General features: G+C 38.2%; 2 protein-coding genes across 2 annotated transcripts; both read right to left on the bottom strand.

Annotated features, from left to right (window-relative positions):
• Nucleotides 1-10,848: 10,848 nt before the first annotated feature.
• Nucleotides 10,849-18,086, bottom strand: LOC104594066 (lysine-specific demethylase JMJ29-like). Its single transcript, XM_088902387.1, has 13 exons — nucleotides 17,904-18,086; nucleotides 16,222-16,721; nucleotides 15,980-16,116; nucleotides 15,753-15,852; nucleotides 15,523-15,655; nucleotides 15,382-15,445; nucleotides 14,591-15,290; nucleotides 14,136-14,465; nucleotides 13,239-13,664; nucleotides 13,080-13,152; nucleotides 12,894-12,979; nucleotides 12,667-12,786; nucleotides 10,849-11,214 (listed from the first exon to the last, which is right to left on the bottom strand). Exons 2-13 carry the CDS (start codon nucleotides 16,714-16,716, stop codon nucleotides 11,140-11,142), a joined length of 2,739 nt encoding a protein of 912 aa, XP_088758513.1. The 5' UTR covers nucleotides 16,717-16,721; nucleotides 17,904-18,086; the 3' UTR covers nucleotides 10,849-11,139.
• A 4,659-nt stretch (nucleotides 18,087-22,745) lies between these two features.
• LOC104594067 (ERD (early-responsive to dehydration stress) family protein) lies at nucleotides 22,746-68,365 on the bottom strand. Its single transcript, XM_010254190.3, has 12 exons — nucleotides 67,598-68,365; nucleotides 63,751-64,098; nucleotides 55,252-55,410; nucleotides 52,306-52,441; nucleotides 45,620-45,721; nucleotides 29,795-29,914; nucleotides 29,610-29,690; nucleotides 28,144-28,484; nucleotides 27,588-27,833; nucleotides 26,785-27,109; nucleotides 25,797-26,030; nucleotides 22,746-23,325 (listed from the first exon to the last, which is right to left on the bottom strand). Exons 2-12 carry the CDS (start codon nucleotides 64,062-64,064, stop codon nucleotides 23,071-23,073), a joined length of 2,313 nt encoding a protein of 770 aa, XP_010252492.1. The 5' UTR covers nucleotides 64,065-64,098; nucleotides 67,598-68,365; the 3' UTR covers nucleotides 22,746-23,070.
• Between the last annotated feature and the right edge of the window lie 3,724 nt (nucleotides 68,366-72,089).

Raw genomic sequence — 72,089 nt, 5'->3', positions numbered from 1 at the left:
CTATCCATGGTTAGGAAATAGTATGCCTCTACCTAGGTGTCCCTTCAGATAGGCAAGTATTCTATCAATAGCCTCTCAATGTTGAACTTGTGGGGCATGCATGTATTGACTCACTACACTCACTACATAAGAGATGTCTAGCCTTGCCATACATAAGTATAGCAACCGCCCCACTATTCTCTAATATCTCCCAACATCTTTTACCAGTTCACCTTCTAAAGCATTTATCCTGTGATTCTGATCAATAGGTGTACTAGCTGCCTTTGTCCCAAGTATTTCTGTCTTTTGTAGAAGATCTAGAACATACTTCCTTTGTGAGATGAAGATTCCATAGTTTGATCTTGCCACTTTAATGCCTAAGAAATACCTCAACTCCCCAAGATCCTTAATTTCAAACTCTCTATGCAGATTCTTCTTCAAGCTATCAATCCACTCAGATCATTTCTTGTAACTACAATATCATCCACATATACTATCAGAACTGACACCGGGGACTCCCTCCGCTTCACAAACAGAGTATGATCTGATTGAGTCTGAGTATAGCCAAATACGACCAAGGCTTTTCTAAACCTGTCAAACCATGCTTTGGGTGATTGTTTCAAACCATATAAAGACTTCTTCAATCTGCATACCTTTTCCTTTTCTGCATCACTGTAGAAACCAACAAAAAGATCCATATACACATCTTGCAAATCACCATTGAGAAAAGCATTTTTCACATCAAGTTGGAAAAGGGGCCAAGAGTATGTAGCAACAAGAGAGAGAAGGATCTGGACTGAGTTCATCTTTGCAACTGGTGCAAAAGGTCTGTAAGTAATCTATGACATAAGTTTGAGTGTACCCTTTTGCAATCAGTCTTGCCTTATACATTTCTATACTTCCATCCGCCTTGTATTTCACTGTATAAACCCATCTACATCCAACAATCTCCTTGCCCTCTGGTAGGTCTGCAATCTTCCATGTCTAATTCTTAATCAAAGCTTCCATTTCTTCCCACATAGCTGTCTTCCACTCTGGTTTGGAGAGAGTCTCACTGATACCCTTGGGTATAGACATGGAGTCGAGGGAAGAAAGGAAGGCCAGGTAAGAAGGAAAAAGTCCATTGTAGAAGAAATAGTGTGAGATACAATGGGCAGTACACTTTCTCTTCCCTTTTTCTAAGTGCAATAGGAAGGTTAAGGTCATCTGCAATGGGGTTAGTGGAATCAATAGGCACTAAAACATCAGAGGAAGCGACAAGAAGTGATTTGGGTTCTTATGCTGTGGAATCAACCTCCCTATGAAGTCATAGGTGCTGTCATGTAAAGCACTAAGAACTAGGACACAAGGGAGGTGGTAAAGTAGGTGACATAGGAGGGTTGAACATTGGAGTGGACAGGGGGACTAGAATTGAAAGTGGTATAGATTGTTCACTTCCTTCCTCAAAACACTCCCCCTGAGAAGAACCCCCGGGAAGAAAGGTGTGGACTCAAAAAAGGTGACATCCATAGTAATATACTAACTCCCAAATGCTGGGTCATAGCAACAATACCCCTTTTGATTTTCTATACACCCAAGAAATACACACTTTTTTGCCTTCGGGTTAAGGTTTGAGCGGTGAGGACCAAGAACATGGACAAAGCAAATACAACAAAATACCTTGAGAGGAATGTGGAATACCTCCCACTCAGGAAAAAGAAGGATGAACGGGGTGCTATATCCAAGAATACGAGAAGGCACCCGATTAATCAGGAAAACTACTATAGGAACTGCATCACCCCAAAACCGAACAGGGACAGTAAATGTTATCATCATGTTTCTTACAATTTCTACAATGTATCTGTTCTTTCTTTTTGCTATACCATTCTGTTGTGGAATGTAAAAACAACTACTTTGATGGATTACTCCATGCTCTAATAGATATGATGTTAAGTTCTTTTCAAAATATTCCTTGGCATTGTCCGACCTAAACACTTTCACTCGTACCCCAAACTACATTAGCACTATTTGATGTAACTACCAAGCTAAGGATGGCACCTCTTCATGGGATCTCATCAAGTATATCCAAGAGTACCAAGAAAAATCATCCACAAATAAAAGAAAGTACCGATTGCCACCCATAGAAGAAACATGGTATGATCCCCACACATCAGTATGAATAACACCAAAAGCAAAAGAACATCTTTTATTACTAGTTTTAAAGGAATGTCTACAATGTTTTCCAATTTGACAACCTTCACACTATAGACTAGACAAATTAACAGACTCAAATAGTTTTGGAATAAGAAACGCAAAGAAAGACAAATGCCCCAACTGATTATGCTAAAGCATAATCTGACTCATAGACTTTCAATCAAAATCCCTGCTGACATGATGACTCTAATGACTAGGAAGTGCATCCATAAGGTGTATTCCATTCACCTCACGACCACTCATAATCGCCCTCTTTGAATCTAGACCTTGCAAAGCATAATGACCAGGAGAGAAAGTCAACTGAGCAATTTGAATTCTTTGTTAAACTACTAACAGATAAAAGGTTAGTACTAAGTCTAAGAACATAGAGGACAGAGGGTAGGGAAATGGTATCGGTTATCTTGACAGACCCCTTCCCAGCAATGGGAACATGAGATCCATCAGTTGTGGAAACTTTATCTCTGCTAAAGCAGAGGTGGTAAGAGGAGAAAATGGTGGAAATGTTGGCCATATGCTCTGAGGCTCTAGAATCTATAATCTAGGGAGGTTCCTCCTTACCTATAGTAGAAACATAGTTTACAGTGGCATGTGAACCACTTGTATGTGCAAAAGAAGTAGAATGTCCACATCCTTATCCACCTGTACCTAGTTGTCCACCCAACAATGGGTTAGGGCTGATTGTATCTTGTTGATTAAGTAACTACCCATACCTCTCCAGTACGGCCCTCACTGCAGCTGCTATAACAGACTCCAAGAAAACTATAGTAGGAGGTCTAGACAAGTCACCAGTTACTACCATGTTCACATCTCCCTTCTTGTTTCTAAGTCTATTTGGCACAAGGGGAGGGTGAAGCTTCCAACCGGTATCTCAGGTATGCTTAGGCTTCTTACAATAGTCACAGGTTAGATCCTTCTTATCTTCCTTCCTGAGTTCATTTCCACCCCTGTCCCCGCTCAGCTTAGGTTTCACTATGCTAACCATAGCAGATTACTCAAGACCTAGATTCCTCATCATCACATTCCTCCTACTCTCATTTCCTAGTACAAAGGCATATGCCTGAGAGAGAGTAACACTATCTCTGAAAAGAATATGCTGCTGTACCATGTCATACTTAGGGTTAAGTCCAACAAGAAACTCAAAAACCTTGTTCTTTTCTAAAAGTTTCTAGTAGGTTGTTGCATCCTTGATACTTTTCCAAATTATAGTCTCCAAATGGTCTATCTCCTACCATAAGGTTTTAAGGGACAAAAAATAAATAGCAATAGATTTATCTCCCTATCTGGAAGCAATTATCTGGTTTCTCAACTAGTAGGCTCTTGCAACATTCTCACTCTATGAATAGGTTTTTGCAACCCCATCCCAAATCTCTTTACCTGTGTTAGACCATAAAAATATTTTACTTATATGGTGCACAACCAAGTCATTACCATATAATTCTCATGTACCCCACAAGAGTAGTTAGTCTCGAGTTTCACTTCCTCACCGGTGACATACCCCAACTTCCCATGAGAACCAATGGCCATCTTTGCAGATTGTGACCATTCTAAATAGTTTGTACCATCTAACTTATCCCGACCCCGAAAAGGTCTCTAGCACCTCATTCTCCTTGTCTTATCACACTCTCTAGTTTGTTTTCAACTCTGTGGCCCTCCATTATTCCTAAAAAAGGGTTAGAAAATTACTTTGAGATGCAAAAACATGTAATTATCTCCTTCAGGCACCACAGACACCCTTCTGGTACCCTAGAAGCTCCTTCCTCCAAAGATTCATTTTTCATGGAAACAGGAGAAGAGAAAGAAGAAGCAGTTGCTCCTTCCAGAGGCCTCCATAAAAGGTGGGACTTGAACCACCCCTTTTAAAAAACTTCAAGGAACCCTAAAAAACTAGGGTGCCACTTCCTAGGTAAAAAATGAAGAGTCCTACTAAAACATGACTCTCTCCCTTTCTCTTGTTCTTCCTGATTTTAGTAAAAAACCCTAGACCAGCTACAAGGAATTGTAGATCCACAAAAAAATCCAAAAGTTAAGCTTACTTGAGGGCTTTGATTAGCCTCTCACCTCACTATGCAGTCGACTGATCTAGGGTTGGATGATGGAGCCGCTCAAGTAGTCTTTGGTTTGCTCTGATACCAAGTAGAAAAGATGATAGTTGTTTTATTGATATAAACTTTGTGCGGAAAACAAGAAAGAGCTTAAAGGTTTCAGCTAGAATGGAAAAGAAGAAGAAGTAGAAGAGAATGAGAGGAAGCCAAAAAGAATTAGTTTTGGCCACCCCTTCCTTTGATTTATATATTTCATAAAAAAGAATGTACAAATACAAGAATACCCTTAGTAGGTCAGCTACTTGTAAGTTGCTAAAAAGACACAATTTAATATAAACTAATGTGTCTAAGGCCCAAAACTTTCTAACTGAATAAAGTAAATAAAAATAAAACAAAGCTAGGCCTAATAACTCAACAATGAAGAACCCAATTCTATAGAGATCTCCAAGTGGAAATTGTTGAAAACATGCATATTACCATAGGAGAATGCATTGGTGGCCTGGTGGGGAGCAAGACAATTTCAGCTAGTTAAACTCTTCTATAAAAAGTACATCCGTTAGCATACCAACAGCATGATTATTATTCATTTTTTTTTAATTTCTTGTTTTCTTTTTAATCTTCCCATCCAAAGATGAAATGGTTTTATAGAACTTCCATAGATTATTTTACTTGTTTCTTTTTTAGTGGTCAATTGGTTTCTTGACAAATCTCTTTGATTTCTTTCTTTTTTTTTTATATTTTTGTGTTTCGTGCATCATTAAGTGGGTCCCTTTCTGAAGTTTCAAAAGTCTTCATCCCTGCCATCCTAATTATCCCCTTTCAAAGTTTTGGTTATCAGTTATTGCATGGGTCATTTAGTTGCACATTTTAGGTTTGCCTTTTTCACTAACGTGGTCAGATTTCATCCATGTGAGGTGCATTTAATAGATGTATGTCATTAAAACTCCAGCACCCTAAGTAGTATAGTTCGATGGGTGTAGGCCCCAATAACTGGTCTAGCATTTTCCTAGAACACCTAAGTCATTTTCACAGCAATAAAATTTGTGTATTTCCAACTTCATTGGTTTCACCCATGTTTTGCATAATCAAGTCGAAGAAGTTTCTCCCTTTATGTCAATGACAAGTGTCAATTAGCTTTTAAAAAATATAAAATAAAAAGTCTTTTTTTATAGTTTTTTTTTTGAATTCTAAGACTCTCATTTACATAGTTAAAAATCTACGATTCTTCGATTCCTATTTTCATGTCTAGGCGTAACTCATTTAATTCGTTAGAAATCCATGCTTCGTTTAATTTTATTAATCTCTTTATTTAGTGCTGACTTTTCCTTGTGTAGTTAATACTCTCTTGTTTTGTTGCTGAATTAAATAGTTTGAATTTTAGCATTCGATTATTCTTTTGTTAATTTAATGAATGTGTGTTAATTTCGTTAAAATAATTCAAAAAAAATTGGTAAATTTTCTTTAAAACATTGGTGAAGTAGAAGCTAGTTTTAATTAGGTATGTTTGGGGTGCTTAACACCTTTTTCACATTGTACCTTGGTCCCTGGACCCTAAGAATCTCATCTTTTTTGGGCAACGAATCATCAAGAAAAAATGTTTTTCTTACAAAATCTCAAATTTTTCTAAATTTCCATTTCCGAAAAATTTAAGTGGCAACTCTAGTCCATATTCCGTCCCCCTCCGAGATGGATAGCCACCAGCAACATTGATAAGAGTTATTTGAAATAAAAACTTATTTCATATACAAATTTATGTTCATTGTCTTGGGACCAATAAGACCACTTCTTCCCCTAGGGGTGATACCTGGCACATAAATTTGTAGATTTGAGCTTCACTTCATCCCCTACAATGAAGTACACAGTGAAAATTCTCTGGTATAGATCATGGCATTCTTCAATAGTGACTTCCTAGGGATTACATAAGCCATATAGTCTGTGTTTCGTGGGTGAAATTTGAATTTTGGTACCTCTCAACTACAGTTCATGTTTGCTTTTTCATTCTCAGCCAAGCTCAACTTGGAAAGGAAATGACTCCTTTGCTGCTATACAAGCAGCTAAGATAGTGGTAGCTTCAGTGGTGACGTCATTTCCAGCCATCTACAGTACGTCAAGCAAGGGAGCCAATTCCCTTGATATAGGTAGATGCTTCATTTTGTCTTTACAACCTTTCGTCAGTGGTGGCAATTGGACGGGTTGGGTTGGGTTTGGTTTGGATTGAGTTTCAACTCAACCCATTTAATCCGCCAACCGATTAATTATCCAGTTATAAAAATTAAATGGATTAGGTTCAACCCAAACCCACTTTAACCTAATTCAATCCACCTAAACCCATTAATCTTATATTTATGGACTTAAAAAAAAAAACTAACTCTCTCTTGACAAATAAATTGGTCATAGCTTGGTGGTAATTGTAATTACTATTTATACAAGTGGTGAAGGTTCAAGTCGCATTACATGCATGTTATTTTTACACAAGTAATGAAGCCATTTGACTATGTTTGGATTTCGGGTTTGATCGAAACACTTAGGTTCAAGTCGGTCATACCAACTTGAACTATCTAATTGGATTATCTTCAAGCTAATCACATAAAGGGTGGTTGAACAGTTTAGATCTGGATCAGTCCGGTTGGACTGGACCAGACTGGTTCAATAAATGGTGGATTGACTTGGACCGGACCATATCAGGTTTGTGCACGGATTCGGGACTGAACTGACTGACCCGAAGTGGGTCAACGTAAGTAAATCGGGCCAATTCGGATTCGGGTCGAGTTGTATGGATATTGGTCGGCTAGACAGTCCAAACCGAGCAAAGCACGCTGACACCAAACCATCCCGCTTGAAACCGTTTGGGATTCGGGTTGACCCGGATCGAATTGTATCGGACCGGGTTGGGCATTGCGAATACTGGTTGGATCGAACAAATCAAGCCGGGCAGAGCAAGCAGTACCAAACCATCCCGCCCATGGTGGATTCAGGTCAACCTTGATCGGTATATGCTAGATCGGGTCAAACCACGTTGAATTGGTCCGAACTCGGGCCAAATTGATTTGGATTTATGTTGGGTGAAGTGTGTTGATTCAAGACCAAACTAAATTTAGTCAATAATTAATAGAAAATGAATGCATTAATTATAAATTATTTAATTTAAATGAAGAAAATAAAAAAAAAGTTAAGGAATTAATACTTATGTTTGTAATGATTAACCCAATGGTTATCTACAACCCAACCCAACCCAAACCATTTAAATGGGCGGGTTGGGTGATGGGTTGATCACACAACCTACCAAGTAAATGGGCGGGTTGGGTGGGTTCAACGGGTTGGGTGAAAAATTGCCACTCCTACCTACGGTCCATGACCATATATTGAGGTAACTAGTAGAAAGATATCTGTTCACCAAGCTATTTGAGGCCTTGGTAGAACCCAACATTATCTGTAGGAGGGGCCAAGCAACTAAAAGTGTTGGTATAACTGCAACACTTGGAAGTGATAGCTTCTGATGGGTGGCTAGCAACAAAATAGCATATATGAGCGTCTGTTTGGCATCGATGCCGTTGGTCCAGAAAACGGTGCTGATGCCCACGTAAAAAAAAATGATGTTCCAAGAAATGCTTGTTTGTTTGGAACCGTTTTTCCATAAAAAATGATGTTCCAAGATGGTTTGGAGCAACGCCAAATTTGACATTTCCTTGAGCTGCAGCTCATTGCTATCAACAAAAACATGAGGTGGCAATGACGTGGCACTGAATAATGGGTACCAGTACTGAAAACATTTCCTAGAAGCATTGATCTTACCTGACAGCAAAATTTTCAAACAAAAAAAAGACAACATTTTTTCGGTGCTTCCACCCACACATCAATGCTGTATCTGCAGCATCTTGGAATGTGCCTAATGAGACTATTGGGGTAACATATGTCACTTACCAATACTTTCTTTCCAAATGTGAACTCACGTGAACCTTTTTTTTCGTGGGCTTTGGTATCCCAATTTCTTATTTTGAATATAATATTTGAGGGTTGGACTACTAAACCCTGCCTTGTCATGAGAAGCATCTTCCATTAGGACTTCTTCAACCTTCTCTAGCAGTCTGTCAACATTATACCCATCCCTCTTGTATTTCTAAGAGTTCTTAGAAATCAAAGCAAGTCATAGCCGTGTTGGATCCTTGTCAAAGATACCAAAATAGGACTATAGGGTTGGAATGTTGGTAGATCTCGGCCGGGGGTATGATGTTATTTGCACTACCCTTCTGAACATCACCTGACATCGTTGAACTCAGTGCTAGGATCAAGGTCTTTCATTTCTTTTCATGAACTCCATGTTCTCCATGCCACAGCTACCTTCCTAGTGCTTTCAATCTACTTCAAACCTCCATCATCTCTCTTGAATGAGTATCAATGGATGAAGTCTGACAACCATGTTCTCTTGGAGATATGAACAACAACAACATGTAGTCAAGCTTTCTATAATTTGTTGGTCAGTTTGGTCAGAATCCTTTTTTGGATCCTCTGGTTTTGCTCGAGATCATAGTTTTTAAAACTGACCCAGTGACTGAACTGGTCAGGGGTCTGGTTATTGGGTCGAACGGTCTGACTGTTCAAACTGAATGCTTGGCCCATTCTGACAAAAAAAAAAAGATTAAAACCATTCAAACGATTAACCACCCAATTCAGTAATTTGCTGATCAAAATCAACGGTTTTAAAGAAAAATCCGTTTTTAGGGAAAATAGAATCGGTTCCCGGTTTTTCAGTCCAATTGTCCAGTCAGGTCCGGTTTTGAAAACCATGCTAGCGATTCAAGACCAGCTATTCTTACGTTATGATCAATTAGCTCTAATACCATTTTGTTACTTTTCTCTTTTGGTGGCAGAGGAGAGAGGAGAGGAAATAAATTCCCTGGAGCTATAATGCAGAGTATTGCTCATAAAGGTCTGAAACCTATTCATGGAAGGCTTCAGATGAGGAAGAAAAATGTAATTCTTTCTAAGAAATGTATTTCATAGATATAAGGTCATTCTTGGCTATTGTAATTGTCAAAAGCTAAACAACAGAATGGTTGGCAATGATTGCCACGTCATTCAAAAAGTAAGGCTATGTTTGAGTTGAGGGAAAAAGTAGGAAAAGGTAGGGAAATTTATACAAGTTTTATAAAGGTTTTCTCCTATTTTTCCTTTGTTTTTTCTCTACTTTTTACCTTCAAACCAAACACAGCTTAAGGGAAGGATGTACGTGACGGAAAAATAGGGCTTCCTAACAAAAAACAACTAAAGCCCACTCAAAAAATAGCAAACTTATTTGCACTATACATAAAATTCCTTCACCCCAATCTCCACTGCTATAACCGGTGAAAGCTTTATTTTCAAAAGGTCTGTTACTCTTGTCCTCCCAAATGCACCACATAGTAGTATGAATTGCAACCTTCTAGAAAATCCTACCCCTTTCACCCAGATTCCTACATTTCCATTGCAAGATAAACTCACCAAGGAGAGACACAAGAGAAGCTGCATTCATAAATCTTAAATCTAAAAGAAATTGTTGTACACTACAAGTCACCATGCAATTGATCAAGAGGTGTCCAATAGATTCCCCATTTTCAAAGCACACAATGCAAACATGAAGATAGATGCACTACTTCCCTACCCTTTTCTTTTGTAAGATATGACAAGTATATTAATCATGGCAAAGCTGCTTCGCACAAGGAAAAGGATATTTTCAAAGGGTCTGAAGAAAACCAAATCCTACTTGACGGGTAAGGGGAAGGAAGGGACCTTGAGACTAAACTAAGGAAGAAAGATTTGGTGGAGGAGCCATGCATTAGGGGTGCTAGACCAAATTAACTTATCATAGGACGAAGGGGAGAGATACGCATTAGACAACAACAAAAGATGGACAGAGAGGCGGTTGTGGTTTGGAAAAGACTCAAGTTACGACAGTGAAAGAAGGAGAGAGAGAGAGAAAGAGAGAAGGCCGTGAGGGTGTTTGGTCATCGCAATGGAGGTATCTCCTAAAAAATGAACAAAACATGAGAGTGGAGGCCTTGTTTAAGAGGACAATTTGTATACTTGAATTGGCTCAAATGTTAACACATGTATTGACATATGCCAATTAATTATTATTTTTTTATATGTTAAAATTTAAAATTTTTATGTCTTATATAAAATAATAAATTAGTATAAAATAAAAGATACTTTTATATATATATATATATATGTGTGTGTGTGTGTGTGTATGCACGCCAAGCCCGGCTTAAAATTTTTCAGGCTTGATGTGAGCCTGAACTGGGCCGGACTTTGAACATAAAAACCTGGGCTTAGGCCAAGAAATTTGATTAGCCTCTTGGAAATCATGATTCACGACTGAAAGATAGTTGCATAGCTGCATTTTATGAATTTGTTTGTAACTATGGATGCCTCTACCTCATATAAAATTTGTACTTATTTGCAATGCAAATTTAGCATCCCGAACAATCAATGCAAAATTTGTGTGCCACCTTCCTTGTATATTCGTTCATCTCTATACATTTGCACCAATGGATTCAACATTTTACCCCATTAATGTGCTTAGCATCAAAATGTTTTTTGTTTTGGGTTTGGTGTGAAAAGAGAAAGAAAATCGAATAAAGTAAATACATTGGCTTTATTATGTCTGATTGGATATTGATATAAGGTTTGTTGCTAATTACAAGAATGTCAAAAATGCCTTGGGCTCATATACAATTACAGTGCTTCCCCAGGATTAGAACTCTCAACAACCAACATTCGCAAATATAGGTAAATTAATTACTCTGAAACAAGGAAAACTGAAGATGATACATGAATCGAACTGGCAAACAAGATGTTTACGTAGGTCCTACTGCCATAGCAGTAGATATTTGGATTTTCACCTTACTCTGAGAGAACTTAGCATTTCTCATTGCTAGCTGGAGACTCACTTTTGGATGGGCATAAGGTTTTGGAAGTCTTTCACAGCTTGGTAGACAGCATGAAGAGTCATCTTCTTTATCTGTCAGAATGAGAAACAAAATAAGGATCAACAAAGTAGTCTATGCTCAAGGTGATCCTTGAGTATGAAGGTGCTACTGTGCTAGCAAACTCGCTGGTAGTAGTGGTGGCAATTGGGCGGGTTGGGTTGGGTTGGGTTTGGTTTCCCATTTAACCCGCCAACCCGTTAATGACCCAGTTATATAAAATTAAATTAAATAGGTTGGGTTAAACTTTAACCCGCTTTAACCCAATCCAACCCGCCCAAACCCATTAATCTTATATTTATGTACTTAAAAAAAAAAAAAACTAACTCGTTTTTAACAAATAAGTTAGTCATTGCTTAGTGGCAATAGTAGTTGCTATTTACACAAGTGGTGAAGGTTCAAATCACATTATACGCATGTTATTTTTATACAAGCAGCAAAGCCATTTAATTATGTTCGGGCTTCGAATTTGATGAACCACATATGATCAAACCGGTCAGACCAACTTGAACTATCTAATTGGATTGTCTCGAGGTAATCACATCAAGTTCAAGAGTGGTTGAACCGTTTAGATCCAACCGGACTGGTTCAATTCGATCGGGCTAGAACCGCCCGGGTCGGTTCAATCCAGTCAGACCGGACCGGACTGGTTCAACCAAATAGTGGATTGACTTGGGTTGGCTCATATCAGGTTTGTGCACGGGTTTGGGGCCGAACTGATTGGCCCAAAGCGGATCAAAAGGAGTAAGTCGGACCGGCCCGGATTTGGGTCGGGTTGTACAGATATGAACCAAACTAGACTATCCAAACCAGGAAACTGGGCAAAGCAAGCGGTACCGAGCCATCCCGTCCGAGGTCTATTTCGGATTTGGGTCAACTCGGATCAGTATATGTTGGATTAGGTTAGACCGGGTTGAACTGGTTTGGATTTGGGTCAAATTGATTTGGATTTATGTTGGGTGAAGTGTATTGATTTAAGACAACTAAATTTAGTTAATAATTAATAGAAAATTAATGCATTAATTATAAATTATTTAATTTAAATGAAGAAAATAAAAAAAAGGCTAAGGAATTAAAATACTAATGTCTGTAATGGTTAATGCAATGGTTATCCATAACCCAACCCATTTAAATGGGCGGGTTGGGTGACGGGTTTATCACACAACCCTCCAAGTAAATGAGAGGGTTGGGCGGGTTAGATACTGGGTGAGTTGGGTGGGTTCAGCGGTTTGGGTGAAAAATTGCCACCCCTAGCTGGTAATCCGTTGCTGATTGTAGTGGAGACCTGGGATTGAATCCCACCTTCATTAGGTTTAGGAGGGTTTTGAGGTTTGGCATAGGGATACCACCTTTGTTGTGTACCCCATTTGCGGTTTGCCTAGCAAGAAAAGGTGATCCTTATCTTGAAAATCAACATGCTTGATATGATGATATATGTAGAAGTGGCCATTTTTTATTAATAAAGGCTGTTATAGTAGGAATATTACCTCTAGCTTGTCTTCTCTGGCCCTGTGATTTTTGGGAAGTTGTCGGAACTCATTTGTCAACTGAAAACATTGGTGGACATTTTCAGGTGAGACAAAGTCAAGAGCAACCTTGGTGCACGACTGTTTCAGGGTGAGAAACAAAAAGAATCAAAAGATGGCCCAATAAGCAGGGAAATAGGGTATGTCAAAATCCACATGGTTGAATATGAAAGTACTTCACTTAGTACCTTGAGATTTCTGACTTGATGTGGACATCCAGCAGGAATAAATACAGCCTCTCCAACTCTTTGCTCAAACGTCCATGGTTCAACCCCTACAAAATTTCAGGGTCCCTATAAATTGGTTAGTTCTCAAAAGGCATTATTATTAAAAATTAAAATTAACCAAACAGAAACGCAACATCACATACTAACCAAACTCTTCCTTCAACTTTTTTTTGTGCTCAAATGTCAAATAGAAAGCTTGGTCATGAATAGGATGAATGACCTGATAATCACAAATAAACATCAATTTCAAAATTGCACTCCTTTTGCATAGATAACCTTCAATATTACAAACAATCTCAATAATACCTGTTCAATTGGAGAACAATAAGTATGCCTAAATTCCTTGTAATGCTTTCTGAGATAAGCCTGTAGTTTCCCAACATCTTCTCTCCGGAAGATGTCCCACAAAGCACCACCTGCTGCCTCACTCTGTCCTTCTGTGGGAAAGCCAGGAAAATTAGACTCTTCCTCATGATCTTCCTTTGAAACCTCGGTTGTTTCATTAGTTTCAACTGTGATACCACTGACATTTTCAGTTGTGGAAGCAGGATGAGCAGTTTTTCTGTGAGTTTGTACTCCAAATTCGTAAGACTCATCGTTAACATGATCTAGTTGAATTGTATCCAGACATTCCCTTTCATCTTGAGCTCTATGTTTCTTTTTCAACTTCTTTATAGAGGTGTGCTGTTCATCAGTCAGCACTATTTCTGTTGTGTGTGTTAAAATATTCACCTGCAGTGATTAAAGAAGTTTGTTAAAATGGAAACTATAGTATTTTTTTATGACTATCACCCAAGATTGTTGAGATATTACGTCACTAATTTTGGATCATCAGCCACAAGCCCTCAACTGACCAATTAAATAGCACCTTCAAGCTATTTTGCTATATAAATGGCAGAATCCAGTTATTTATATATCTCTGAATAAGGAAACCAGTCTTGTGAAATTTTAATTAGATAAATTGGAAGACATTATAGTTGGGATAAGGCTTGGATAATGACGATGAAATTGGAAGACATTCCTAAGAAGATAATGGCTTGATGTTTAGTTTCCAACCAAGTCTAATAGATTAATAGCTTGAAGGTGCTATTTTTTTTTTCATAATGAAGTTATTTTCATATGACAATTGAAAAAGAAGAAAAACAGGAAATTTTTGGTTAAACATATCAGATAGCAATGGCATATGAAATCGTACAAGCATACCGCATCTGACAAGTCACAATGAAGCTTAGTAACAGAATCTCCTCTTCCAAGCTCTTCAGCAATCCCATAAGCAATATATGTCTTTGGTCCCAAGTCTGGCTTTAGGGTATCCTGTGGCAGTTTTGCAGCAAGGTTAAGTAATCCGGACTTTGGATCTGTGTATTCCTGAAGGGGCAATGCACTGATGAATTCATCAAAATGGCGTGGCAAGAGATCCTCAAATTTATCAGATGGAGGATAGTCCTTCAGCTTAAGCATCTCAGGCCAAAGATCGTCATATGTTCTGCCCTCTGTATACCCTCTGAAAAACTTACAAGTGTTAATCTCAACCTGCAAAACAAAATTAAATTTAGTGTACAGCGTGATGATTTACATGATTCATACAATCCCTATAAGATTTGCACCATGTCCATCTAGACATTATTATTGGCAGAATTTGGAGAGAGAAAACAAACCTCACAACTAGCAAGACAATCGATGGCTCTCACTTGAGACTGTTTAGATCCATTCTTTGTATCCACATTTCCACATAATGCACGCCACATAACCATTGGCTCCCAACTCAAACCAGACGTCTGTTCAAGCACATTGCGAACAATAACAGGCTCACCATTGACCCAATGCCTCTGGAAGTTTACTAGTTCTTCATCCTGGAGAATGTCTTTTGCAGCTGGACAGTACAAGCAATTATCCTTTGAGCCTTTTCTTGAAGCCGCTTTCCTTGACATCTCAGTGCCCTTGCAACAGTTTTGCTTGGAGGGGTTTTGTTCAATTGCATATCCCCTTACTATTTCTTTTGCAGCCACTACTAAATCTGAAACCCAGTGTTTTGGAAATATTTGCTTAAGCTCCAATCTGCCACGACCACAGCCACCCAATTCCTCTGGAGGACATGGAATGCTTCCATCATTGTTGGCTTTCCATTCAGTCAACAAATCAGGATGATCTGTAGATCTATTCGCAAGAGTAGAAACTGGAAGAGGATCTCCACCTTGCATATAATCATATCCTCTGTTAGGATAAAGGATAGCAACTTCCTTGGGACCTCCTAAAAGGTTTCCCTCACGAAGCTCCCAACAACAACTGAGACAAAGCTCATAACAACAATTTGGGCAACTTCTGTGAAGATCAGCAATTGAAGTGGCACAATTGTCACTGCTCCACCATCAAGAATGAATCAGTAAACACGACAACACAATAACTTAAATAAAATAAAATAAAATACACCAAGAAAAGAAGAGGCTACCAGTAGACACGCTCATCATTGTGACAATTTGCTAGTGGCAGTTCAATTTCAGATGAGGTTGACCCTGTTTAGCAAATGAAACATTAACAATTAACGAATTCTATAAGACAGAAATGAAATTCAAAGTCACAGAATTAGTACCTTTAAGTCTAGCCTCAATTTCAACCTCTTCAGATTGTTCTTCATGTATTTTTTCCAGAAAGGGAAGGAGACAGTGGATCAAATACTGAGCATATCGGGCCTTTTCTTGTTTTGTAACCTCCCGCTGAAAGGTCTACAAATTAAAAAATGAAAATTAATGGTATCAGAATACTGCTCAGAAATGTAGAAAGTTGAAGTTTTGGTTTTTGGTAGAATACAATAAAACAGACCTTGAGACTTCTACTGGTATGCAAGCATGCGTTACAGTTGCAATTCCTGCAGCAGAAAGGGCAATTTTCTGCAATTTTTTCAAGTGAAATCTGAGGATACCTGTTAAAAGGAAAATCTGAGCCATACAATTCGAAATTGCGGATGGTTTAATATATATATAGTGAAAACAATTTGACAGATTCTTATGTGGGGGTGGGGAAGAAAACATATGGTTACAGAAGATCACCATTTTTTTATGCACTGAACACAATACATTTTCTCTTTACACTTGAAGCATGGAATGAACATTCGCCTATCTTTCCTTTTACACTGATGGCAGCACTTTGCACTCTTCTCTTTCTTTTCCTGCTTATGGAAAGAATCCTAAAGCCAGAGAGAAAAGAATATCCTTCAGTAGAAAAGAATAAAAGTGCAAGCAAGCAACTAGGAAACAAAAGAATAGTAAAAGGTTTGAGAATGCTTGTTTACCTTAGCATGGCTAGTTGTGTATCTCTGGGCATTACTCCCATCACCATTGAAAACTGTATTTGAGGAAGGAGAGGAGGATTGAGATGATAGTGAAACATGTGCATAAGAAGAGAAAATCCTGCGATCATAATCTCTCTCTTTTTCCCTTGAATTCTTGATCTTCCTCACAACATTGCAGTCTCTAGAGCCCCTACATGCTCTCTTCTTCATCAAAGTCAAATTTTCTTCATCTTCATCATAAATATCTTTTTTCCTTTTAATGACCCTCTTCCTTCTACATGCATTTTGCAAAATTTCTTCAATGTCTGAAAGCCCAATTCCTTGGGTTCTTGTCTTTCCCTTAAGTGAAGTTTTTGCCCCTGTTGGTGGCAATCTTGTATCTTCTTTTGGTTGTTGTCTTGGTGATTTAACATTCGATGCTTCTTGGATTTTCTTCATTTGACTATTTATACTGTTTTGGTCCAAACATGCTTCCTTTACAGTTAAATCCACCATTGTAACTGGAAGAAACAAAACAGATCCTTGTAAAAAAAAAACAACAGCATTGGAGTAAAGGACATAGTAGATTCTTTAGACTTTGTATCCACCTAACTAATTTTACAACCAATTTAGAATTGTGTCTTTGTTAATGAACCCTGATCAAGCATTAATAGAAAACCATTACATTGTCAACTAATAAGAGTTATGGATTATGCATCACAATTGGCAACTGAAATAAAAAAAAAAAAATTAAAGACAAGAGAAGGGAGAAAATTAAAAACCTGACAGGTGGGGAGGTCAACTTTAATATAATCTGTCTAATATAACAGATATCCCACTCCTACCTCATTTAGGATTTGACTTTGGATGATAAACTAACTCTAATGAAACATATTCAGTTGAAAGTTGAAACAAGTTATATTTCAACTCGGATAAGTAAAACAAATGTGTCAAATACTACATAGTAAAAGTTGACTTGATGTCTCGATTAAAAATATTCGTGTATCCATGGATATTATCTGTACTGCATTCTCAAATTCAAAGTTGGTATCCTTGTAAGACTTTTTGTTTTATTTTCTTTTTGTTGTTTCCTTCTGGGGTTGGACTTAGACCATGTAGCTAGACAAGATGGGTACTTTATCTGGGATCATGAACTGCGATGCATATACTGGTGCAGAAACTGGTATGGAGTCCAAGATTGGTTATACATGCTAATATGGATCCAACATGAGGCGTCAAACCCAGAACAATATCACCCAACCTAAAAGCTATCAATTGCCAATATCAAATCATTGATTCACTGACTATCCCTTTTTCTCTATCAATAAGAAATACCATGCATTGAAAAAAGTAATCAGGAACACTACTGTGTATGTAGAAAACTAGCAAAGCAGAGTTGAATCAAGTTAACTCAACCTGATCAACCGCTTCTAAAGACAATCTACTGAAAATCCTAGGAATTTAGACTCAGAAACTCTCATTGATCCACTCGAACTTGGGTATCTTTAAAACGGATATTAGTTGGTTGTCGAGTTTCTAACGAGCCTCATATCCGATATCAATATTCCTCAGCCTTCTTACGTTCAAAATAGCACAAAAAAGAACAGAGGATGGAGAGAGAGAGAGAGAGCCAAAAAGAAAAGAAACCATTCATAGGATTTGGGAAGAAAGAGATGGAGATTCATGACGAGCAGCTGAATCACCTGTACTTGAGCTCGAAATCGGAATTAAGAATGTCGTTGATCTCGATTTTATTTTTCCGCCTGAAAATCAGGAATGCCGTGGACGTGGAGTAGATTTATAAGTGCAACGAAGAATAAGAACAGAAAAAAAGGGACTAGGGACATTGACGAATCCAAGTAGGACTGTTAACTGTAGCCCGTAGGAGTCGGGGAGGGAAAGGAAACCGAATTGTGGAATATGGGAAATTATTGTAAACTATACGTTATAGCTTTTAAAGGTAAGAAAAACGTCACTTTTCCGGGTAAAGTCGTGAAGCTTTGTGAGTTGTATCTGCACCTCACAGCACGTCCCAGCCGCACATCAGTAGCATCTCCCGTACTTGAATATTATTATTCATGGGAGATGCTCTCAATGCACGGTTGGATGTGCTGTGAGGTAGGCTTGAGGAGCGCATAGTGAGGAGCAAATCGCAGTTGTTTCATCCAAATATGGACTAGTGATTTGTCAATCTCGGATTCTCCTGTTTTATTTCATTAACAGACTCCGTGATATACGCGGCAATTAATTGGCAACCGGTGCCCAACCCAAATCCACATCACAAGTCTTCAAGCAGCATTCTTGATTATCAAGAAAAAAAAGTCTTCCAAGTGTTTTAGATTATTATTTAAATGAAGAATATAATAGTTTTAATTTATTTACGGTGTAATACTGTAATCTCTTTGTATTATTTGGGGAAAAAAACTCATTTGTATTAGTACAAACGCATGAAGTGCAAATGAAAGGCAATTTTCTGAGCTGCACCATTTGCTTGCTTATGCTGCGTTTGGAAATGATACAAATAAAGTCTAAATGTAAATTTGCAGAGTGCATTTAGCTCCATGCAAATATAAAGTTGGGTTAGTTTTGCATTGATAAATTTTATTACCAAACAATTTTTAATTTTAACAGATGCAAACACAAATTTCGATAGAATAATATACCTTTTTTCTAACAAAAGTCCATTTTGAATGCAAATTTACTTCTTTTTCTTAATGTAAAATTACATTTCATTTTTTATGTAAACATGCCTTGGAAATTATATTTTATATCAATGTCAATGCATAAATGCATTCTTGCCAAACACTAGCAAAACTGAACCAGAGTGCATATTTTTAGGGGTGTCCATGAAATACTGAAAAACCGAACCGCAAAATGCGGTTAACCAAACCGATCAGTTCGGTTTCAGTTCAGAATTTTTGAAAAATTGAAGGATCAGTTCGGTTTTCGATTAACCTATAAAAAAATTGGTAGTTAACCGAACCGACCAGTATATATATTTATATGTATATTTTATATATATTTTCAATATATGTCACATATTTTTTATGCATTATATATAAATATATACTTATATTATATTTACAATGATCTATTTACAAATACATTATATATTTTTAAAATATTTATAATATATTATATATCATTTATTATTTATAATATAATATTATACATATATTTATATAATATATATTATAAATATAAAAAACCGACAAAATGACAAACCAAACCGGTCAAAAACCGAAACCGGTGGACCAATTAATCGATGGTACTGGTTCGGTTTCGGTTTGGCGAAATGAAAAAATCGATACCACCGGTTCGGTTTACAAAAAAGGGCCATGGTTTGGTTAACCGAACCATGGACACCCCTAAATATTTATATTGAATTTGCATTTACACTATTTGCACCATTTCCAAATGCAGCCTTTAGGCTGTGTTTGTTTGCAATGCAATTTTATTTGCATTAGTACAAATATATAGAAGTGCAAATAAAAAAAATGCAAATTCTCATTTAATTTTGTTTTGGGTTTTACTTTATTCTGCTTCATGTCTTAATTTACTTCATTTGTATTACAATCAAACAAGATAAGCTAAAATTTGAAACAAAAATAGGTCAGAATTTACATTCAAATCATTTGCACTTATCATAATTTTACATCAGTGCAAATTTATATGCATTGCAACCAAACACAGCCTTAGGAACACAGTTGACTAAGCAATTCTTAGGTGAGACATTAAGAGGGTGTTGAACAACATGGTTACAACAACAAAATTGTATTGTTTTCTGGTGGTGTGACAGTTGTTTTGTTTTCAAAAACAAAACCAACCATGAGGGTGTTTGGTTCCATGGGCATTTATTGAAAAAACGCCACCACATCAGTGTCACATAGGCTTTGGTGTTTATTGTGCATAAAACCACTGGTTTCACCATTTATCAAATAAACACTAAAAATCATAAAATGTTTAGATTTTTGTGCACTAGGCATTTGTGGAAACATCAAATTTTTGTTTCCCCCAACACCCCAACATTTCTTGAAATGAAATGCTTATGTGACACACTATTATGAAGTTGTTAATCCGAGGTGGAAAGTAAAAAATGTTTAAAATAATGCCCAACTATGCAACAAAAATAAAAAACATTTAAAATAAAATTGTCCAAATAAACGTTTAAAGCAATAAATGACCCATTCATAAACGCCCACAAAACCAAACATATACCATGTTGTCCGACACCTCATAAACTACTATGATCGACTATGATGGTATGTAACCTCCATTTTGGATTAGTATTTTCCACCAGAAGTTTTACAAGTTATTAAGTGTCACCTTTAATAATTACATGGGTGAATTGTACATAGCTTAAGCATACTTCAACTGACATAAAGGAATTGATTTGGCAAGAGAAAACAGAAAATTTCCCAAATCACTGACCCAACAAAGACATTGCTTATTCCCAAAGCCGCGTCAACATTAATTTTCACAAACCCCACTAGAGGGCAGAAGTAACTTCCATCTAATAGCTGAATCCTAACTGCAAAATATTTTGGTGGTTCAAATATTTGGGCGGCTCACCAGAAAAACGGGGTTTCAATGGTGTGGGCTGGAATGATGAAATGTCCTTATGTGGTTAAGAAAAGGTACAAAGTGCCATTATTGGTGATGGTTGGGATGTGGACCTGGTACATGACCCAAGGTATGCAAATGGGTTGTTGCTCATTACAGGATGGCAATTTCGCGAGAATTTTTGGGTATCCGATCAGTTTCAACTCTAATAGGGTTTGAAGCGGGTTTGGGATTTTAGATTAAAACTCTATAGGGTTTGGGATGGGTTTGGGTTTTGACTTTAGGGTATCTGATACCCGATATCCGGTATGCATAAATATGAATCCATTATATTATATATCATGCACAAATTTATAAATTTTAAGTATTATGATAATTATTCTATTATTAATATTTTATTTATATAAATTTCTTGGGACTAAAATCATCATTTGATGTAAATTTTGATTTGATAGATTGTTTATTTCATTTAGTTATAAAATGCTAATTTTAAATATTATTTGTTTTAATTTGAAGTTGGAATTGTTAATCATATATATGTATTGATTGTTTTGGTGAACACAAAAGTTAATAAAAACTATTTTATTTCATTAAATAATACAAAAAATGAGATGGCTTAGTGGCTTAAAGTAATGCTAAGGGATTTGATGTATTAGTAATTGATCTAGGTTCAAGTCACGTTATAAGCATTAAGGAACTTTTTTTTAGTAGAAAACCTTTGTTCAAGGGGTTTAACGGGTTTGAAAAATTGAGAGAAAAAGTTAAGACGGGTTTGAAATTAGGGATGCATAAGCAGGTTCAGGAATGGATAGGACAATTTGCATTGCACGGGTACCCTAGCTATTCCTAATTACATTGACCATGAAAATATAAGGCCTTGTTCATTTTTCAAAAAGGCACTTATTCCGATAAATTCACTTGTCCATATTTTTTTATTCACATGTAAATAATATAATGATTTTTTTATTCATAAAAAGCTAATGTTAAAATCAACAAATTTGTCTCATAATGTTTTATAAACTTTTCCTCTAAGTGAAAAATTACTTATCCACCTGGGAGATGGGTACCCAAGGAAACTAACTTTACCATAGGCCCAGTATTTTCCAAAAAAGAACACTATATTTCCTCACTCTTATTTCCCGAAAAGGAATGGGGCCTAAATATGGTTTTGGATGTGCATACACCTGACAGGCTGATTTGGGCTTCTACGCCACATGGTAATTTCTCAACCACTTCAGCAATGAAGTGGAAACATCAACTGTCCAGCGACTGGCATGAAGTGGAAACATCTTTGGAAGTTGAGGTCATTTACTCCTTCCCTCGAGATATTCCTTTAGAGATGCATCCTTAATATACCGCCTACAAAGGAGAAATTGACAAAACATTATCTTTATATAGATGATATTTGCCCGCCCCGCTGTGTTGTGACTTGTGAGGGGATGGAAATTCTCTTTCATGTTATCTTTCTGTACTCAGGCGCACATGCTGTTTGTTTCGGTTCATTCCTAAACTACTGACCAACATAGTTGTGTGGGAGATATCATTGCTCAGTGGTGGAGCTGAAGACGAGTGCCTTCTCAGAGGAAGGGTGCCCATGCGGCAGATTTGGATGGCGAGAAACTAATTAATATTTAATGGGGTTGTCTTCAACCTGGCACATATCATCATTCTAAGGAGACATGCAAAAATTGAATTTATGCTCTCTAATCTACCTCTTCATGGAAATGGTGGCACTGAATTGCAGGATTAGAACTGAGAGAACCAAACTCCAGCTAAAAAAGAAAAATAGAAGGGATGCCATATTCCTATAATTTGTTTCTGGAAAATTTATTATCTGTAGAAAACATCCACGGATCACCGACTTAAGAGCACAGCATTGTTCTTCCAATTTATTTTGATTACCAGAATGATCTTTTCTCAAAGGTTAACAGGGCTTGAAACTTGGAGGTTGGAACCCATCGAATCTCTTGACACTTGAAACCTAACAAATATTTCAGAAGTGGTTGTCATAGTTCTTTCTTGCTCAAAAAAGTACAGTAAAAGAGATTCGTTTGTCAATGTAGACAATGTAATGCTCGGAAGGTTCCTCTAAAAACAACAAACTAGCTATTTGTACACAAAATTACACAAACACAGTTCTGTCTTTAGGCACCACCACCTCTGATTCACACACAAGTTAACATCTGCCACGGAATGTTTCTCCAGTTGGTTGGACTTTCATAATCAAAAGTTGCTTTTTCTCTATAGCACACTTTCTCACGTCATTTACAATGCTAATGTACAACTGAGTTCAAGTCCGTATAATCATTAAGGCTGCTCCTGAACAACCTCATGCAAGGAAGGTGATGATGAACCACTGTATTTGCTGGGCAATGGTGTGTTCCTTCGTGACTGGCGTTTCGTGGGGACAAGCACGCTCTCCTTTTGCAACTCTTCTGTAAATGCATCGCTATCCTCATCCTCCCCTTTGAAGACTGGGTGAACATAAGCATTTTGGAGATAACCTTTCAGATTCAGATTTGGCTCCCTTGCACGCTCCAGTGTATCTTTCATCATTGCTTCCTACACCCACAAAAAAGGAATTTTTAATGCTTGTCAAGTATGTGGTTAGTTCATTAGTCATGACTGCACCCTAGTAACTCTCAAAAGAAACAATATATGATTAGCAAACAAAGTTTTTACCATATCAGTAATGTAAGCCTTTAAATTGCAAAAGAATAGATTAAGCATCTGAGAACCCTTTTTGTCCTTTTGTGAATTTACAGACACTGGACAATAACAATGTTCTTACTTTAGAACTTCAACTGATGAATCAAGGACTTCTGAGGTAGACCTCCCATTTTTCCCTCCCATTCTCTACCAGTGGCATGGATGCAAAGTCTGGGAATGAACATTCCATTGGTCCCACACAAATGACCGCAAGAAACCTTTTCCCCTAACTTTTTTTTTTTTATTTTGAAAAAGGGAACAAGAACAGAGAAATGTAATATCTTATGCAAAAAATCCAAAACCAACATCTACTGATGTTAAGATGTTTATCTTCTTTATTTGACAGGATGTTCATTTAATTTAATCTTCCAAAATGATGCAATAAGATTGGATGATAATATCAACGAATCAGTTCAATTTTCAACCTGGAAGCTCTATAGAACACGCATTAGATTAGATTCTAGGTCTTGATCCTCAATGTGCATACCTACAGGGCCGCTTTTTTGTTTTTCTTGCTGTCCTGGTCATAAGGATCTCCTAGTTTCTGAATTACAGAGTTCTCCTGTAGAAGAATCAGAGAGCAACCCATGAACGATGCCTCTCAGCTTCAGTTCCATTACATTATGAGTCCCCAACAGTTTCAGTTTTACATCCTTCATTGTTGGATTATTTTACCATATCCAGGGTATGGAACATAATCCATGGAAATGACACACTACAGTGAGATCAAAGATTAAAATTTCGCAATCTATTGGTCCATATCGGCCAATACATATCATATTGGCAACCCTCCGACACGCTCCCCTACAGTCACTGTCTCGGGGTTTGACTTGTTTTCAGGGAATAGACAGGCCTTGTACCAATCCCTGAACAAGTTTGAGAAAAACTAAAAACAAAAAAGTAAAAACACCTATCTATACAGACCGATACGGCGGACCAATACACCCCATTGTTAAATTATGAACATATCCATTTTCCTTCAAATGACTTCATTTTTTAACACTATCTTTCCTAGTTTTTTCACCCAACCATATTGGCATACTCAGTTACACTCATTTTTTGGACATGTTTCTTGACTACCCAAAACTTTGCTCCATACAGAATAGTTGGCCTTGCAACTGTTATATAAACTTTTCCTAGTTTTTCCACCCAACCATATTGGCATACTCAGTTACACTCATTTTTTGGACATGTTTCTTGACTACCCAAAACTTTGCTCCATACAGAATAGTTGGCCTTGCAACTGTTATATAAACTTTTCCTTTTAACCTGAAAATGGTATTTTCTGGGCAATACTTTTAGATGTGAAAAGAAGCAAGAGGTGGTCAGATGCTTTCGTCCAACCATGGTAGGAGCCAAAGCCCATATTTTCTGGGCAATACTTTTAAATTATGAACGCTTAAATCATTTCTTACTACTTTGATCTATGACCTTTTTGGTCTACTCCTAGCCATTCTAGCCCCTTCAACTAGCAACAAATAACTTCTTTTTATGGGTACTGTCAATTGGTCTTCTATGCACATCTCACTGAACCATCTTGGCATAGTTAGTTCTGCCACACTCATTTTTTGGACATGTTTCTTGACTACCCAACACCTTGCAATTGTTTTATAGAGTTTTCCTTTCAACCTAAATGGTACTCACCAATCACATACAACTCTGATGCGCCCCTCCATTTTTCCCATCATGCTCTAGTTCTATTGAACCAAGGTACCAGAAAAGGTCAGATTGAGTTATCTCATGGTCTCCAATCCTAAGTGTACACACCCTGATTTGCACTCCTATTATTAAATTTACATAGCGTATATTCTGTTTTAGTCATACTTATTTTAAAACCTCTTGTTTTTAAGATATTTGTCCATAATTTAATTTTGTTGGGATAATGCATGGATGATGATGATGATGTCCATAGCTTAATTTTACATTAAAATCCTTCATTGATTTTATCAATTAAAACAATGTCATCAGCAAACAACATGCACAATGGGACCTGAATATATTTAGTCAATTCATCTATAATCAGTACAAGTAAATAAGAGCTAAGTGCAGAACCTTGGTAAAGACCCATTGTAATTGTAAAATTTGATGTGTCTCCCACAACTGTTCTAACATTGGTTGTTGCACAGCATATTCATTTTCATACAGATAAGAAAGCAGATGATAATGAAGGCAATAGAAAAAGGGCATTGAGCTTCTTTAATTACATTTAACTATCTTAAATATGATATTATAATCAATAATTTAAGGGCAAAAAAGCATCTTAAATGTCATATTGCAGGAATTAAATTAAAAGAGTATTGCTTAAATTTGAACTTCCAACTGACCTGTAATGGGTATCTGATAAATGCAGGTTCATAACGGCTTTTGCAAAATCTATGGAACCATATTGTTAGCACTGGAAGTGCAATGAGCAAGGGTGTGGACTGTGCAGCACGTTTTGTACTTAACAATCCCATCAGAAGCAGTTGTGAAATAATCAATGCAGTTATGATACGACCATGAACATCAGGCCAGAATGCTGCTGCACTCTCATATTCTTGATTGTAAACATTTATAATCTACAACACAAGACAGGAATTTTATTAGGGAAAAAGACAATAACTAGTGTTATTTGTAAAGTTCTGCATATGTTACATAGAAGAAAATGTGTAGATACATATGAATATGGAGATATTATTTGCAGTGAGAAATAGAAAAATTGGTGTTGGTATAATTTCATGAGGAGCAAGGGAAGCATGAAAAACAAAGAACAAACTCCTTTTGAAGAATTTCTTTTCTTTTGCTCCAATTGGGACTTCAGTTGCCTTAACTTGGGGCAGAATCTAGGGTTTCATTAAATAGACATTGCATTGCCTATATTTGTGTAAGTGTTTGGATGCTTTTCTGACAGTAATTTAACCCTGTTTACATATGAATTGCATGAAGGAGACAATATTCACATTGTATTAGTGCTAACATTATTTTCTTTTTGCCTACAATGAAGAATCAGATATCTATACGAGTCCATACTCATCAAAAATAAAATTAAATGGTTGATATTCACATGAGTCAGGTGCTGACAAGTGACAACTTCCTTGTCTATAAAGCAGAGTTGGAAAGGTCCCCACATCTCCGCATCATATAACAATAAAATAGTCAAAATACTCCGAATGTAAAAAAAAAAAAAACAGAACAAAAGTTTTAGATGGGCACTGACAAATTTCTTGTCTAAAAAGCAGAGTCAGAATGTCAGATATAAAAGTTCCCATGAATTATTCCAATTCAAAGAAGCACAAGAAAAAATTAGTAACTTTTACAACAAAAAATATTTACCTGGTGACGGAATACAAGATATGCCAAGCCAAAGAACACTACTATAAAAGGGAGTAGAATGGGTGTGACCACAGCATAAACAAGGCCAAGTAAGAAATAAAGTTGAATTTGAGGTTCGCCTGTGTTGAAACCAAGACTTCCTGGATCCATTGCCTCTTCCCTATCCTTTTCGGTCTTCACCAAGAAGAAATTCTTCAAGTGGTAAATTATTAATGGTTTCACCCTCAAAATTTCCCCGGCAATACCCGCCCATCCATCAACCATTATATAAGTTATGAAGAAAGTTGCTTTCATAGGAATTGCTACACCAATTGTTTTTGGAACTCTGCACAGAAAAAAACTTAAGTTTGTATGTGGCCTCCCAAACTGAAATACCAGATGAAAATTTATAGCAAGATATGCAATCCCAAACTACATATAAAAAAGTTAAGAATGTTTTTTCCTGTTTTCCAGATTAGTAACAAAATGTCCATTAAGAGAAGTTTTTTTTTTTTTTTTTTTTTTTTTTTTTTTTTTTTTGAATTGTGTGACTAGAAAGATAAATACAAGATACATTTCATGAGTGCTCACTTAACACAGTACAGTACCCCAGTTCACTCCCAATCCAAGTAGTCTGAATTTGGAACTGGCTCATGATTTATTTAGGTAACAATGACCAGTATGGTTTTCCAAAACAACCATGATTACTCTTGATGTTGACATAAATGAAAAATACAAGAAAGCACCTTCCTAAACAATAATTGGAAAATTATGTGCAAAATCAGACACCTAATACATTGACTAAATTTGGAGAGAGAACATACTCATTTGCTGACTGGTGGATAAAAGAATTTAGTTGTTCAAATGCAGTTCCAGTGATTATGCTTCCAAGAAACACATTAACGAGTTGGAACAGATAATATCTAGATGCAGATCTTCTCTCCAGAGATGACAAGGAGGTAAAGCCTTCAAATTTAGACATTATCATCAATATTGTTGGCAGAAAAATAAGGAATATCTTTAGAGCAATCCCAGGTAGAAACCCTTGGATAAATGACTTGATAAATTTCCTGCATGATGAAATGATCTAGTATTAAGTATGTATTTGTAGTAAAATATATTGAATGAACAGAACAAGCAAGTAACCTGTGGTTATGGCTTGTCTCTCCACTAATGCCAATCTCAACCATTAAAAGCTACTAACATGCAAATGACCACAAAATGCAGGACAGTAACAACATGCAATTCCAACTCTATGTGTTAAGCATGTTCAAATTCTTATTGAAGAAAACGAGTTAAAGGAAATAAATTTTGTGAAAACATAAATACTACCGGGAGCAATGTACATAAGAAAGGAACCTGGAAGTAGAGGACACTCACACTTCAATTATGGATTTCAGGAACGGTGCAGATTTCTCAATACCTTCAATGTTTGCTAGGGACTGCACGAAGGCTATTGGAATCATAAAAAAGAAGGTAAGGAAGAAGAATGCAACAGCTACAATAAGCCTCCTAACTGTAAGTGAAACAAATGGAATTGCCAGATTTTTCCAATATACATCACGGGGCTCTGGAGCCCACTCAGTCAACCATAAAGTAGGATTTCGTGACTGCTGAGTTTGCGCACAAACAGCAGCACCCCACCGAGTTTTGAAGGAAACAAATGCTGCTGGCATGATAGATTTAGGGTTGCTTCTAACACTTTCTCGTTCTGCTTCAATCTGTACAAATGGCAAGTCCGTTCAATAGGAATTAAAGTGTGGTTTTGAGTTATTATCTGGATTAGAAAGAAAATTAAAGACAGCAGGTTGGCATGTATCAAGATTACTTTGCATCATCTTTATGTATGTCTATGTATATAAAATGATGTACATACAAATAGGAGTCTACAATAAAATAAGTACAGTATTTTCTACAGAAACAGAGACAAAATATACAGAAAAACACAGCAACAATGTATAACTATCTTGCCCTGATCTTTCTTATCAATAACAATATTAGAAAGAGTTCTATTGATATAAGGATATAGTGGGACCCCACTTATCAATGCAATAGTAGGGGCAAAGCATTACACATCATTTTTTATTGTAATTGTAAAACCATACAACCATGAAATAGCAAGGAACAAAAGTACATCACCAAGAATATGAGCTTGAGGATACAATGGGTGAGGAGAACAGCAAATGGGTTAGCAGATAACTCTAGCCAAGCAAAGGGTGAATAGGTCTTGTTTGTAATGTTTATACTTTCAGTCTTAATAAAATTTGAAGTCATTAATCAAAAAGAAAAAAAAGTACAGAACCTTGGTCCTTCCTTTGAAAGTCTGAAGCAGGGGGAACAATTATTATTTCCAAAGTGAACTTCCTTGTGGATCTCATGATTTTCTAACATGCATACTATCATAAAAGCATATCTTATAATCAGAGAAGTGAACTTTTATGATACAGGAAAGGAAAACCTTTCTAACCAAATCTTATACTTTAAATATAAAAAATATAGAATGGAAATTGGACAAATACACTGTACCTGAACCACTAATTAGAGGACCTATAGGAAGAAAAAGATATGCTCCTTGTGCATCTGCAAACAAAATTTGTTTGTGGCTGTACTAGAGCTAATCTCGGGGTGTGTGAATTTGGAAATTCATTTGTTAGAGCACCAGCATTAAGCTTGAGAAGTAGCAGTGTAATTCCTATTCAAACATTAAAGAATGGAAATGCCTGTGGAAAAATAAGTAGTTGAATGGTGAAAAAGTACACACTTTTTCAAGGTCATACACCCAATAAAATATCCTGGCACTTCAAAGATGTAAGTATTGATCATAGTGTCCAATAAGTGGAACTTACTTCTTTTGATAGTTCATCAATCTTAGATGTGTAATAATCAATTGCATCCACCCTCTCTCCCCAAAGACCTAGAAAGCCAGTCTGTTTAATACAGAAGAAACCAGAGCAGAAAATCAGGGTTCACAGCTTGACATCAGAATTATAAAAGATTAAGACAAAGAAAGCATATAATGTAGTATACTAACCTTCATTGTTGGTTTCTTTGATGGGTTTCTAGTATGTTTAAGTTGATTATAGTCAAGCCAGTTCTGTAACTTTTTCTTCTCCTCAATCATTTTAGCAAGTTTGTTTGCATTGTACACAACCTGCAAATAATTCTCTCAATAATGGCTGAAAGAATAGAATTCCTAGAACCTAGACTAAATAAATGTAAACAGTGCAGACATCTATTTAGCCATAGTGCTTATAACAGACATCTATTTAGCCATAGTGCTTATAACAGACATCTATTTAGCCATAGTGCTTATAACAGATATTTATCATGATTGTGTGTGTATGTGTAATTGTGTATATATGTATATTATTTCTTTTGATCAATAACAATTTCATTAATTCACCAAAGAGGTTACATAAGGAAGACAAACACACTTATCTTCCAAGTACAATCAAGAAAACAAAAGAATAGGTAGAGACAAAAAATTACAACTTAGCCCAAAACATTGAATCCCTTTCTGCCCCTTGTTCAGCTAGAGAATTGGCTGATCTTTTGACCCCGCACATTTTAACTTCCATCTCCCGCACCAGCCACTTGTAGAGGAGACGGGCCGAATGGCCCATAGACTGTCATTTCATGTTATGTTATGTTTCCCTCTGTAATGGGCCTTATTCTGGGCCCATACTCTGTAATGTTCTGTTTTTGTAATTTCTTGCCCACTCAAGGGCCTCTCTGTAATATTTCAAAGATTAACTAAATAAAATGTTTAGAGTGTTAGAGGGAGGTTTAAGTTCGAACCTCTCACTCTCTAACTCTCATTGCTGCCAGCTCTCTCTCTCTTCTTCCTCTTAATCATCTCTTGTTTGTTTATTTTCTGGTTTGCATCTAATCTCAAGCAGTTCCAAACATCAAGAGGACTGTTTTTCAACTCCACTTAAATTTCCTCCTCTGATTACTGTACCTCCATAAACCATTGCTGTCTGCATTCAGCCACCCTATCACCACCTCCGAATCCCCTTCAATTAAGAGTTTTCTGATGTTCATCTCCTTGGCTTTCTGGACTCCTTCCATAACTGCAAAGATCTCAGCTCTAAGGCAAAAATGACCCCATTCTCATCCCTAAAGACACCCCCAATCCCTGATTGTCTAGGGTTCCCCCTACTACTCCCATCAAAATTTAATTTCATGAACCCCAGCAAGTGGAGGTGTGTCCAAGAAACACTCATTACTGACTTGGTCTGTGTGCACTTCGCTATTTCACCCCACTTCCTCAACATGTCATCCACTGTGTAACCTTGGAATAGTTCCAAAGATTCCAGCCACTGAACAGCCCTAAAATGAATGATAGCCTTTAGTTCTTCCACCCCTCTCTTAGCCGCTTAGAATATCTTGAAGTTTCTTTCTTCCCATATTGTCTAACATACTGCAGCCTCAAACCTCTCCACATAGTCCTTCCCCTTTTCCTACGCCACCTAAAGACAGAAGGGGAAAAAAGGCCCTACATATCTAATGGAGGGTTCCATCTACACCCAAAGAGGGAAAAAAGCCCATTTCCAAACTGACCTTGCAAAATGGCAAGACACCAATAGGTGAAAACCAGTCTCCCCATCCACTTTACATAAAACACACCAATGGGGTGACAAGCAAGTATTGGGTCACTTCTTTTGGAGTAGATCACCAGTGTTGAATCTTTCTAGAAGATAGGCTTCCCAACAAAAACTACCAACCCTAGGAGGGATTGCTTTGCACCAAACCTCATCAACAGGGAAACGGGGGGTTACAGGACTGGTGGACTAGCTTAGGACTTTGAAAAAGGAAGCACAAGAAAAGAAGCCAGTGGGGGTAGGGGTCCAAATTCTAGAGTCCACCCTTGTGGGGTCTAAGACAACATTATCAAGAAGTTCAAGAAGGCTCGAAATATTAGCAAAGTCTGAATCCCTCAAGGCCCTTCTGAGACCCAAATTCCACCCAAGCCCAGAATTGGAAGAGGACGGGGTAATGAAGGATGAAACTGGTTCATTTTTAAGATCAGATAGAGCATACAAAGAAGGAAATTGATCCTTTAGAGGGGCATTCCCCACCCAAGTTTGTTCCCAGAATTTTATGGAGTTACTGGAATTCAGATCATACCTGATATTGGGGGAGAATACTGGAAGCAGATCGTGAATGGCTTTCCAAGGAGAAAAGCTTGTGGTCCTAGCTTTGATTCCAGCATCCCAACCATTGTGCTCCAGCCCATGTATACTTGCCACTATTCTAGCCCATAGCTTCTCCTTCTCCAAGGGGAACCTCCACAACCACTTCCCTAGAAGAGCCATATTCCTTCTCCTAACACTCCCGAGCCCCAAACCACCACAAATTTTACTCCTGGACACTACCTCCCAGCTGACTCTATGATCCTTCTTCTCCTCTCCCGGCTCCCACAAGAAGTCTTTCATCAACTTCTCCAACCTATTAGATACCTTCACTGGGATTTTGAACACAAACAGGAAGTAGATGGGTAAATTAGCAAGGCGTGACCTCAATCAGTGTAACTCTTCCACCAAGAGAGAGGTAATTCTTTTTCCAAGAGACCAATCTTTTTTCAAACCTTTCCACCACCGGGTTCCAAAAGCTCTCCCTCGTAGGGTTGTCACCTAATGGTAACCCTAAGTAATTCAATGGCCACACTGACACTTCACACCCCAACACTTTTGCACTCTCCCTGATCTCTCCCTCCTCCATATTCACCCCTGCTACACAACTTTTCCCAAAGTTCACCTTCAAGTTAGACATTTGCTCAAACAGTTGTATCACCAACTTCAAGTTCCTGATAAAGCTCGCATTGCCACCTTTACAGAATAGAATCGTGCCATCAAAAAACTGTAAGTGAGTGGGGGGTTTCCGTCCTCCCGGCTCTCAAACCTCTAATGAGACCCCTCGAGTCTGCTCTGTGAATCAATTTCCTCAGGACCTCCGCAATTAGTATGAACAAGAAAGGAGAGAGAGGGTTTCCTTGTCTTATACCCCTACTGGCTGGAAAGAACTTTACCACTGTCCCATTCACTAGCACTGAATAATGACAATTCCGGACACAGCCCATGATCCAATTGCACCATCTACCACCAAACCCAAATTTGATCAAAACTTTCCTCAAGAATTCCCAGTCCACCAAGTCATAAGCCTTTTCCAAGTCCAACTTACAGACCACTCCCTTCTTTTTAGCCTTCTTAAAGTTCTCCACACTCATTAGCAATTAAGATTTGATCAGTGATTTGTCTTCCACTCACAAAAGCTCCTTGATTTTGTGCGATGATGTTTGGCAAAACCTCCTTCAACCTCAATGACAACACCTTAGCAATGATCTTGTACGGGCTATTAAACAAGCTAATTGGCCTAAAGTCCTTTGGGTGGGAGGCATCTTTCTTTTTTGGAATCAGAGCTATAAATGTAGAGTTCACACCCGGATTGATAATTCCTCTTTTGAAAAACTCCTCAAACACCAGCAAAAGATCATCTTTCAAAATATCCCAATAGTCCTGATAAAAAGCCATTGTGAACCCATCCGGCCCTGGAGCTTTTGTTCTATCCATAGAAAACATAACCTCCTTAATCTCTTCCAAATCAAATCTTCTTTCCAACCTTCTCCTATTCTCCACCCCTACATCCGGCCAATCCAAACCTTCTACTTACCGGCCTTCTTAGAATAGGTTTAAAGTGCTCCACACAAGCCCCGGCTATCTCCTCTTGTTGTGTTAACTCAACTCCACCTACTACCAATTTGGAGGTAAAGTTCCTCCTTTCATCCGCCAAAGAGTGAAAATACCTAGTGTTTCTGTCTCCCTCCTGCAACCATTTACACCAAGATTTTTGCCTCCAGCTTATTTCCTCCTTATGCAGGCAATCCTCTATCTTCTCAAGCCTCTCCTGAGTTCCTTATCTTCCTCTCCAAATTCTCCCCTTTCTTCTTTAGAGTCAATGTTTTCAAGTTGGTCCATCAGCGTTTTCTTTCTTTCTTCTAACCTCCCAAACTCCAAAAGATTCCACTCCTTGACCTTTGCTTTCACAAATTGTAGTTTCTTATGGAATCTTATCCCCTCCCAATCCACCATTGGGTTACAGTCATACCACCACTCCCTTACTTTATTGGTAAACCCAGGGTGGAGTAATCACATGTTTTCAAATCTAAATGGGGCGGGTCCTCCACTCCTTTCCTCCTTACAAATCACTATGGGCCAATGGTCCGAGGTCACCCTTGGGAGAGCTCTCGAAGCAAAATTTCCCTAATGTTCTTCCCAATCCAAAGAGAACAGGAATCTATCCAACTTAGAGCAGATGGGACTAGATTGGAGATTTGACCATGTAAATGTTTTGTGGGCTAAAGGAATCTCTTTAAGCTCAAAGGCATCCACAAACTTGTTAAACTTCCGTATGCTTTTTGTCACCCTTTGATTAATCTTATTGGTTTCCTCCGAGTATCTAATCACATTAAAGTCCCCACCCACACACCATGGCCCATCCCACAGTCCTTTAACATCAGCCAATTCCTCCCACAACTCCTTTCTCTCTCTGTAGTCATTTGGTCCATATACATTTGTTAGCACCCATACATAACCATCCTCTTGCTGCTTAAACTTCATGGAAACCGAATACTTCCTAATCAGCTCCTCCAGGCCTTCAACTGCATCCCTCTTCCACATTGTTACAATCCCCCCCGAAGCACCCCACGAAGGAACAACCACCCAGCTAATCCCCCTGACTTTCCATACACTCCATTCTCTTGGACTCCTGTAACAGAACAATATTTGGGTCATGCCTCCTTATCACCTCTTTTATTGTTGCTCTTTTTCTTGCACTCCCTATTCCCCTCACTTTCCAACTAAGTATCTTCATTTCCACTTCTTTATTGACTCCCTCTCTACCTACCCACTACTTTGCCCCTTTTCTTCTATCTCCTGTTGCCCCAAACTTCTTATCCCCTTCTACACCTCTTTTCAATCTCTCTACTTCACTCAGCTTCCTCTTCTTTGTTTTTATCTCCTTCTTCCTCTTCTGTAGACCTTCTTTTAGCACATTCAGATCTTCCAGCCTACACCCCATCTTCCCCACAAATTCTGCTATCATGTCCTCTTTCACCGAATCCTCCACCCCTATCCTTCCTGCACTTTCCCCTCCAACTCTACCCCCCTGCCCTTCCCTTCTTGCCTCTGGTCCCACCCCTGTTCTCTCCTCTCCAACCATCCCCCTCTCCTTTTACCTGACTCCAGCCATGTTCTCTCCCCACATTCCTCTCCCACTCTACCCTCCTTCCTTTCCTTCCTCTCCACTGACCCCTCCCCTCTTCCTTCTTCCTCTTCTGTAGACCTTCTTTTAGCACATTCAGATCTTCCAGCCTACACCCCATCTTCCCCACAAATTCTGCTATCATGTCCTCTTTCACCGAATCCTCCACCCCTATCCTTCCTGCACTTTCCCCTCCAACTCTACCCCCCTGCCCTTCCCTTCTTGCCTCTGGTCCCACCCCTGTTCTCTCCTCTCCAACCATCCCCCTCTCCTTTTACCTGACTCCAGCCATGTTCTCTCCCCACATTCCTCTCCCACTCTACCCTCCTTCCTTTCCTTCCTCTCCACTGACCCCTCCCCTCTTCCTTCCTCCCCACCCCTCCTCCAAGTCAGAATTCCTTCAACTTCACTAAACACTCTTTCAATGATTTCCCACACTTTTTCGTTCCTATACCTCCCTTCCCGCTCCTCCCCACAGTCCTTCACTTCCTTCTCCACTACCTCAGACAACCCACCATCTAGCTTGGCTACATATTCATGGGCTATAGTACATGGCGTCGGGACGGAATCTAGAACCAAAGACACAGGAGACACATTAGTAGCACAAATCGAATTCACTTTGTTACCTGGGATTGATAGAAAGGTTGGAAAAGGACTGTTCCTGGCCTCCCTCTCTTGTTCCAGAGGTTGGTAAACGTTTGTCTCCCTGAGTTGGTTGGAAGTACTTCTATCCTTTGGTCACTCTGGTGATCTCTCCTCTCTACCCCTGAATCACCCCTAGGAGGTGTGTTCCTGCTCTGCTTCAGGTTCTCCCGATTTGCCCCTTCTGTTGTACCTTGCACACTCTGGAGTCTTGGAGATGAATTAGTCTGGTTACAACCTTCACCCTGAAATAAGCTTGCAATATTCCACCCATCCATGTCACCTCCGGCATAGCCACCTTCGTCGTTTACACTGCCCACACCGGTACCATCATTTGAGCTTTCGTCCAAATCTTCATCTTCCTCACTGCATTGCACCCAGCCTTCATCCGCCTCTTCCCTCTCTTCTGCTCTTTCCCTTGCATATCTTGGATTCGGCCTGTTTGAGGAGCGTCGCAGGGAGCTAACCTCCTCACAGTTCCGGCGGGGAACCCACTAAAAGTTCCCCTTATCCAACTTCCGCTGCTACGAACGTCCCCCATCCATTCTCGCCATTTGGGATGAAGATAAACCAAGTTCACTGTCTAGTAATGGTCTATGTTGTGTCTCCTTACCCCGATCCACGTGACAACTTAAGTTATCACGTGGGTCATTCAAAAAAGAACCTTGGCAAGTTCTCGTGTCTACTGCAACCACTGCACTCAGGTTATCAAATCAATGAAAAAGAACCTTTTCTATTAGGCACGATGAAAAGGCAGTACAATAAGTGAAGAAAATTACAGAAAAAGCTATCCAGCCCAATACATCATACAATTAAGAAGAAATCTGAATTTCCCCACTTCTTGCAAAATTGGCCAAAGTATTGGCTGATAGTGTTTATCATAAAAATGAATTGGCTGATAGTAAAATTCAGCTGAAATCTAAGTAGCCAGAGATCTCGATTCCAGAACATTGATCATGCTCATGGAGAAAATTGTTTGACAAGAAGATGGGAAAGTTTTGGTAAAGGATAGCTCTAATAGGCCAAAAAACTTTCGACTTGGAGCTATTCTTAGGAGAACAAGAAGACCTGCTCGAGATAATGGAAAGAAACAGAGGTTGGTGGACGAGACTGGTTCTCTCTATCAAAGAAGCAAAATGGTGGAGAGACTGCATCCAAGAGATCTTAAGAACTAGGGAAGAACTTTTGAGAAAAAGATTTAGAAATGAAAAGGGAAGACTTCTAATCCTCTAACTAAAAGAGAACAAATGGGGAAGGTTCTTTCATCTGAGTTGCTGGGAAAAACCCTCCAAGTGGAAAAACATCTACATCCCAGAAGAACATTCTAGTGAAGGGTGGAAATTTTTCGCAAACCTACTAAGTGAATTTGTTCCAACAAAAGAGAACCACAACCCTCCATTCTTAAATCTTTCGCAAACCTATAAAGGCTGGAGGTTCCTCTTTCATCTTAGTAGTTCACCATGCTAAACCCTTCGGGAAAATGGAAGTTGAACTTGGCATCTCTACAAACTTTCACACCTAAGAGATTTTAAATCTCTTCTCATATGACTCCAATGGGGCGGTGGGTTTTGTTCCTTCAGAGGAGTTCGTTTCAAGATGAGTCAATCTAGAAAAGCTCTCATTTTAGAACGCTGGGTTCTGATGGTAAACGCGACTCAAGATTGACTAAACTTCAAAAGCTAGCTAAAAATTCATGGGCTTCCACTTCCATCTTTGGACGAAATCTTCTCCCTGACCAGAAGATTGTGCAGTGGTCTAGTGGAGATAGAAAAACTCAAAGCTCTCTAGGTTTGAACTCAGCTCGAATAAAGGTGAGAAGTCATAGAGTTCACTCGGTCCCTCAAACTATTCCTCTGCTAGACAGAAACATCTGGTTTTGCCTCTTAGTAAGACGACCAAGTCTTTTGCTACCCAAGTCGAGTCAACTCGTCGATCCCTTCCCGGGGAAGGACCCAAAGCTCCCGTACAACTAAGACCCTCTTCAGGAAATTTCTGTGATGCTAAAGCTTGTTTTAGAACAGAAAGCAACCCTCCTGAGAAGGTAACCTCTGGTACCAAGAAAGTCCATTCTCGGTCACTTAAAAATAGGAGTTGAAAAAGCAAGACAGGCCTTGCCACGTCCAAACATAGCTCAATTTTCAAACAGCCAGCACCTTGCGGACCCACGTATGGAAAAGGTTTAGATTAAAACTCAAAAGACAAAGGGCCCAAGCCCACTTCTCCTGGGCCGCAGAAAGGATTAAGTGCTCAAAGCCCACCTGAGACCCCAAAATTTCCTTCGTAGTTAGCCCCAGAAACCCCTCCGAGTCAGGTAGACATCAGAGAGACATCCACAGACCTCCCTCCATTGCAGAAAGTCCAAGCTCCACCCCTTATTTTGAGACATATGGTTCTGAAGATGCAGAGGTTTCAAGCCCTTATGTTTCAGAGGCCGAATCAGATCCAAGGGAAGCAGCTCTTTCAAGAGCTAAAAACCTGTTCGACAGCAAGGAAACGTGGGGAAGCGTAGAACTGTTCGAACAGATGCACCTGGTCAATCCAGAGTACAGGAAGGATTATGCCACAACTAGCCTTGAAGAAGCAAGAGGACGAGATCTGCTTCCTCAATCAAACCCCTTTCTTTGGATCATCCCTTTTCTTCTAGAGCCCCCTCTTCCCCCACCCTTTGTCGTCTTCTTATTTTTTAGCTAATGTTCTCAACATTCTGTCTCACAGTACCTCTTGCTCTGCTATTTCAGGTTCGAATAAAGTGCTGCCTCAAACGTGTGCCAACCCAAATCATCAAGCAAAGCTGAACAGTGCCTCAATTCGGTCACCTACAGAAAGGTCATCCAACCAGACAAAAATACTTTAGACATGACAAGAAATTTAGGGATAAGCGGAGAAAAGGAAACCTCCTTTGAGAAAGGAAAAAGAAAAGGGAAGTGATGGCAATTGGAAATCCGAAACATGGAAGAGCGAAAAAAGGAGCTCAAAAAGAGAGCTAAAGAGACTCCAATGGGGATTAACTAATAATAAAACATCAGGTCTTAGGGAAGATAAGGGAAAATCAGTGACTGGAAATTAATGAAGATATTAAGTTGGAACGTTAGGGGACTGGGAGGTCAAAATAAGAGAAGCCTAGTAAAGGATGTGCTAGGAAGAGAAAGGCCAGCTATAGTCATTTTACAAGAAACCAAGAAAGAAGTGGTTGATAGGAAACTGCTAAGAGCAATTTAGGGAATCCGAGGAAAGAATTGGGCAGTTCTTCCAGCAGTAGGCACCTTAGGGAGAATCATCTTGGCTTGGAATGAAGAGGAGGTTACCGACATTGAGATAGACAAAGGAAAGTTTTCAATCTCAGTTCTGTTCACTAACAAATCTGATGGTTTCAGTTGGATTCTGACAGAAGTGTATAAACCAAACAACCCTTCAGATAGGCAAAACTTTTGGGAAGAACTAGACTCCCTACAAGAGCATGATGATATTCCTTGGGTTTTAGGGGGTGACCTCCCCCTTCACAATGGCCAATTTACTTGGTCAAACATGCAAGAAAATTTGGCAAGGTGCAGAATAGACAGATTTCTGGTGTCTCCAGACTAAGCAGAGTAGTTCCCAGATCTCATCCAAGAAATTAGACTTCGGTGTACTTCAGACCATTGGCCTCTAGTCCTGCGGACAAACAAGGTTCTAATAGTAAAATCCCCATTTAGGATGGAAAAAATGTGGACCTTGCACAAGGACTTTCACAAGAAGGTAAGCTCCTGGTGGGAGGAATAAAGTAGAGGGTTGGGTTGGATACGGATTTCAACAGAAGCTGAAATACCTAAAAGGAAAGCTGAAGATCTAGGGGAAAGAAGAATTCAGATCTTTTGTAGAGAAAAAAGTACTATCCTCTTGGAGCTCGAGAAACTAGACCAAAAGGATCAGGTAGGTACCTTGGATGGAGAAGGAAAGAGGAGAAGAGAAGCCTTGAGAAACTCCTGGGAGAATGTTGTTAGAAGGGAAGAAACCTTTTAGAGACAAAGGTCTAGGATCAAATGGTTAAAGGAAGGTGGCAATAACTCGAAATTCTTCCACAATTACGCCTCAGGAAGGTGTAGGAAAAACTACATCCCAAAAATTAAAGTTGACCAAAGGGAGGTAGAAGATGCGGAGGATTTAGCAGAGACTTTTCTTAACCACTTTAAAAAGCTCTATTCCAAGGAAAGTTTCAGAAATCTGACTCTGAGAAGCTGGGATGGACTGACCCTAACAGAAGAAAAGAGGAATTGGCTTGAAAGTGAACTTCAGGAACAAGAAATAAGGGAAGCAGTTTTTGACATGGATGGAGACAGCCCCCGGGCCAGATGGTTTTCCTATCTTCTTTTTTCAGACCTGCTGGGACATAATAAAAGAAGATCTTTTGGAGGTTTTTAAGGGGTTTCACTCTTTGGCTGTTATAAACAAAGGTAACAACTCAACCTTCATTTGTCTCATTCCAAGAAAAAGGAGGTGTTTTGGAAGTAATGGACTTCAGGCCCATAAGTTTAGTAGGGAGTGTATATAAAATCTTGGCAAAGGTGTTGGCAAAAAGGATTAGAGAAGTACTAGGAGATTTTGTTTCTCCTAATCAGTTTTCTTTTGTGTAAGGTTGACAAATTGTGGACAGTATCCTAATAGCAAATGAAAGTGTTGAAGAGAGAAGGAAGAGTGGCAGGTCAGGTCTACTTGTCAAACTAGACCTTGAAAAGGTGTCTGACAAAGTAGATTGGGATTGCCTCTTCCAAGTCTTGAAACTGAGGGGTTTTGGAGTTAAATGGTTTTAGTGGATGAAAGGATGCATAAGCTCAACCTGGTTTTCAATTCTACTGAATGGAGAGTCCATAGGTTATTTCAAGGCAAGTAGAGGTCTTCGGCAGGGATGCCCCCTCTCTCCCCTTCTTTTCACTCTGGTGATGGATGTTTTCAGTCAGCTTGTAGACAAGGCAAAAAACATTTCCCACCTCCAATTTGCAGACAATATAAATCTTTTCCTAGAAGCCGATTTGGAAAACATAACAATTGTGAAAAGGGTTCTAAACTGTTTTGAACTAGTTACTAGGCTGAGGGTTAACTTCACAAAGAGTAGCATAGTGACAATCAATTCAGTTGAAGAAGCTCTTGTGGATAGGTCCAAGGATATTCTGCACTGTCTAGTGGAAAACCTTCCCCTAACCTACTTATTGGGTGGGAACCCAAAAAGCCAAAGTTTTTGGGAGCTAGTGTTGGAAAAATGCGAAAATAAGTGAAACGATGTTACCTATCAAAAGGGGGAAGGCTAACAATCATCAAGACTTCTCTTGCAAACCTGCCCACCTATTTCTTATTAGTGTTCCAAATTCCTAGCAAAATCAGAACACAGATAGAGAAACTTCAAAGAGACTTCCTATGGGATGGTGGAGGGGAGAAAAGAAGTCATCTAGTGAGCTGGGCCCAGACTTGCAAATCAAAAGAGGTGAGAGAGCTGGAAATTGGTCACCTGAAAGAGAAGAACACTTCTCTACTTGGAAAATGGCTGTGGAGATTTCCTAAAGAAACAAACTCCCTTTGGGCGGATGTCATCACCAGTAAGTACAGGTTGGACATCAATGGTTGGGACTGCAATCCTCATTCAAACCGTGTAACTTCATCAATCCCTTGGGAAAGGTATCATCTCAACCTCTAACAAATTCTTTCCTTTCATCAGGTTTAAAGTGGGTAATGGTACTAGAATAAAATTCTGGACTGATCTGTGGTGGGGCAATACTACTCTAGCAGTTTCCTACCCTAGACTTTTTAACCTCACCCTAAACAAAGAAACCACCATCTCCCAATGCCTCCCCTCTTTACCCACTGAGAGCAACATAAACTTGAGTCTTAGAAGACCCTTAAGGGAGTCAGAGATCAATGAGCTAACTGAACTCCTGCTCTCCCTCAGAGAAGTCTACATCTCCCCTAATTCCCTAGACTCCCGTGTCTGGAAACTTCACCCTATAGGCGATCTTTCTTCAAGGTCCTAGTTGCAGAGGAGCAGAATTATCTCTTCACTTTCAAGAAGGTCTGGTGCAACTACATCCCCCATAGAGTGTGTTTCTTTGTATGGGAGCCCTGTCTGCACAGGATAAACACTTGTGAGCTATTGCAGAAGAAAAATTTTGGCAGACTTTCCATCTCCCCACATGTCTGCATCCTTTGCTTGAGAGCAGGGGAATCAACTGACCATCTCCTCATTCACAGCCAGGAAACCAGGGACATCTGGAGCCATTTTCTACAGCTAGCTGGGTACAGATGGGTTGCCCCAGATCACCACCGGGATTTGCTCCATCAATGACAAGGTAAAGGACCGAGTAAAAGAGGTAAGGTTTATTGGCAAATAATTCTGCATGCTGTACTTTGGAGAGTTTGGGAAGAAAGGAACAACCGCTTGTTTGAGAACAAGGCTAAGACGAAGAGTGATCTGATCTCTCACATTACCTTTAAATGTAATCAGTGGGCTTCCAACTCAGACAAGTTTAAAGGAGTCTCTATAAACGACCTAAACAGGGATGCTGGCTTTTTCCTTTTCTCCTCCCTCCCTTCACCCCTCTTCCCCATCAAAAGGGGACCCCCTTACATATGAGGGAATGAACTTGCACCCTAATTTTTTATGGAAGTGCCTCAGGCAACCCTGGAACTTCTGGCATTGGAGGAGTTTTAAGGGATGAAAATGGGAACACTTGCTGGGTTATACAGTGGGCCGATAGGTATAGCTGACTCCACAAAGGCAGAAGTGATGGCTGCACTTATAGGAATCAGACTAATCAACAGACTAGGCATTCAGCATCTATCCATAGAGGGAGACTCAGCAAACACCATAAAGTGGTTAGGAAGACAGGAAGCTGGGCCGTGGAGACTCAGTCATTTTCTGACAGAAGCAAGGGACCTACTGGCAAATACAAACGTTCATCTGTGCTGGACTCCAAGGGATTTTAATGCTCTTGCAGATGGATTAGCAAAATTAGGTGCTCTTTTAGCAAAACAAGATCCCTCCTATGTAATTTTCAAGGGTCTGATCCCCGTCTGTTTGCTTTCTTTGTACACCTTCTTTGTGTACCCATCTTTTTTCTTAATGAATTCAGTTAACTTTTCTCAAAAAAATAAAAAAATAAAAAATCCAAGTAGCCAGAGATCCTCCTCAGCCTCTAGTAGAATGTGTCTCGACAACTCCTTATCCATTTCATATTTGGAAACAACGAAAATCCTACTTTGGAGTGGATTGATCCTTTAACTATAAGGCGTGTCACTGCATAAGGTACTGTAGTTTCTTTAATTTCCATAAACTGAAAGGAGAATTAGTGGCTCAGCATGTAGAGTTGCACTGGTGTTTGGATACATTAATATATACTACAATAAAATTTGAGGAATGCCTCAAATAATTGCATGCTAGTTTTCAACATCAGATATCAAAGCAACTAAGCAAAGCAAGCAAACATCAGATATCAAGGTAAGTTTCTTCAATAAGAACTCAACAATTCATTGACATGCATCAAATTATTAATAGAAAAGAATATCTTAAGTAAAAGTGCCTTTTTTCTGAATTATCTACTCATTTTGTCCCTAATCGCCATCCTAGCTTTCGTAACAGAGGCCTTAGAGAAAAAGGGAAAAGAACTTCTCTGTGATGGACCTAATGGTGAGAGGAAAGGGGAAATGTCAGCACCGGCTTGACACTCATTAGAAGGATGAACAAAGCTTTGTTGGTTTTTAGGATTGAAAAAATGCACTTTAGAGGAGTAATTGTTAGCACATATGGTGCTACAGTAAAATGTTGATATTCCTTCTCTACTTCCATTTTCTATAGTTTTGTTTGGAGAGGCATTTCGGGTTATCTAAAAGAATACAGTTGAAGAATCATTCTCCCACTTGCTACTGTTATGCCCATATTCTCATCATATGTGCTACCATTTTATCAAATTCTTTGAGAAAGAATGGGTTGTGCATCCCGACATTAAGACATCAATTCAGACTTGGCCAACCGGAGGCTTTTCTAGAAGAGGAAGAATCCTGTGGAATCTCACCCTTCTACAATTTATTTGACTAATTGGAAGGAGAGGAACCTTAGAATATTTGAGCATAAAACCAAGTCATTAAAGAGGAATATTGGGAGGATCGAGAGGCTAATTTATTTCTACTAACCGACAAGAAAGTAGAATCAAATTGAATTGTGAATTGTATCGTAAATCGTAAGATTATTTCTATTTTTTTCAAACTTGTCAAAAGATTAAATATAGATATGCTAAAAGGAAAAATATATATAGAAAAGTAATTCTACCCTACTTCCAATCCACATCTACCATATGTACCTAAAACAATAGAAGGTCTAAGATGATATAATCAAGATTGACTTGAAAGTCAAATAATCTCAATATATGATCCAACTTACATAATAAATTAATTTCTAATTAGGTCTTTAAACAAGCTACCCTTGACAAAACTAAGTATAAACAAAACAAAATTACAAAATTGAAATTGATTTAAATCACAATGAATCACAGGAAATGTATCAATCGTAAGATTTATAAATCAAATCGTAGGATTCAAACAAAAATTGTAAGATTTTTGTCGAAAAGGATTCAGACATAAGATTTGAATTGAAACCCTTTGGATTCATGATTAAAATTGCGAGTTGTATAGTTTTTATTTTTTATTTTTTTGAAAGGTGAAGTAAGAAGATTTATTGATGAAGGAAAATTACAGTACAACAGCAACCTGGCGAGAAAACACCAGGAAAGATACTACATTACAAGTCTCAAATGGAGTGGGGATCCAGGAGCTGAAAGACATTCTGAAATTACAGATAGCCAAGAAACAAGCCTATTAACTGCCAACTTGAGCAGATCTTCAGGAATCAAGAGCTCTAGTTCTGTTGCAGAAGACACGACTGTTCCTTTCAGACCAGACTGTGACCAGGACAGCTGCAGGAATTGTTTTCCAGACCAACTTCCCTTTCTTGCTCAGATCAGGAAGCTTCCAACTACATAAGATTCTATACAATGTTGCTCAGACCAGGAAGCTTCCAACTACAGCCAATGTTGTATCGTGAATCATAAGATTTTGACAACATTGGATTAAAGACCATTACCCAATGTTGGTCTCAGTAATCTGGGGTCTTGGGAGGAGTGGACTGAATATGGTGGTCCTAAACTTTGGTATTTTTGGCACAAAGTGGCCACTCTTAGACTTGAACCTATGTTCTCACACTTGACAGACCAAGATTTTACCATTACACGAATTAATGGCCCCTCATTCCAGGATAAAGATATTGTATAGAATTATGGTCCGTATACATTGTTCACGAGTCATCCAGTACAGTCCCCTTTCGGTGAAATATAATAAAATACTCACTTTCTTGCCCAAAAAAAATTATGCCATTTGTCCATATCAACATATCTTTTGTTTCTCCCCCTTTGTTTATGAGTATGCATGTGGCTTTTGGTTGGGGGATGGGGGACACTGGGCATCTCTTTTGGCCTCTTCAATATCCTTGGGGGACATGTTCAGAAACAGTTTAAGATGACAAATGAAACAGGGATTCTTCACCCTGATTGTGATCTCCTCTAACAGTACAACTTATCTATATATGTAGCATTTGAGTTTGTGTACTTAAATCAGATGAGAATTGAATATTTAAATAAAATGTGGATGTTTAGAACTAAATTAAGTGTGTATTCATCCCTTATAATCAATGCCTAAAAATAGTGAAGAAAATATTTAATTCTACTTTTTATCGAAAAATTGTAATTGTTCTTGTCAACAGTTTTAATATGAAATGTAAATCAGACTACAACCCTCTAGTGGAAAATACAGAGGTAAAAACCAAACAGATTAACAGAATATATTAAATATATACCATTAATTTTTAACTAGCATTTTTTTATCCTTGCCCAAGATTTTCAAGAAAAAAAATGGTATTGCAGGAATTTAAAGATCCAACCTGATGAGTGAGGAAGTGATCTGGGTGGTTAACCAGAAAAAAATGTTCAACAAGTTCACTAACTGATTCATCAGGATCTGGGGGCACGTTTCTTACAAGGACCTGCAATTGATCATATATTTTGTTAGTTAAAGGTGTCACCTTATTATATGGAAATGACTATTTCTATCTGTGGCTGCTCTAGAAAACATAAATTGGAATAACTGAAACTTAAACATTAATAGCTTGTTATCACACATAAACATCTCAAGCACTTACTCTAACTAAAAATAGTTCTGCATTCATGATTAAACCAAGTAACAAATTGAAGGACGCAGTAATGCTGACATCCCCCATGCTGTACAAGTGGTTTCAGGAACTGTACGAAAGCACCTCATGGGATAGCCAAAAATACAGTGTGGCTTTGTGATTGCAGTACCTTGGAAAAAGATCTGCTTGCAGGAAATGGTTTGGCATCTGTTGTTAGGAATGTTATTAGAGCTGTTAATGGGTCATTAGTGGGCCTGTTTTATGTGTTTTTTCTGTTAAGTTTTAATCAGGGATATTCTGGTAATATCCTCTCTTATTTGAACACCCTAATATATAAGTCAAGTGGGGCGGCACCCCATCACTTTTTGGCAATCCTTTCCCTTTTCTCTGCTCTCTTCTTCTCTTTTCTTCTTCTTTTCTATTCAAGAGCATCAAAATTAGAGATGATTTGAGGTTGGTGGAAATATTTTTCTGCTTCTCTTTTCCACCCAGTCTATAAGTTGTTTGTATGGAGGCTGAAACTGTTCTGCTGCTAGAATCATGTTCTGTTGACTGTACCTTGTGCTTTTGTTCCAGAAGGGAATACAGATTACAGTATGCAGTAACACATTGTGCCATGGTACAGGTTTCAGTTTCATTTGTGTGGTAAAAGGGTTCCTACCATTGGTCACTTAAAAATTTGACTATTCATTAAGTGTTGCAGATGACATTCAAAGGCCTGAATAAACTTCAGACTACAAATTAATGTGACACAGATGAATTTGGGCCTAAATGAAATAGATCCTAGGATCTGTCACCTGATGAAGGTCATCTTGTGTGTTGTCAAAGTATTACTAGAACCGATTATAGACTCCATGCAGACTAATAATAGCAGTAGATGAGCTTAGTCTAATTGAGGCAGTCATGAATGAAAAGAATCACTCTTTCAATATATAATAAAACAACTATACCAGAAAGAGTGAATAAAAGACAAAATTACTTAAAACTGCCTTGTAATTTCTGATAAATATTTAAACCTTCCCTCTACTTTTTTCAGTTCAAAAAAGGTCTCCCCTGTACTTTGATCTTCCACAAAAACCTCCCTTCACATTTCAAATGAATATGCAGGTGCCCCTTTCATTAATTGTCCTGATGGAATTTCAACAGCTGATTCACTTTACTTAAGTGGGTTTCATTGTTCACTTCATCAAGTGAACAGCAAATGATTAGTTGGGCTAAATTTAAACCTCCCTCATTAGTCGGAATTTCAACATCTCCATTAGAAGATACTTCATGGAAGGGGAGCAGGGGTTAAAGTTTTTATTAGAAATTAGAAAACAAGGGAAGCTTAAGTAATTCTCCTATGAATAAAATACACGAAGTTACAGGAGAGGAATCCCACTCAAGAGAACTGAAGAATATACAACAAAGAATTCCACTCAAAAGGAGGCTATAATAGAATGGCTCATTGGAATAATTGTCCATCCTCAACTCTTTCTCCATGGATGACGTAGTGGGGGGGATGGCTATGTGTATCAAATTCCACCTTAGCAAGGACTGTAACACCTTATTCTTGAAAGCTTCCCAACATGCATCAAATTAAACTACAATGGGAGTAGTGCAAGGAACCGAGGAAGGTCTGACATTGGTGAGATGTTCAGAGATTGGAATGGAGTGATTTTGGCTTTATATTCAGATCAAGGACACTCATTAAGGGTTGGATTGTTTGTGTTACACCAAGGTTAAAGCTTGAAAAGTAACGAGATATTCTGGTGGAAGGTGATTCTTGTATTACTGTGGGATGCTTGTTAAATAACAGCCTAGGTCCATAGCAGTACAGACATACTTTGAGAGAAGTTAGGAAACTATAACACGAATTGAAGACTTATTTTCAATGGACATCAAGAGAGGCAAACAGTAAGGTAGATGCCTAAGCCAAACAAAGGGTGAACAGGAATCAAATGTATTATGGGGATGACTAGATCTGATCTCTAGTTATTCTGTAAATACAATTATACAAATGGATGTAGATGGGAATGGTAGCTGAGGCTACCTAGGGACAATGGGATTCATGGAACATGATCATTGGATATATCACATTTTTTATCATAAGTGGATGGTTACCAATAGGAAAGAAGTTACATGAAGAGGAAGAAGAAAATTAGAGCCATTCAAAAGACCTTGTATCTTTATCCACTCCTTACAAGACTTGGAAAGGTTATCCTAGACCTGGGGGTTGAACATGGGCAAGATGTTATGGTCCTGAGGATTAAACAGCTTGGCTTGACGTGTTCCAACAGTCTTAAGGCTTTTGGCATATTGGTCAAGTACATAGCAACTGGTATAAGAGCCTACCACCACATCTCAAGAGCTGTCACAGAAAGGACTACCTGGAGCAGAGTGAAAAGTGCTAGAGGGAAAGGGCTACCTGCTGGCAAAGTGAGAGCCATCATGGAGAGGACTACGTGCCACTAGAGTGAAAGCAGCCCAAAGTGAAACCGCCAGGAGATCAGCTGCGGAAGTGTGATGGTATGTTGCAGTCCTAAAGGTTATGGCTTGGCTAGACACATTCCAACAGTCTTTAAGGTTGTTGCCATATTGGTCAAGTACGTAACACAAGGTTTGGGCCAGGCCATGATAAGCCTGACCAATTAAATAAATAGACCGAAAAGTTAAGCCCATCTCTGTCCTATATGCAGGTCTACCTCAAGACTTGGAAGTTTACCTTTAAGCCTGGGGTTTGAAGATGTGATCAGTTTGGGCCAGGCCATGTTAAGACTAACTCTCAGCTCTACGTTATGAACTGGATATAGCCTGTTTAAGGCTATAGACAATACATTATGTTTAATATAAACTACGTTCTTCTATAAATGTATCTATACTACTAATAAAAGAGCGAATAGCCCCATTTTCTCCTACACTAAAACCTTCCAAAAAGCCCCCATTTACTGCCTTCCAAGTTAATTTCTCTAAAACTTCCATCACACATAGAAATAGCAAAGGAGATAAGGGGTCTCCCTGCCTTAAACCCCTTCAGCTCCTAAGGTGACCACATGCCCTCCCATTAACCAAGACATAAAAGGATGGGGTAGTGATGCATACTTTCATCCAATTCCTCCATTTGGAGCTGAAGTTCATTTTTAATGCGTACTGCTTTATTTAAGTTCTTTTGTAAGGCCATATTTACCTGATTTATTGCTCTTGCTTAGTTATAATTCCGGTTTACTTAAGTCCTTTTATATAATAAGGCCATAATTCTTAGATGATCTGGTTTAATAGGGATAGGAGACAAAATTTTATTTGATTTGTTATTAAAGGGCATGAGATGGCTTTCTAATTTAAATTGGGAAGCAACACGAATTTAGAGCTAGAGTAAGACCTAGGACACTCTACATGCACTTTTATTTTGAATTAAAATTCATTTAACCTCTTTTTTCCTGAGTGGGCTCTCAAATTTAAGCCTTTTATACAAGTGTTCTCACACTTGTTAGTCCAAGTGCCATTAAACCATTACCAAAGTACTAGGTTAATAATACCAATACTATAACTCTTCTTTTAGTCTAACCAAATAGAAATTCTTTTATCTCATCTAACTGCTTCCCTATTTATTAGTTTCTGCAGATTGACATGAACCGACTTGTGAATTGATTCACATTGAACAGGCTCACAAGTCAAAAGCATTAGCTATGACTTCGGTAACTATGTGAATACAAACCAAAATTAAGGAAAATGCCCTCATGGGATCATGATTAGTATGTAATGCAGATCAGTCTGCTCATTGTTTGCTAGATCTCCAGCTATTGAATCAATACAGAACATGGTAGAATACAAATCAAAATTAAGGTTATGTCCTCATGGAGTCATGATTAGTAAGTAATGCAGGTCAAATCAGTCTTACTCATTCCTTGCTAGACTTCCAGCTATTGAATAACATAGTTAAAAGCAGAGGGTCTTTTAGCATCATTCAACAAATGGCTTGTTGGAGGATTCCTTTATATTTTTTTTTTCTTTGTGTGTGTGTTGGCGGGGGGGAGCTGGTTTTAGGAATCCAGAAAGATTTTTTTTTTTTTGTAAGCCTTAGGAATCCAGAATGATCCCTAAGAATGTAGAGGAGAATCAACTCACCATAGGGAATTTTTAGTAAAATTTCAATCTGTAAGCCTAGACAGGCTGGGGGTGTGGGGATCAGGCCATTTAAACAGGTCAACACTTCTCTTCTTGCCAAATGGTTTTGGAGGTTTGCCAAATGATATGAAGGAACTTAATCAAATCTTATATGGGGAGATTGGCTTTGGCTGGGAATCAGGGTTCTTCCACTGGAATTTATGGAACAACCCTGTGGAAGGAGCTGTTGAGAAGCAGGGTCACTTTCTTTAATTTTGTTTCCTCCAATCCTGGTTCAGGTGACAGAATCTTGTTCTGGAAGGATGGATGGTGTGGTGACAAATCACTCTGTGTGGCTTTTCCTGCAATTTTTGTTTTGGCTCAAGATATGAAGGCTCACGTTTCTGATTGCTTTGAGTTGGTCAATGAACAATGGATTCCCTGCCTCAGAAGGAATGCTAATGATTGCAACCTTGGTGAGTTGGCTTCTCCCCTACAATCCTTGGAACAAGTTAAACCTCATCCTTCTAGAACATGGTAGAATACAAATCAAAATTAAGGTTATGTCCTCATGGAGTCATGATTAGTAAGTAATGCAGGTCAAATCAGTCTTACCCATTCCTTGCTAGACTTCCAGCTATTGAATTAATACAGAACATAGTTAAAAGCAGAGGGTCTTTTAGCATCCTTCAACAAATGGCTTGTTGGAGGATTCCTTTATATATTTTTTTTTTCTTTCTGTGTGTGTGTTGGGGGGGGGGGGGGGGGGGGAGGGAGCTGGTTTTAGGAATCCAGAAAGTTTTTTTTTTTTTGTAAGCCTTAGGAATCCAGAATGATCCCTAAGAATGTAGAGGAGAATCAACCCACCATAGGGAATTTTTAGTAAAATTTCAATCTGTAAGCCTAGACAGGCTGGGGGTGTGGGGATCAGGCCATTTAAACAGGTCAACACTTCTCTTCTTGCCAAATGGTTTGGAGGTTTGCCAAATGATATGAAGGAACTTAATCAAATCTTATATGGGGAGATTGGCTTTGGCTGGGAATCAGGGTTTTTCCACTGGAATTTATGGAACAAGCCTGTGGAAGGAGCTGTTGAGAAGCAGGGTCACTTTCTTTAATTTTGTTTCCTCCAAGCCAGGTTCAGGTGACAGAATCTTGTTCTGGAAGGATGGATGGTGTGGTGACAGATCACTCTGTGTGGCTTTTCCTGCAATTTTTGTTTTGGCTCAAGATATGAAGGCTCACGTTTCTGATTGCTTTGAGTTGGTCAATGAACAATGGATTCCCTGCCTCAGAAGGAATGCTAATGATTGCAACCTTGGTGAGTTGGCTTCTCCCCTACAATCCTTGGAACAAGTTAAACCTCATCCTTCTAGAAGTGATGCTACGTTCTGGGTTGAGAGAAGTCTGGAAAGTTCACAGTCAAATACTGAAGCTTCTTTCGGTTGTGGAGGGTCAACCTCCTCCTTTGGGCTGGATTTGGAAGCTAAAGAGACCACCAAAAGTGGTATTTTTTTGTTTGGGTTGCAATTAAAGGGAGGATCCCCACCATTGATGTGCTAAGAAGAAAAGGGATGATCATTGTAGTAAATCACTGTTACTTATGTGGGAAAGCCAAGAAGAACATTCAGCACAACCTAATCCATTGTGATTTTTCAGCAGGTTTGTGGGCTCATGCTCTAAAGTTGTTTGTTATGAACTGGGTAACCCCTCTGGATATCATTTCTTTGTTCTACTCTTGTCATTCAAAGGCTCTTAGTAAGTTGCTGTGGAAGACCTTACTTTACCTGCTGAAAAATTGTGTGCAAGATCCGAAAGAACTTTGTTCAGGCTTCTGTTTGTAATCTCTTTTAGGTTATGCATTCTGGGCATTTCATTGATCATTGGGAGAGCATTCAGTGGGTCAACGATATTCAAATTAATATTTTCCTTTAAGCTTTTAATGAAATCTTCACCACTTTTCAAAAAAAAAAAAAAAGAAAATTGCTTGGGAAGGATTTCTTAGGGATTGATGATTGGAAAAAGGCAATGGCTGGATCAAGATTTATTCAAAACAAAGTGGTCTCCTGTAAGGGTGTTAGAGATGGCAAACTGCAGTGTCAATTGTCAAATGTCAAAGTTGGTGTCAGAGGGGTGGAGTTGTCTTGATGCTTAATTCTTCTGTATGTCACTTTTAATTATCTCTTTTCATCTTTAATGAATTTCCTTTACCAATCATCAACTTGCTCCTATTATAAATTACACCATGAAAAATTTGTGAATCCAATAAGAAAACTAAACTAAGACTATTAAGAAACACAAAATCTCTCTTCAAATAATATTAATTTGATTAGGAAAACATAGGGTTCATCTACCGTAAACTGATCTGGGCGGCGGTTTTCTGAAGCAAGAAAATGCAACCTCATTGATGCAACTATCTCATACTCTTTTAGTAACATGTAGCATGTCCAGAAGGTGAAGGCATATGCCATTACCAAATGAGTCCAAAACCTGCATTGGAAAAGAAACAGAAGTTTATTGCACTTAACTGGTTAATCAGAACAAATATGTGACCATCCTAATTACAATATTAGAGTAAGGAAGTTTTGATATGTATATAAATTGACTGCTTTTATTTTTATGGGATCAATAAGCTTGTACAAAGGTGCAACTAGGTGCCACTGCACCAGTAAATTATTAAATAACAACTCCACTGTCATTGTTCCCGAAATTCTGTGGTTTTATAAGGAATTGTTCAAAGATGACTTTCAAGGGAGTTGTTTGAGAAGAAGAAAATATGTGCAAGTCTTTTGCAAGGAGCTCACAATTAACCTTACAACTCACAAGTACACATGCCTCTAATTCAGACACCTGGATAAGTCTATAGATCCAATAAATTGGGACCTACATGATATAAACACTTCAAAAATGGACATTATACCTGTGACAGACAAGTATGGACACATTATATAGACACATGAGATTCCTTGTTTGTTGAGTCTGTCATATGTGCTTAAAGAAGCTCAAACTCCTAGGATGAATTTGAAATATGCATTTGCAGCATTCTAATGGTAGCCTCAGGTTGAGATTTGCTATTTCAACTAGAATTTAAATGTTAGAGAGATATGAATTATCTCAACAGGGTATTTTTGGTCATAGTCAAGTCATGTATAGGTTGAGTTTTTTTTTTTTTGATAATTAAGTTTGTTATGGTACTGCTTATATTAAAACTGGGTCTAGTAATTCCCTAATTATTTTTTTTATAATTTCAATTCTCTAATCATTTAATGTAGTAGTGTAAAGTGATGAGGTTTATAATCAACGAGAAAATGTCTACCATCCCTATTGGTATCTCTCACCTATTGTGTCTTTTTGTGTAGATCAAATGGTGAAAATGCTTTCCATCCACTGGGCTGCATTCTAATTGTTTCAAGTTTTTGAGAATTGCAATATCTTATAAAGGGGAGGTCGCACCTCACACCTCTATTTGGGTTGCTTGTAACAATTTTAATCCTTTTCTAATGAAATTTTTATTCATTTATCAAAAAAAAATTGAAAATGTTTTCCATCCATTAATCTCTTGTCTATCTGTATCCTGTACTTGATAGTTGTAATCAACCTTAATTTGATCACATGAACCAGAAAACAGAGAAATGAGCAAAAGAGAAGAAAATAGAAAGAGAGAGGAGAAGAAAAGGTAGGGTTCTGCACAAGAGAGAGTTCTCATAACTGACTTCTTTCAACTGCCACCCTCTTATTTTATTTATATAACGAGTGAGTAAATTACAAAATTACTCTTAAATAACTAAAATACTTCTAAAAGTAGTATTTCTTCTCTTTATTTGGATGCACAGATAGCCCTGAGAGATTTGGCTAATCTTTTCAGCACTTTGTTTTTCTCATAATCAAAGAAAAGATAATGTGGAGGCATATGAGGACTGCAATTTTATGGTTCATTTGGGAGGAGAGTTACACTAGAATTTTCAATGGGAGATAACACAGTAGAGATCAAGGTGGCACATTGGATTAAAATGATGGATGTTCATACCACGTTGTCTTCACTAAATCTGGTAAAAATGAATTTTGATGGATGCAGCATGGGAAATCCAGGTTCCTTCAGAGATAAGAGTTTGTAGAAAATTGTTAAGGGAAGCTCTTTACTTGGGGCCAGATGGATATGGTGATTGGACAAGAGCAGAAACTTTGGCTGCTGTAAAAGGTCAAAGGATGGCTAAATCACTGAACTTGATAGGTGATTGGACAAGAGCAGAAATTTTGGCTGCTGTAAAAGGTCTAAGGATGGCTAAATCACTGAACTTGATAGGTATTTTATAGCTGAAGAGGACTCGTGTAAGTGCGAGGTGGATAAGAAGGAATTATGCAGGTTAGTGGAAATATAGATACGCTCCAATGGAAATCAAAATGCTTGATGGCCTTGAAAAATAAGGGGTAAACAGAAATCTAATTAATGGGGTTCGGTTCCTCAAGGCTATCTACTATGATACAAATTTCTGTATAATATCATATTCAACAAAATTTCTATTATTGATCAAAAAAAAGAAAATATTATATAATTTTATTATTTTGTTAGAGATGAACAAGATGCATTGAAGTTCTTCCATTTAGTTACTTCTTCACACCAGAGTGGTATATATCTCTCGTCTCTACTTTGTTCTTCATATAATTTCTTTCCCCCATTTTTATCTTCCTACTCTTCTTGTTGCTGAAATCCTAATTCACATAATCAATATACAGTGTAGGCTCTCTCTTTTCTGCATTAGTGTTGAAACAGTCTCCTCAACCCCTATCACTAGGAATGAGAAAGGTTCCTCACATGTCTTCTGTCACTGTATCAGATTCCAAAGACTACTTGGTTCAACACCATCAAACCCCTCTCATTATTTAAGTTACTAAAGATAATACAGGTGGCACCATCATTTAAGAGTGTGTGGGTCAAACTACATATTACCATCGTCAAAACTTCTTACCAAAAATGACAAAGGTAAGAAATAAGGAAGCTTACCATAAATAGAACAACATTCATAAACTAAGAGGCTAAAGCTAAACATTTCTCTTTCTCAGTTGACAAACATCACAATTTCAATATTAGGTTTCTTGTGTTAAAATAAAATAAAATAAACTTGGGAAATTGAACTTCACAAGAAAAAAGGACTACATATTTACATGTTTATTATAGTGGTTTTTTAATGTAATTACCTTACTTATTACAAAATTAAAAAAAGGAAAAGCAGAAGTCAGGATGTGTCTCGGGAAAGTGTGCTGTGAACAATAAAGAGATACAAAATGAAGTAACTACAAACCTTTCTGATCCTTCAGGGATATTTGAAATAGAAAGCTTATCTATGTCACTGAAAGTTACATTTGATTTTGATAGCTCTAGCTCCAGGGTTCTGTTGGTCCAATTAACCGGAACCAAAATTGTAAAAGCAAGGAATGTGATGGGAACGAAGATCTTGAGTCTGCAGAAGAAAAGGGCAAAAATGAAGATCAAGGCATAAACAACCCAACTAATATAGAGAAACATTTAGTTCAAATATTCTCTGCTGAAATGGATAGTGAAAGAGTCATACTAAAGAAAAGAAGATACTAACAAGAAAAATAAAGGAAAAATCATAATAGAAAGATCCCCTACAAAAATAGCTAAACTCTTTATTCAAATTCACTTCCAAATTGTCCCATTAGAATTGGCTTTTCTGCAGAATGAATAGACACAAAAATCTCATCTCACAAACAAGAGAACAAAAATCTCTCTCCATGTAGACACAAAAGTGGATCCAATGTAAGACAAGACCTACCTACTGATAAAAAACTGTACAAGACCTAACTTTAATCACAAGATACTGAAATTTGATTGGCCATCAATAATCATCAAAAATTGGCATTAGCTTCAAAAATAAAATTATCAATGCACTGTCAGACCTTCAAACTGGGAAATATATTAGATTTCTCCCAATTCTCAAGGAGACTTTCCAAGACTCATGGAAAAGCAGTCACAATTGAGTGGAGAGGGCTCCAGCCACTAAAATTCTCCCCTGGAGATTCCAGACCATTAACACCATGCATTTTAGTTCTCTTCCTTTCTTTGAACGTCGGGTTTTAAACTGGACATATTTTTGCATCCAATCAAGTTGGTAATGCAGGCATTAGATGGGCAGCCCAGTAATGCGAGGTCACGGGAGGGAAACATGTACGCAGCCTTACCCCTAAATATACACAGAGAGGCTGTTTCCAAGATTTCAACCCTTGTCACCCAGGTTGCAATGGAACAACCCAACCATTGTGCCAAGGCCCACCCTCTAATGCAGGCATTATATATTAATTACATTATTTTCATATTGTGCTCTTCATTGTGTTTGAGCTTTCAAACAATGAATTCCAGTAAAGTACCTGAATGGCTTTTCCTAAACCATAATGTGCATAACTATCTTCTGCAAACTGTTACTAAGGCACAAAGCACCCAAACCATACATGGATTTTGGAAAAATCTTTGACCATATAGGATTTCCAGAATACTGGAACACTGAGAAGAAGAATTACTTGGATTGCTAACCAAGTATCTATGCGACTTCATAAAAACATATGCTGACACAAAGTTTTCTAAGTTTCAAGTCATTTCATAGGGGCCTTCACCTTCTTCCCCTTTGATTGAAATGACTTTTTTCTCTTCCCTCTCCCAATAAAGCCCATACCTAGTCTATTCTAGTTGCACCATAGTTTTCAAGGCACCAAGGAGAGGCTGGGGGTCAGGGGAGCGCCTTGTCACCTAGTCGCCTAGGTGGGCGCCTCGGCATCGCTTAGGCGATGGATTTTTTTATATAGAAAACATAGATCCTAGGGAAGTTCCCTAGGTACCATAGTCATATTTCCTTAATAATTATTCATAAATTTCATAAGAAAAGTATAGAGTTCATGTTAAAGTATTAATCAACATATCATGAGAAGGAAAAAAAAAAGAAGGAAAAGAAAATTCAAAAAGTATAGGGGCTGAATTTTAAGTTCTTCCTTACTTATTGGTTCAGGTTTTAAAGTCTTTGAGGGTTCAATACAGCATTTAGCAATGTTTGTGTTGATTAAATCATAACAAATAAGAAAATAATAAAAACAAATTAGTATATAAACACACAAAATGAATATTTTAGTTTAATAGTGCCTATTTTATAATTATAATGTCAAAGAACAAAGAATAAAAAAATATTTTACAATACGCAAGTACAAAACTGCTTGGCGAATAGGCAAGACGAGCCTCAAAGGGCACCTTATCGCCTAGGCATCGCCTTGAGAACTATGAGATGCATATGTTTATTCAAAATATGAAACTCATTTCTAAAATCAGGACCTTATAAAAGGTCCCTGATTCAACTTCTCAACACTTGAATTTCATAGCCACAAGTCAGGTTGTCCAACTGCCTTCTTACTTCATCTTTTAGAAAAAGAAAAAAGAATACCCATTTCTTTCTCTCCATTACTGGCTTTTATTCTTGTATCTTTGTAGCATGAAATACACAAGGGAAAATTACCCAATGATGGTCCTGAGTATCTGGGGTCTTGGGAGTGATAGACTGGATACAAACCTAACCCATGGCATTCTTTTGTTCCTTTATTCTGTCTACCATTAAATATGTAAAGGGCCAATCACCCAAAGATGGTCCTGGCTATCCAGAGTCTTGGGAGGGATAGACTGGGTACAGACAAACCTAACACCTGGCATTTTTCTGCACGGTAGCACCCTCAGGCTTAAACCCATGAATAATTATCATCCAGAGATTTGTTCCTTTATTTCCTAATTGTTGTATATTTTAATATTTTCTATATTTTTAACATTTTGTGCATCATGCCCTCATGCTTTGAAACTTAAAATTCTATTTCTATGCCCTCATGCTTTATATTTAAGGGCCAATGTTGAGCAAGAGAAAGAAGAGGAAGAGAAGAAGGAAGAAGAAGAAGGAAGAAGAGAGAAGAGGCTGGCGGACTTAATGCCTCAAAAGAACTTACTTCAAGCGAGTGAAGCATTTGTATTTATACTATACTGATCGTACAACACAAGTGGTATAGAAATTACAAAAATACCCCTGCGGGCACTAAATCTGTGTACATAGTACATACAATAACATCTGTCAACATTCCCCCTCAAGTTGGAGCATAGATATCAATCATGCCCAACTTGTCACAGAGATCTTGATCTGGAATGGTTTAGCCCTTTTGTAAAGATGTCTGCTAGTTGGTCTTCAGAGCTGATATATGGAGTGCATACTTCGCCTGTGATGACTTTCTCTCTGATAAAGTGCTTGTCAACTTCAATGTGCTTTGTTCTATCATGTAGTATCGGGTTAGCAGCAATACTTATAGCTGCCTTGTTATCACAGAGTAGAGTCATGGGTTTGTCCACTGGAAAACCCAACTCACCCAACAAATTCTTTATCCACATACCTTCGGCCACTCCGTGTGCCATTGCACGGTACTCAGCTTCAGCACTGGATCTAGCCACCACCATTTGCTTCTTACTCCTCCAAGTAACAAGGTTCCCTCCTACAAAGGTGCAGTAACCACTAGTAGACCTTCTGTGACTTTGAGATCCAGCCCAATCCGCATCTGTATAAATTTCAACTCTCAAATGTCCATGCTTCTGGAATAATAAGCCAGCACTAGGTAACTTCTTAAGATACCGCAGTATCCTCTCTGCTGCTTCAAGATGAGTGGTCCTAGGTGCATGCATGAACTGGCTGAGGACACCAACAACATATGCTATCTCTGGACGGGTCATAGAGAGGTACAACAATCTCCCTACAAGCCTCTGAAATTGCTTCACATCTTTAAGAGGTTCACCTTGGCTGTCACTTAACTTATGGTTGGGGTCAATGGGAGAGTCAACTGGCTTAACCCCAATCTTTCCAGTGTCCTTAAGCAAGTCTAGGACATATTTCCTTTGGGAGATAAAGATACCCTTTCTTGATCGGGCAACCTCAATTCCAATGAAGTATTTGGCAGGTCCTAGATCTTTCACTTCAAACTGAGTGGCAAGGAAACCCTTCAAACTTTGAATTTCATCCTTCCAGTCACCAGTAACAATTATGTCATCCACATATACTATTAGGGCAGCCATTTTACCTTCTCCCCTTTTCACAAACAGTGTGTGATCTGACTGACATTGCTTGTATCCCCTCTGCTGAACTGCAATATGAAATCTACTGAACCAAGCTCTTGGTGATTGCTTCAGCCCATATAAAGACTTCTTTAACTTGCACACTTTATGTTCATTTCCTTGAGCCAGAAAACCGGGGGTTTGAACCATATAAACTTCCTCTTCAAGGTCACCATTCAAAAAGGCATTCTTGATGTCAAGCTGATGTAGATCCCAATTCAAATTAGCAGCAAGAGAGAAAAATACTCTAATAGAGTTCATTTTGGCAACAAGGGCAAAGGTTTTTGCATAATCAACTCCATATACTTGAGTAAACCCTTTGCCACTAAACGAGCTTTATACCTCTCCACGGTTCCATCAGCCCCATGCTTAACAGTGAACACCCATTTACATCCAACTGGATCCTTTCTCTTAGGGAGATCAACAAGTTCCCACGTGCCATTCTTATGAAGAGCATCAATTTCTTCCTTCATGGCATTTGTCCATTCTGGTACTGAGAGAGCTTCTGCCACATTCTTGGGAATAGGGATACTGTCAATGGAGGTAAGGAAGGCACGAAATGAAGGTGAGATGTTCTCATTGGAAACAAAATTGGAAATGGGGTGTTTAGTGGTGCACAACCTAACACCTTTCCTGTGGGCAATAGGAAGGTCAAGATCATTAGCAACAGGTTGGTCAGGACCATCATTGGGAGTCAAGTTACCTGAGTGAGTATGATCATCTCCCGAGGAGTTTGATGGCACTTGAGGTACAGCTTTTGGATTCTCCACAGCTCTTGAACTTGGTTTGGTTGGCCTTTACGACGACGAGAAAAAAAACGAAAAGGTGGAGGATCAGGAAGAGAGGGGGGAGAAGGAGAAGTATTAGGAAGAGGAGGAAGCTGAACCAGTTTCTCCTCATGCCTACACTCCCCTTGAGGAGAAACAGGAAAGAATGGCTCATCTTCAAAGAAGGTAACATCCATGGAGACATAGAATCTCCAAGAAACAGGATCAAAGCAACGATACCCTTTCTGAGAGAATGAGTAGCCAAGAAATATGCACGAGATAGCACGAGAGTCCAATTTCCCCCGGGTGGGAGATAGGTTTTGGACAAAGCACCGACAACCAAAAACACGAGGAGGGATAGAAAGAAGAGGGGCCTTAGGGAAGAGAAGCTGATGTGGGGCTTTGTACTCTAACCAATGAGAGGGCATTCGGTTAATGAGGTATGTAGAACAAAGAACAGCCTCAAGCCAAAATCGTTTGGGAACATTCATATGAAGTAGTAAACCCCGTGCCACTTCAATGAGGTGTCGGTTCTTCCGTTCAGTCACACCATTTTGTTGTGGAGTGCGGGCACAAGAGCTCCGATGAAGTGAGCCATGTGAAGCAAAGAACTCCGTGAGGTCACTATGAAAAAACTCTTTTGCATTGTCTGACTGAAATATTTGTATCTCGGTCTGAAATTGGGTGAAGATCATCTGCTGAAAATCTTGGATAATTTTTGGTACTTCCTCACGAGTTCACATTGGGTATACCCAAGTGTATCTGGAATAATCGTCAATGAAAGTAATGAAATACTTGTAGCCACTCTCAGAAGGTAAAGTAACAGGGCCCCACACATCAGAATGCACAATGTGAAAAGGAAACTCAGACTTACTATTTTTTTGAAGGAAATGAGTTCTACAATGCTTGCTTAACTGACACGTTTGACAAGAGAAATCAGAAACAGACACTAACTTACACAGTTCTGGAAAAACAACTTTCAAGGACTCAAAAGACAAATGACCCAGGCGACAATGCCACAAATACATTTTACACTTTCTGAACAGAAGACTCTGTAACATGAAGGCCAGCCGTATTCTCCAGCATATAGAGTCCATCAACCATACGTCCCCTACCATATAGAGTCCATCAACCAGATCCTGAATCACACAATAGGAAGGGAAAAATGTCACAGAACAGTTTAAGGAATTTGTAACACTACTGACTGAGAACAAATTCATAAGAAATTTTGGAACATGAACATCAGAAAGTGTAAGGCCGAGAGGAAGAGAGAGTTCCCTTACCAACTATGGAAGTGTATGATCCATCAGCTAGTCTCACTTTATCTCTTCCAGAAAGAGGGTGATAAGTTTGAAAGTAAGAGGACATACCAGTCATGTGTTTTGACGCTCCAGAATCAATGATTCATGGAGAGTCAAGGTTGTGAGAAGCAACATGGAAAGCTGTGGCAGGATTACCTAACGTGGATGCAAATGAGGTTGTGGGAGGAGCATCCATCTGGCGAATTGTTCTACCCATAAAGCACCAGATGGTTACGGAAGGAGTTTAAGATATCTTCCCTTGGGTCAGATCCAGAGTAGCTATGTTGGCCATGTGGTGTTTGAGTCACAGTAGAAGTGGAGGGCTGATTCTCCCGAGTAACCATGTTGGCCATGTGGTGTTTCTTGGTACCTTGTTGCCCAGGCCTTTTAATTACATCTGAGCCTTGCTTCTTAGGCAGATCTTGAGCCCATTTTGGTTTCCCATGAAGATCCCAACAAGTATCTTTGGTGTGTCGGGGCTTCTGACAGTTAGTGCACCACAATTTCTCCTTATCTTCTGTTTTCTTCTAGAGATCCCCTCTCCTGGAAGAAGATCCACCACTAGTAGAGGCACCCCCTTTTGCCGCCAACACAGTTGCATCCCCTCCGGTGTTGTTCATCAAGTTTCTCCTACTCTCTTCAGACTGGACGAGCATAGACCTCCTGAATTGATGGAAGATCCTTAGAACTGAGAATTTGTACTCTGATGGATTCATAGATTGGATTGAGACCATGCAAAAAGGCAAACACTCTTTGCTGTGAGACGAGTTTCTTATACAATTTGGCATCTTCATCACACTTCCAATCAATATTCTGGTAATGGTCCAACTCCTTCCAAACATAGGTTAAGTCAGATTAATAAACTGATAAACTTCTCTCCCCTTGTTGACAAGTAGATGATGCTGCTTGCAGTTGATAGATTTTGGCATAGTGTCGTAGTTCAAAATATGTGGATTTTGCCTGTTCCCAGATCTCATTTGCAGTTTCAGCCCACATGAAGTTCTTCCTTATTTGTGGTTGCATGGAGATCAAGAGACACGACATAACCATACTATTCTCCTGATCCCATCTATCATGTTCAGCATTTCCAGAAGCTGGTTCTTTGATTCTTTCATTTATATAGCCTATTTTTCCCCTCGCAGTTATGTATAACTTGATCCCTCTTGACCACTCTAGGTAATTTAACCCATCAAGAGGAACAACAGCCATAGGGAATGATAGGTCACTTCCCCCACTCATTCCATTCAGCATTATGGAGATTCCGGATGTGGCTGAATCTTCACTATTCATGATTCCAGGTTTAGGAGTACACAAAAACCAAGGCACACTGCCTTACAGAGCTACTACAGTCCACAACTAGGCACTTCCTGATTTTCGATTTCACAGAGAACCAAGCACAAACACTGCAGCTACAGTACTAGTTTGTATGACCTACAGTTTGTAGGAGTCCACAGAACGAACAACATACGAACACTGCACTTGCAGTGTAACTAGGTCTGAATGACCTACAGTTTTACAAAGTGGTAGTTCACCACACACCTAATCGGTTGATACCAATTTCAGGGCAACCGAACAATCACCGAGTGTTTAGGGCATCAACAGTTACTTAGAGTAGTTGAATAGCAGTAACACACAAGAGAAGAGAAAAAAAAATGTAGCCGAACAGTCACCTTACTCAGATTTTAGGACATTAACAGTTCATCGAAGAGAGCAAGAAGAGAACAATAAAAAAAACTTCAATTGAGTACCAGGTCACCCGAACAGTGGATAGGCAGTACACTCTTGGACACCATCTTCTTTGCAAGCCAGAACCCTTCTTCGTACATCAGGTGATAGTTTTCTACAGTCTTCTCAGCCGAGCAACTATAGATACCAGCACCTGGGCTGGAGGATGAAAAAAAACTTCGTAGCAGAACCCTTTTCTACGCTAGGAAGTTGAACAGTCAAGCTGATTCTACTCGGCATTGGAGACTAACCGCAGCACTGGAGAATGATTTCTCTTCCTTGCCTTCGAACATCAGGAATATAGTGACCTCAACTGGTTGTTTTCCAAGCCTGGACGGTTCCGCTCTGATGCCATGTTGAGCAAGAGAAAGAAGAGGAAGAGAAGAAGGAAGAAGAAGAAGGAAGAAGAGAGAAGAGGCTGGCAGACTTAATGGTATAGAAATTACAAAAATACCCCTACGGGCACTAAATTTGTGTATAGTACATACAATAACATCTGTCAACAGCCAAAAAGTTGGATATTCTCTTTGATTCATCTAATGATATATAAAGAAGTATATACATATATGCATCATGTACTTCTGATAGCTAAAATACAAGCAATAATATAGGGCAGTCACAAATACTGGCATATATAATAGCTAGAATAACTTGGCTAGTGACTTAGCCTCCACAAATATTCACCCATAGTAATTTTTTATTTGATCATCTCTAACAAATCACCACAGTTTTCTCTAGCATTTCATCCTTACACTGCCAATCACTTCAAAAAGCATAGGTGAAATTGGTATGTTATACCATTAACACAAGACAAGCTATAAAAAAGAGGCGAACAGAAGAAAAAATTAAATATGAGGTAAGACATACCCAATCAAGTAAATTCGCAAGTAAACAGCAGAATCAAGTCCTGCATGATCAATAAGCTCAGGTTCTGGCATTTGCAATGCAGCTGGCATCCAATTCAAAAACCTCAAATATGATCTAAAGTCCAAATTGACAAATTTGTGTACAAATGCACCAACATGTGACGGACTACTTCTCAAACCCTTGAGATACCATTTGGGAAAATACACCCTATCATTGAATGGTTGCAGTCGTAGTATGGCAAATGCTAGTAAAAATGCAACTGCACTGAGAATATTGATGGCTGCTGCAAGTCCTATGTCCCCAAGTGTAGCCATTTGTGGTTTTTAGAAATAAAAGATATGTAATTGCCTGTAAATGAGTAAGATTTGCCGACTAGTAAGCAAGCAGAGAAAAGATAACCAGTTTGGGTAGAATGAACAAAATATTAGGCTAACAACTCAAGCAAAGAAAATTTATAATGCTACATCAAGAATGAATCGTAAACATTTTACCAAGCTCTAGTAGTCAGATGAAGGCAAATGGTCAGTCCAAATAATGCAAACAAAGTCAAGCTAAGTGTACTATGCGGACAGGAAAACCAATTTAGAAGAGGCTAAAGTGATCTAATTATGAAGTTCCATAATTTCAGTAACTTAGGAAGCTTCCCATAGAATAGCAATAACTACTGAGAGAAGGCTATCATGATATGATTGAGATTTGAGCTTGATCTTAATTAGTCTACTAACATTTTATTAGACCAAAAGATGGGAAAAAAAAGAAAAGACTTGACAAATTCAAGTAGGAAAAAGAAGAGATCCATTAGTCCTGGAAATCCCATAAACAAATGTGAGGCATAATTTTGAATCCAGTGAATTTGATTGTCATGAAATTTAATATTTGGAACCATGTAAACCCCAAAAATTTCCTAATGCTCAAATTGGGGAATCTCAAAATTCATCAATCAATTAGCATATAGTTAGAATTTGGTAAAAAAAATTCAATGCTTGACTTATGACCAAAAACTCCAAAAAGCCTGTAGAGCATATGGGTCAATCTTTGATCTGAACAAAGCAATGTACTACATTGCATTAAATTGGTCATTCTTAGATGTTTTTCTATAATTTTTGCATACTAAATTGGTCATTCTTAGATGTCTCTCAACTTTATATGGGGCCTATAATAGGATCTAAAGATTAGTTTTGAATGTTCTTGTCAATCTTTAGTAGTGCAGGTGTTCAGCAGTAGCTATGGTAAGAGTTATTCTATGAAGGATTTTAAAGTGAAGAAGAAACATCCCTTGTACCTAGAACTAGAAGAGTGGTGGTTTTGGTCCTACAGTCAAAGCAAAGCATGCAAGTGAGTTTGGGAATACATACAAGTATGAACTTACTAACGAGTGGCGCAGTCAATCAAAGCAGAAATTCACAGAGGGAAGAAAACATGCACCAGTGGGGCCCACTGTGACTGACACCCCCTAGAGAAGTCTCGAGCTGGGGAATTTTAGCTGGAACCAAATTTTAAAGGAGATAGTTGGAACTGTCAGAAGTTCTCTAGGTGCAACTATTTCCAGCAAAACTACGGAGACCATGGGCACTGAACATTACGCCTTACTTTCTTAAAAGATGCCACACCCTATTTAAATTTAAGCCTTCATTTTCAAGTCAAGTTTTTGATAAGTACGTCTGTCATGAGATTCATTAGTGTACTAAGGTAGTTTATTTGCTCTTATTGGATCTTGATTTGAGTACGTTTCTTCACTAGTTCTCTTTTATTATTTATATTCTGCTTTATACCCTCCTCTAATTGTTTGAGCTTGCAGCAACATCACTTTGGCCATTACCCAATGTTGGTCCCATCTATTTGGGGTCTTGGGAGGGTGCACTGGATACAGTCCTAACCTTTGGCATTTTTTTCACATAAAGTAGTCACTCCCAGACTTGAACCCGCATTCTCATGCTTGACATCCCGAGATTTTACCATTACACCCAAGTAATGGCCTTTCACTGCTATTCTACATTATCATTCTTCTTCATTGGTGTTTTAATTGTTAATTATGGTACAGCTTTCTTATTTTCAATTTTGAACTGAAAAAAAAAATGCCCCTAGGTACCTTATACCCCCACATTTTACAATCTACAGAATTAATCCCCATCCATATTCCCAACTATAGCTTTTGATCCTTACCAGGAATCTCCCCAATATCATATAGACATACCTTAGCTTTATCACCAACCTATTGCCATGATTATATTGAACAAAAGAGTTTTAGGGGAATAGAATGCATCATATGTTGTTAAAGAAGAAAATTTATTGGTTGGAAAATTTTCCTTGTAGAAGGCACAACGTTAAAGAGATAATCCCATTTCTTGTTGCCATAATGGGGCATGTAGTTAATAGAGTCATCCTAAAAGCAGCAGTAATCTGTTTGAGGTGATCAAGGTGGGGTGAAGTCAGGGAAAGATCTCAGAATTTTTTTTTTTTTTTTGAAATAGGTAAGGTATAATTTATTAGAAACAAAGAACAGTATACAAGAAGTATACAAAAGACGAGAGGCCAGATTCGAAACTGGCCTAACAAACAAAACGGGAAAACCCACAAAAACACCCAAACCTAAAAAGACCAAAAAACCAAACCAGTGGAACCAGACCACAAGGCAAAGTACTAGAAGACAACAAAGACACCTCACCCGAGCTAAAAAGAAAAACCACCTCGATACTTAACCTCTTCCTCTCCCTCCTCTTCTGCCTCTTCTACAAGTGCTGTGTGACCCCCTAATAGAGGGTTTGATCACTACATCACCATAGAGATCCACAATTGCCTTAGACCTTCTGTTACCAGTAAGACAACCCAGACTGTCAATGGAGCTGTTAGAGAAATTACTATCAGTCTCTACCTCACTCCCTGAGTTAAGGCCCAAAGAAGATGCCAGGGTTTTAAATACTGAGGTCTCCTTAGAACTCATCCACTCACGTACTTGGGATTCTTGACCTTCAACAAAAGACACACCAAGAAAACTTCCAATGCATTCAAGGGAAAGATATCAGAATCACACTTCCGTTTGCCAATAAAGTTGTCTTCTATTGAGTAAACAATCACAAGTTGGCTAGCTTGATAGGAGCCATCAATTTCCTACTTTCAGATGACTTTACAACACCATTTACTCGTTCAAGCCCCCGAAAACATTGAGAACGGAACTAGGACATTGAAACGGCTCACTTGCACAGCAGTTTTACAGCTAGACAGGAGTTGTATAGAAGAAAAACGTGCTTTTAAGCACTTTATACAAAGGTGCCACAACCACAAGGCGTCCAAAACCTTTGAACAAGCCCATTGTTCAATTCCACGTTTTTCTTTGGATCATTAACAACGATCAAAGAGACTTTATTGGTAATGAAAGAACCACCCCCCCCCCCCATTCAGAAGAGATCTATATGCTGCAGAATTTGGAAAAACCACTTTGTCTACAAAGATTCAGCGCCACTGAAAACCAACTTTACTCCACCTGAGTCACATCATAGAGTTGAACCAAGCACCACCGACGTACACAAGAGAATACCGTGAAAAGAATGGCCCCCTAAGCCTTTTAACTTGACAAGTGCCATGCAATCATGCAGATACAAAGTTGAATCAAAAGTTAAGAGAATTAAGAAGCAGAGTACAATTCGGAGATTCTGCAAATAAGAACCAGACAGGTTCTAACAACTAAACCGCGCCCCAGAAAAGTTATCATTTTTCTTGTCTAGGACGGGTAAATAGAAACAAACCATAACAATTAGAAGCAGAAACATGTTAACTGAGAAATAAGAAACAAAAAAAAAAAAATCGAGAGATACAAGAATTCATTAAAGAGAAGTTGAAAGGATCATACTCTTGAGTTAACGCTCAAGGCTCCAATGAAGAAAGATAAACAACACCCGAGTTTGATTAGAACTGGTAAATAACCTCAGAGAGAAGCCATGCAGCAGATCTGAAGATGAGCAGGAGAGAGATACTAAGTTTCCGCTTGCTTCCAGTTCAATCAAAGAAAGAAGATACCAGAATGCCCGTTCTAGGCAAATTGAACAGTGAGATTCTCACTGAAAATACACCCTTTACAGAAGATAACACAAAGGAAGGGGATCTCCTTTCGCAGGGGAATTCGCAATAGAGTGGTGGTTGGGATGAGATGAGACGGGCCCCTCCCTCTCTCTCTCTCTCTTAAAGGGATTTCGGATGATGAAGTAAAGAGGAACTGTAGATGTTACGATTTGGCATTTAGTATAAAAAAAACCGTAAATAATTCTCCGCACAGATGGGCGTACTCATCTAAGAACGAATTTCGAAGCGTGGGATTGGAATCATATGATTCAAGCAAATAGAGACGTTTTGAAAAGAGACATATTGAATTCAAGGCAACAGTTGAAGGCTCGCGCTTTTGAAAGCACGATCGTTTGGAATTATTTTATTTGCCTTGAAATGATGTTTTCATACTGAGGCTGGTGAACTCCCGTGTCGGCAAATTAGGAACGTGGTCTCTAACGGCTACTTTTATTGAGGATGGAGGTGGACATGTGGAACGTGGAGACATGCTGTTTGGTGTGGAACTGTGGATATTGATTAATTCAATCGTTCAAACTTGAAACTGGAAATGCGGTTTGGTGACTGAAGACCTAAAGGCTAAACTATCTTCAGTCTTAATATATTAGGTCCGATTTGGTTTCTGGGCTAAGCTTGTAACGACCGACAGAGGAGAAACGAGTCCCGACCGTGGAGGCTGCGTATTGCGGACGGACCGTGAAGTCAGCACAGCACAGGCTGTGCTGTCGAACGTGGGCAACTAAAGTTTTCTCGGTGATAAACACGCACCACGCTACCCACACGCCCTTTCCAAGACTGGGGAGCACTCCTCAGACTCAGTGACGGAGTCCTCTCACAAGTCAGAAGTTGAGATATGATTAATTGATTATGTAAAAGGGTATAATGGTCTTTTTAAAACCAATATTTTATGGGAAATTGTCTAAAATTCACCATGAGTTTTTAATATTTCTCTTAAAACTCACAACTTTTCAAAATGTCTAAAACTCACAATGTAAGAAAGTTTTTATTTTTTAAAACTCACATTCCCATTAGTACACCATTAATGCTTCTTAACAGAGGTGTCCATGTCAGCATAAATAACAATTTTCATGACCAAATTACCCTTAAATGGTGAATTAGAGGAAAAATGGTCTTTCTTTTTTTTTTTTTTTTTGCATTTTTAGTGTTTTGTTATAATTTCCAATGTTTTTTATAGTTTCTGTTTTTTAACATTTTTCTATTTTCTACAATCTATAAATTTTCTTGTATTTTTTTTTTTTGCAATTTCTGTGTTTTTCTATAATTTTTGGTGTCTTTTCTACACTTTTTATTTTCTGATTTTGTTTTTCAATTTCTATAGTTTCTATAATTTGAAAATCATTTTTTATATTTTTTATAATTTCTATGTTTTTATGTATTTTATATTTGAAAATATTTTTTTGAAAATTTTCCTTTTTCATATCTAAATATTAAAATGGTAATATATTAACACCCGTTAATTTATTTTGTATATATTTTATATTTTTTATGAAGGTTAAAATGATAATATATTAACACCCGTTGATCTGTCTAACGTCAAGTTAGTGACATGGTGAGCTTTAGACAATTTGAAAAATTGTGGTGAATTTAAGAGAAATGCTGAAAACTCATGGTGAATTTTGGACAATTTCCCATATTTTATTTTTTTCTATGTCCCCATTATTTGAAAGACATGATGCATTAAGACCACCGGGCTCCGGTCAATAATACATCCACTTCATGTGGATGGATTGAAACAAGGTTCGCCCCACCCCCTACAACTGTCAATGAGTCGGTCTGGTTTGAGATAGGGCTGTACCAGTTTTGAACTGATTATTATTCGTCTCCAACTTAGAACTGTTTCATTTATGAATCGGGACAATTGTGTTTGACTCAACTATACTTTAGATCTATAATTAGTTATGATAATAAATTAAAATTTTATTTTTAATAATATAATAATCAATAAAAATGATTATGTTGGTAAAACAAGTGTTTTTAACCAAAATTATTTTATATAATTTATAAAAATTATCCTTTTGGATGTGAAATATAACAGAAAAACTAAGAGGATTTTATATTTATTAACAATGTCATCTATTCGGGTCTGAATCAGTTCAGAGTAGAAAGAACCAGTCATGATCCAATTATTAATTGAGACCAGAATTGGCATGACCAGTTCAGTTCTATCAGGTAGACTCAACCCATTGATAGCCCTACCCACCACCACTTGAAATTGTATGGTGCAATGAAAGTTTAATATGGCACCTCATTGATTCTATGAGAGGGAGCACCTTTGGATTGTATTTGGTTTGAAAGAAAAAAGAGGGAAACATGTAACCAAACACAGCCTTATTGTATCATGAATCCTGCAAAATGATCAAAACATTTGATGGTTAGAGTTAGAAATTATGGATGTTACCAAGGAAACCCTACTTTAAAAAATATCTGTAATAGATCCAAACTTTCCAATCCTATTTTTCTTGAAACCCTACCTCTTCTACTCCCTCTTTCATTTTCTAGTTTAACTTAGCTTCCCCAAAAGAAAATTCCTAACTCCACCGCTGGATGCAAGTCAGATTGGGTTAGGTGAGTTTAAAGGTCAACCAGGATTGGGTTGGTCTCAGTTTGGGCTTGATCCAACCTTTCTCCCTCTCAAGATCTCGTAGAATCTTCAAATTTTCTTAGTGTTTGCTTCAAGGGCAAAACCTATGGTGCATTCGATGGAAATTTGGAAATTGTTGCAATATAACTCAAACCTAAATAGTCTATGTGAACCAGTGATAAAAGTGTCATATCATAATGACATCTTTAATGTTGTTAAAAGTTATTATTTGTAGTTTTGTACAATACTACCTTGTATAATGTGAAGTCACATCTGCCCCTTCATGTACAAAATGTGCCCCAAAAACGTACCACAGCATATCCCAACCGTTTTTTGGGAACATCTCTCAATGACAAGCATGGAAAATGTTCTCAATGCATGTAGGGTATTTTTGGGGCACGTTCTGTGGGGGGCAGATGTGAACTAGTATAATATGAATCAATAAAAAGTAAATAGTCCATGTGACATTTTTAGCATAATTGGTTGATATTTTAATTTAATATGTAGCAAATATTTGAAAATGCATCATAATTGGATTCTTAATTAAAAGACTAAATTCAATTTTTATTGGTAATTGCCTATTGGATGTTTTTATTGGTTTTTTTTTTTCTTTTTTGAGAAGTTAATGTAAAATTGTATTATCATGATCAGAAGGAAAATACAGTATTTTAATTCACTTTACAAAAGTGAAGTAACATTCTTGTTGCTACAAAAGTGAAAAAGGGAATGCTTCAAAATTATTAAAGTCTATTATGAAAAAAAAAATGATCATTTACAAGTTAAAGGATCGATCTAGAACAAAACCAAAACGGATGTGAGTGGAAGTAATAAAAAGTAATTTATGTTTCCATTATTTAATGATGGACATGGCACTAAATAAAATGAAATGGAAAAATAGGATTCATGTAACTAAATCAAAGCATTATGTCAAATGCGCAAAAATCCACTTTTTTCTAGTATTTTTTAATCATCAATACTCTTTTTTATCTTTCACTTTAATAATTCAAGCATGGGTTCAACTATGATATCGGGACACACACACATATATACCCTAAAAACATATGTATTGTATGGTACATTATCAATACTTTTAACCTTGATGTAGCTGGTCACATATGGTACAAGGATTAGATGATGATGATGGTGATGGATATCTTCTATTGAAATTCTAACCTAATCTACTTGTGTTAGAGTTGGCTTCATCTTCTAAGGGTGCAAATTGGGTTGGGGTTAACCTGAATCACACCCAAAAAAGTCAGATGATCAGGTTGATATTGTATTAGGGTCAGTTGAAAAAATATGAACCTAACTTGGTTTACGGTTCAGGGCGAGTCTGAATCACATGTCAACAATATCTCATGGTAAGAGATACAATGTTGCATCATGTTAGAAGAGTGTTGAAATATGTTTTGTTGGTAAAAAATCCCAAATTAGCAATCAGACCCTACCCATATCTAACATGTCTTCATTTTTAACATAGGTAATGCGTCCATTCATATATACATGTATTAATGAATGTATATGTACATAATAAATATGACACTTAAAGCACAATAACTTTGTTGGTACATGATTAAACCTAAACCGGCTAAATCCTAATTGTAACATTTTTTTAGCAAAATGAAATAAAAAATGGACCAGCCCAAACCCAACCCAAAGTTGGGTTCGGGGTTGGGAGTTG

This window comes from Nelumbo nucifera, chromosome 1 (assembly GCF_055504915.1).
Source record: "Nelumbo nucifera cultivar China Antique chromosome 1, China Antique-T2T, whole genome shotgun sequence".
Taxonomy (NCBI): Eukaryota; Viridiplantae; Streptophyta; class Magnoliopsida; order Proteales; family Nelumbonaceae; genus Nelumbo; species Nelumbo nucifera.
Note: the sequence above shows the minus strand (reverse complement) of the source record. Positions and strands in the feature narration are given on the sequence as shown.

What these genes read in the sequence shown, in the direction of transcription:
- LOC104594066 (XM_088902387.1), bottom strand. Translation starts at nt 16,716, where the DNA reads ATGGTGGATTTAACTGTAAAGGAAGCATGTTTGGACCAAAACAGTATA. An exon ending in AATGATGAGCGTGTCTACTG is followed by an intron (nt 15,291 to 15,381) that starts GTAGCCTCTTCT and finishes ATGGTGGAGCAG; the next exon opens with TGACAATTGTGCCACTTCAA. An exon ending in AAAGTTGAAGGAAGAGTTTG is followed by an intron (nt 12,980 to 13,079) that starts GTTAGTATGTGA and finishes GAAATTTTGTAG; the next exon opens with GGGTTGAACCATGGACGTTT.
- LOC104594067 (XM_010254190.3), bottom strand. Translation starts at nt 64,064, where the DNA reads ATGGCTACACTTGGGGACATAGGACTTGCAGCAGCCATCAATATTCTC. An exon ending in ATCCCTGAAGGATCAGAAAG is followed by an intron (nt 52,442 to 55,251) that starts GTTTGTAGTTAC and finishes TTTCCAATGCAG; the next exon opens with GTTTTGGACTCATTTGGTAA. An exon ending in TTGATGAACTATCAAAAGAA is followed by an intron (nt 28,485 to 29,609) that starts GTAAGTTCCACT and finishes CCATTTGTACAG; the next exon opens with ATTGAAGCAGAACGAGAAAG.